Source organism: Muntiacus reevesi, chromosome 5 (genome assembly GCF_963930625.1).
Source record: "Muntiacus reevesi chromosome 5, mMunRee1.1, whole genome shotgun sequence".
NCBI lineage: Eukaryota > Metazoa > Chordata > Mammalia > Artiodactyla > Cervidae > Muntiacus > Muntiacus reevesi.
The window spans coordinates 24,847,252-24,919,340 of NC_089253.1; the positions used below are offsets into that span (position 1 = coordinate 24,847,252).

The 72,089-nt window shown below is 40.4% G+C and overlaps 1 protein-coding gene across 1 annotated transcript; it reads right to left on the reverse strand.

The window, feature by feature from the left end:
- Positions 1–839: 839 nt before the first annotated feature.
- ZDHHC13 (zinc finger DHHC-type palmitoyltransferase 13) lies at positions 840–53,548 on the reverse strand. The gene is made up of 17 exons (XM_065937250.1): positions 53,441–53,548; positions 37,088–37,233; positions 34,042–34,164; positions 31,394–31,471; positions 30,065–30,209; positions 28,604–28,668; positions 27,047–27,209; positions 26,517–26,642; positions 23,465–23,598; positions 20,317–20,419; positions 15,220–15,342; positions 14,085–14,147; positions 13,288–13,381; positions 11,463–11,546; positions 7,002–7,159; positions 3,753–3,850; positions 840–1,454 (listed from the first exon to the last, which is right to left on the reverse strand). Exons 1-17 carry the CDS (start codon positions 53,465–53,467, stop codon positions 1,316–1,318), a joined length of 1,869 nt encoding a protein of 622 aa, XP_065793322.1. The 5' UTR covers positions 53,468–53,548; the 3' UTR covers positions 840–1,315.
- Positions 53,549–72,089: the final 18,541 nt, after the last annotated feature.

The window sequence follows — 72,089 nt, forward strand, 5'->3', positions numbered from 1 at the left end:
TTAATTTAAATATTTACTGAACACATACGTGTCAGGCAGTATTCTAGGAGGCCGGTACTCTAGAGTGGGGAGCCCGGTCAGTATCCATGTGACCTTGGAGAACATGCAAACTTCTTTAGGCTTTACTTTCCTTATCTCAAAGGCTCTGTAGAAAAAAATGAAAAAAGATCGTTGAGGAACTGAAAGATCTATGTGGTTAGAGGACAAAGTGCGGTCCAAAGTAAGATGGTAAACAAAATAAGGCTCTATCATGCAAGGCTATCTTGAGAAGGAAATGGCAGCCCACTCCAGTATTCTTGCCTGGGAAATCCCACAGATGGAGGAGACTGGTGGGCTACAGTCCATGGGGTTGCAAAGCTGTTGGACATGACTTAGCGACTAAACAACAACAACAGTACAGGGTCAGCAGGACATGATGGGAATTTTAGCTTTTACCCCCAGAGCAACGGGAAGCTAAGGAAGGGTTTTCAGCAGGTAGGTGTCATGTCCAGGGGTGTATATATATGTGTGTGTGTGTGTGTGTGTGTGTGTGTGTATACATATATGTATATAAATAATACCAAGAGTTAAAGTTGAACTAGCATTTCCTCCAGAAGGGGGAAATTAGCATTTATAATCACATCCATCTAATATTTTGAAGGTACTAAGTAAAAATTCTAATTAGTCTTTAATACTTCCAAAGTTCAATTTTCTAAGTATAACAGAAAACAAAATAAAAAATTGCTTATTTGTATTAACAATGATCTTACCTCATTCCTGGAACTGGGAATGTTTCTTCAGTCCTAAATACACCTTTTCTTAATTTAAGATTCAAGAAGCGTCAAGTTTAAGAAACTAAGTCTCAGCTACAAAAAAAACTGTTTTATTACATGTGAAAGCAAAACAGGTACATCTATTTAAATATTTTTTTACATATTTATAGATAAAACAAAGACAAATAATTTATCAAAAATTACAAGTTTAAAGAATAGTACTACTTTGAAACAGCCAATAAAGTATCTGAAAATACCACACTTTCTCCATAAATGGTGAATATTATCGCCAAAAAAAAAAGAAGGAACTTGCATTTTCTCGTGAAAAATATAAAAGTTCTTTTTAGACGTTGGCTAAGATTGTTCAGGAGCAGTCCGTCTTACTAAACCTGAAAAAGTGTAAATGCTTTCTTGAGAACTTCTGTTTTTACCAAATGGCTTTAAAAGCCACCTGTGCTTTCCTTTGGGCTTAGGTGAACTCTAAATCTTCATTTCACTTGCAGACCACAGAGCATCGACATAAGTACAAACAAATCAAAGTGAGAGTTACGGGCTGCTCTTCTTCATACTGAGCGAAGAACTTTCTCTTTAGCCGGGTGAAAGACCATGGTGTACTGTGAAGTCCAGTCTACTGCACAGGGCTTGACCAAGCCAAAGCAGCTGCACTGGAAGAAATCTGCGAGGTTCTGTGTGAACCCAAGGCTGCCAAGAAAGCAACAGAACATGTCTTACTACATTTCCTGTTAGCACGCGATAAACATTCATTCAAACCTTAAATGTGCACTAAGAATTTACAATACACATCCTTCTAAGATCCCAAAGAAATCCAGAGGTGAATCAGACAGTTCCTTGAATCTGTGGCCCTTAAAACTGAAGCCTGGCTCCATTTCTGAACGTGAATCCCTATTTTGAGATTCCTGGCAACTTAAGTTCATTTTGGATCCTCACTCACTGGAAGGGTCACCACCACTATTAAGTTTTTGTTTTTTCATTCCCACTGCTCTAATTCAGACCTGGAATATCTCAAAGGCCAGATAGGCCAGAAAACACCACACACACACACACACACACACGCACACACACACAATCAATAAGATGGGATTCTTCTAAGGAACTCTCTAAATGTTTCTGTCTCAACTCCCCTTCTAATTCATCTTACATACTGGAGAGTGGGCCTCCAAAAATATGATACATAATAGCTCCTCACCTCCCAATCAAAACCCTTTAAAGACATTCCTCTGCTCAGAGGCTCAAATCCAAATTCCTCATCTTTGTACTCACAGCCCTACACAATAAAGCCCCAAGACTGCTTGGGTTTCGATGCTTCCAAACATACATTTTGTGATAGCTACCCTGGCTTTACTTTCCCCATGATCACAACTGCATGGGCCATTCTACTACCCTGGAACCCACATTTCCCTAATCTTATATCAGGTAACACCCTCATCGTCTTAAGTACTACCAGTTCTCAAGGCTCAGGGCAAGGCCCAGGTCGCCTTTGGAGCTGTCCTGACTGCATATATCTTCAGCATCTTTATTTTCCTCCATTAAATTCCTGAATGCTACTATCTGTTCCAGTTAGCATGAATATTCACTTTTATGCATGTGCCCCATCTTACATGAGAACACACCTGTGAGTGAGGATAAGTGTGAGTGAGGATGGCTGCTGGTGAGTGAGAGCCATCAGTTAGAGTTCCAAGGCTGCTGAGCAGGCAGCTTCCCAGGCAGAGAGCTGTCCACGTGGAACTGATGGGGTAAAAGTGGGAAGGCATGCTGGAGATCGACAGGGCCCAGCTCAAGAGCTGGCTATGAGTAAAAGTAACTTAGGGACGACAAATAAGACAAATCTTTGGGTTGAGCAGCATTTGGAAGCCAGATTCAAAGTGGCTCCACGGCTTTACCATTAGTTCCTCCAGGGATGCTGCCATTACTTGTCATGCTCCAGCTCGTTCACCCCTGGCCCTTTATTCAGACTCTTCTCCAGGGCTTAGAATGCCCTTCCCTCCTTGTCTCCAACCCCATGTCTTTCAAGGCTCAGCTTAAAATTCCACCTCTATCACAAAGAGGTCCATACTTCGGTGGACTAAATATTTATTCCTCTGGTTACATCCCTGAGAAAGGGACTTATTACCACTGCCAGTCTCAAGCAATCAACACAAGCTTAACACCACTCTCTACTCTCCATCACTTTGGTCCCCTCTTCCCAATTAAGTCAATTTCTCTCCTCTAAACACACATCACAGGCATATTACAGGCTCTGATTTCCCTGTCTAACAGCCTAACAGTTTCATCTTGTACCATGAGTGTGCTTTAAAATAGACTGCTCATGAGATATGCAGTAAGCGTTCAAATCCCTGGAGGGCCCTGGGTCACCTCTGCAGTGCTCCCAGCCTCCAGATCCCGATATATGTGACAAGGAGATAAGCTTCAAAGCCTGATCTTTCACATCATAAGAGGATGGCCTTCCTACAGACACCCTCATTTTTGACGGAGGACGAGTTCCATACAGCTGGTCCTCTGGGGAGAACATATCCCAAACCTGAAAAAGTAGCTTTTCTTTGACACGGGTGGGCTCATTAAACCATAGGGCTAAAAGAATTACTGGTGATAAAAAGTCAGGTTGAAAACCCTGGCAAAGCTTGCAATCTAACGCTTTCGGCAGAGAGCCTTGTGGCTGGCTTTCTCAGCCACGTGCTCACTTATCTCACACTGACTTCATGCCAGCAATATGCAACCTTGTGACCATGTGGCTTGACTGAAAAGATCCCCCGGCTTGGCAAAACTTCAAAGTCACTTACTGTTTGTGCTCGGTCCAGGAGACTAAATCCCAAATTCTTACCACCTTGGGGCTCATGACCTTACCACTCATCTGCTGTCACTGAGGCTTCCAAGAAAGAAGCGGTTCGACTCCATCAGAAAGCCATGGCAGCAGGGCCACGGGTGGTGATGGCGAGGCCAGCACCTTCCACAGGCCCGGCAGGAGGAACAGGTTTCACTTACTTGTACGGGGTCCTCCTGAGGGACAAAGTCTGTTTCATGTGCTTGCTCTGCTTCAGCAGGCTGGTTCTCTCATAGGAGGTCAGGCCCAGAAAAGCAATCTGAAAAAGAATATTGGAAGGTATGCCAAAAAAAAAAAAAACCACGCCACCACACTGAGGCTCATCACTCTTGGCAGAGCATCAACAGCACACTGATAAACAATCAGCTCTTCGCCAAAGACAACATCACCAAGCCTTCTAACCAAGGATCGTGATAAGGGCAAGGACTTGACAGCTCGACACCAGACTCACCTATGTACATCTAGTAGCTGGGCTTTTTTTTTTTTTTTTTGATTGTCTGCTTTTTATTAACCTTCAAGAAAGCAGAGGGCATTGACTGATAGTCGTGAAATGATTGCTTTAGCAATTCAGGCCGTGGCTTATGGCCGTGTTTATAGATTCTCAGCACATTCAGCATTCAAATTTCAGATGAATCAAACAACATAATATCAGTATTAATGCAATTATCTCAACCTCTATATGCTTCTTAGTATCTCTTTGAAAAGGGTCAAATAAAGTTAATCTGAAATGAAGGACATTTTAAAATCGTCCTTTATAAGGACAGCCATAAATTTGGGGAAGGGTAAGAATTAAAGAAACTTTAAAAATTCTCGAAGCATTAAAACCAATATTATTCACTAAGATATCTCATCCAATCCTCAAAACAGCTCAAACATCAAGTTCCTTATCTGTAAAACACAGATTATCACAGCACCCACTTCAGCTTGTCTAAGGACTTGCGATAATATGTTTAAAATGATCTAGTGCAGAGGTTGATAGAGGTGAAGCAACTGGTCCAAGGCCACACAGCTTAGAAAATGACAGAACTGGGATGGACACCTCAGTCAGCCTGAGAATAAAGTCCATGGTCCCTGTCAGCAGTCTACACTCTTCAGTTTGACTTGCTACAGTCAAAACCATGACTCACCAGAGCACTTAGGAAATGAAAGACTTCAAATAATTAGACTATTTTCTTTATTAAGAAAATGACTTTACTCTGAATTCTCATATTTGAAAACTATCCAAAACTTTGAGCCCACTTTCCTGCCTTTGAGAGTATAAACAAACTTTCTCTTAAAAAGCAAAGATATTATATCCTCAAATACTTGTACTTCTTTTAAGAGTCCAGAAAGAAGGAAAGAAAATTAGAACTGATGTCTCAAATCTTAGGTTTTGCCTCCAACTGAGCCCTATGGCCATAAGCAAGGTACTCAACATCTCTTAGGCTTATCTTTCTCATCCGTAAAATGGGACACACGACTTTGGCACAGACTCCATCTCAAATGTTTGTGAGGCCACTGACAGGAAAGTGCTTTGGAATACTTAAAACATATATAAATAATCATTTGCATTAATAATACCTAATATTTATATATGCTCCTAATATTTATATATGCTTTACATATTCCAAAGCACCTTCCCATCAATGGGCTCACAAACATTTGAGATGGAGACTGTGCCGAAGTTGTGTGTCCATTTTATGGATGAGAAAGCTGAGCCTAAAAGATGTTGAGTGCCTTGCTTATGGCTGGGCTTCCCTGGTGACTCAGATGTTAAACAATCTGCCTGTAATGCAGGAGACCCAGGTTCAATCTCTGGGTTGGGAAGAGTCCCTGGAGGAAGGCATGGCAACCCACTTCAGTATTCTTGCCTGGAAAATCCCATGGACAGAGGAGCCTGGTGGGCTGAAGTCCATGGGGTCACAAAGAATGAGACAAGACTAAGTGACCAACACATTTACTTAATCAGAGGTGGAGTTAGAGGCAGAACCTAGGATTTGAGACATCAGTTCTAATTTTCTTTCTCCTTTCCTGGACTCTTAGAACAAACTTATAAATGATTATGGCTTCCCAGGTGGTGTGAGTGGTAAAGAATACACCTGCCAATGCAGGAGACACAAGAGACAAGGGTTTGATCCCTTTCAGGAAGATCCCCTGGAGTACAAAACGACTACCCACTCCAGTATTCTTGCCTGGAAAATTCCATGGACAGAGGAACCTGGTGGGCTACAGCACATGGGGCCACAAAGAGTTGGACATGACTGAGCACACACACATTATAAATGATTATTATAATATCAGTAATCATTGATGCTAATATTCATTCTTTTTTTTAAATTATTTTTTGGCCACACCACATGGCATTCAGGATCTTAGCTCCCATACCAGGGATCGAACCCACACCCCGTGTAGTGGAAGCAAGGAGTCTTAACCACTGGACCAACAGGGAAGTCCTGCTAACATCCATTCCTACTGTCCGAGTCTACAGATGGCGGATAGGAGACTAGGACAAAGATTCAGAAACCTCAATTCAGTCAGTATGATAAGCTTAACTCCTTTCTTCAGCATTTCCCCCCTTTTTCGTCTTACTTATTATTATTATTGCAGAATTGGTTATTTCCTCATAAAAATGGAATACATTTTGCTTTTGTTGAGTAATGCTCCAATTATCTGACATCTGGCAGTAATTGGCTCAGACTGATCATGGCTGTCCATTCCATGAGGAAGGCCATAGCAACAATGAGAATTAGGTTTACGCTCTTAAAGGCAGGCACGCAGCAGGGAAGGAACAGAAGCTTCACAGAAAGCTGAAGGTGGTAGCTACTGCCCTGGAGCGTGACCTTTCTAATGGTCATGACCTTCTCTGCAAGTGTAATTACCATGTCCATCGGTTAGCGATGCATCTTTCATTTCTTCCCCACTTCCATGCCCTTAAGTACCACATAACAAAAAGGATAACAAACAGGGCTAGGAAAAGGGAGGGTACATAATCATCTCACGTCTGCCCAATGCTTTACAGTTTATAACATGCTTTTACACACCATATAGTTTAATTATAGGATGGAAAAAGCCCTTGAATGGAATTGTCAGAAGAGCTAAGTTACCAGTTCTGATTTTTGCCATTCAGTGGGTGACCTTGATCAGTTCAGTTCACCTCCCTGACCTCTATCTATTAAAGAGGTCAGCTTAGATAATTCTTATGACTATACTAACACCTTATTACTCTAACCTTTAAACCATTCTGTTAGAGTTGACAGCAATTACTATCCCCCCCATTTTACAGGAAACTGCAATTCAGGGGTCAAATGACATGCCCAGACCCACAGCATAAATGACAGAGGTAGAACTCATATCTAAGTCTTCTGATTTGAAATTTAAGTCCTTCTACCTCACTATGTGTTACTGGATATGCATTATAAGAAAATAAATACCTGAAAAAGTTGATTTATTAATAAAAACATTGACCATGAGAAATGAAAACTTGCTAACATGAAGATATACATGACCCAAGGGGAACAGGTCACAGTCTGATTGAGGTAGGTCCACAGTCCATCTTCTTTGAAAGTTGTGGTACAATGATTTGACCAATCTGTGAATTCACAAAAGAGGGGTCCATTATTTACAAAGGTAACAAGCTAGTAGTCATTCTTCAAGAAGAAAAAAATCGCTGCAGTTCTATTTAGGGAGAAGAGAAAGTAACACATAATGGCACAGATCAGAACTCAAAGATTTTATCTTCCAAATAAATGTCATCTTAACAAAGATTTTTTTTTTTAAATGGTATTGTTAAGGCTATGACAATATTGCATTGGTCGTTGGCAGTGAAGGAATAAAAGCCAAAACCTTTATAAAACCATCACTAAAATCAGCATATTCAGCATAAAATAGACTGGCCAGAAGTTATTCAAGGACTTGATAACTGAGAATGATTATATATTCAATAAATACTTGTCTGAGAAAATTCTCTATCTTATCTGTGCAAGACAAGGGTCTGTTACAGAATTGAACATAAATTCTTATTAAGGGCTCAGCTCAACAGGCCACTGTTGAGGACACAAATATCCTATAAGCACCTGGGTATCACTGTAACACAACCTAGAGCATGTAGTTACTGACTGTACTTGTGCTTTGGGACCATAATTAATCCCACAGGGGGAGAAAAGCCAGGTGAGAGAACTCACGAGTCAGCAACTCAGTTTCTCCCCAGGAACATCTATTCATATGTCAATCAAAAGTGAGGTCTTCATGATACTGACCCCCTAACCCAGGAAGCCAAGAGTATCAGTAGGGAGAACACAGGCAGGAATAGGCAGAAAAAAAGGAACAGATCTTCCAGGTAGTGAAAGTGAAAGTCACTCAGTCATGTCTGACTCTGCGACCCCATGGACTGTAGCCTGCCAGGCCCCTCTGTCCATGGGATTCTCCAGGCAAGAATACTGGAATGAGTAACTGTTCCCTTTTCCAGGGGATCTTCCCAACCCAGGGATCAAACCCAGGTCTCCCACATTGCAGGCGATTCTTTACTGAGCTACCGGGGAAGCCCAATGTAAAAACCAGTGACTTCAAACAGGCATCACGAGCATTCACAAAGGACAAGGAAATAAGAATTGTGTAGATGTGCACCCTGAGATTTTATAAATGCCTCTGATAATTTGAGAAGTAGTTTCAGACATTTTCCCAAAGCAGCACTTAAGAGCTCCTGGGACAGAAACAAATGAGTCCATGACTTAACTATCAACTGTCTGACCATTTTAGTCCTAAAAAAAAAATTTTCTTTTCTGAGTCTCATTTGATTTCCAACAATCTTTCATGAATATATGCCAGAAGCATTCTAAGGGCAATCATCACAGAGCAACAATCAAGGTAAAAAAAACGTTAAGGCAAATTACACTCTCTTTAAAGCTGCTCATTAGGACAGCAAACAAAGATATATTCCACATACTTACCTGATACAACAACAAAAAATATGTATATAATTTCCAACAGCAGGCTTAGGAAACAGCTGCTGAGTGGGAAAGAGTATCTACTCACTTTCTGCTTATGAATGTCTACTGCTCCCTTCTGGGAATTTTTTGATAACACAGCATGATTTTGAAGAGGAATTTTCACAGGACTGATTTCAGATTTATCGAAGTTATGGCTGCAAACAGCCACCTACATTATGTTATGCAGTACAACACTTTAATGTGTACTAATAATACATTTTTATCAGGTGGCCACTGGCTAATAACAAGGAACTCGTATTGCTCCAGATCAATCATTTTCATCTTTAAATAGCTCTGACAGTTATGGTGTTCTTTCTAACAATGATCTAAAAATCTCTGTCCCTGCAGCTCATAGGATGTGGACACTTTGAGTGACTTACTGTCCACCCTGAAAACAGACCTCACAAAAGGGAAAAGGCATGGAGACTGCTCAAAACCAGAGTAGCTAGAACTGGATCCCACGAGGAGGAGGGTACACAGCAATGTTCTGGCACCACGAGTGTTAATGATAAAGAAGGTGGGATGACAATGAGGCCTTGTTAGAAAAATGGAGTGAAATTTCACTTTTGCTGTCTGTGAAATAATGATAAACGGACACGATGATCTCATCCAGTATAAAGAAATACTGTGACCGTCACAAAATAGCAAAACAATAAATTAAAGTAACAAGACACGTTCTGCTAGTCTACACAGTTGTTAGGGAATGTTAAGGTGGGATTGTTTCTAAGAAACAAAAAATGTAATACAAAAACTGGTTTGGAGCCAGAGAATAAAGACAAAGAGGAGGGAAGAACCAAATGAATGTAATACGGAAGCAACTTGGAAAGAATGAATGTGATGGAAAATTACTTCTGTCCTTATCAATACAGTCTTATGCTGGACACAGCCACTGCACAAAGGGGACTATTTTTAGTAACAAGAGAGAGTGCAGAGAGACAAGAGTGGCGTAAAACCTGGCTCTTCTCCCTGAGGATCAAGTCCAAGGGACAAGCTGGTCCAGGGGCCCAGCTACAAAAGGTTTTCCAGGAATATGCTTTATTTTCAGGCCTTTAAAAGGGCAGCTCTTTCAACAGAAAAAGGCAATTAAAAAAAAAAAATCTTTAATTTCTTATACCACAGAACATAATAATCTATGCAGTTTTATACTTTCAGTGCTCAGGATTACTGATGGTCTTTGACAAGAACTGAGATCAGGGATCAAAACCTTCTGACTCAGCTCCATTTGAGATGGTGGCGGTCACGCTAAGCTCCAAAAGCATCCCCTAGTGATCAGAGACACCAAAGGTGTCTGGTAGAAACAGGGCTGTCAAGGCAACTGAGATCTTCTCCATGCCTATGGCAGGGCTAAAAACAGACCATTTCATGAATATCAATTAACAATCTCTAAACAAAACAAAAGGGACTCTCGAGAGTCCTTTGGACTGCATGGAGATCAAACCAGTCCATCCTAAAGGAAATCAACCCTTAATATTCGTTAGAAGGACTGAAGCTGAAGAGGAAGCTCCAATACTTTGGCCACATGATATGTGAAGAACTGACTCATTGGAAAAGACCCTGATGCTGGGAAAGACTGAAGGCAAAAGGATAAAGGGGTTGCAGTGGATCAGATCGTTAGGTAACATCACTGACTCAGTAGACATGAGTTTGAGCAAACTCCAGGAGATAGAGAAGGACGGGGAAGCCAGGTGTGCTGCAGTTCATGGGGTTGCAAACGACTGACACGGCTGAGTGACTAAACAACAACAGAACACAACTTGTAATACTGGATGTTTCTGGAAGGAGATCTGAGAGACTGCGGACAGCATGCTGAAAAATGACCTTCCAAAAACTAAACAAAATTTAACCTAGAGAAAGCCAGCTGGTGAGTGGGGTGGGGAGAGTAAGGAGTGGAGAACGTGGGATTCTAAAGAGGAAAAGAAAAAATGTAGGAATAAATTTTCCATGTCTGCTAGAATCATTCCACATTTTAGCTCAAGCAACAAACTTGTATCCTACTGGCAAAATCTAAGACTTGAGCATGAATATAATGGGAGTGTGGATGGAAAGAGATCAGCAGTAAAGTCTCTGCCTCTAGAACCAAATGCTCCTAAAACCTTCAGAATAAATAAACAGTTAAACCAATAAAATCAAAATAAACTATAAGCTCTGTAAGTTTTTCCAGTTAGGTAGCCTATTCTTAGGTCTGAAAAGCATAGTCATGCAATTCTCAAGAGCTAATCAAAACCCTTCTTGCTTCAATTTAAACCCTGTTCTTATTCGATCACCTTGGAACAACTGGACGTCACTCCCTACATGAGCCCCCCCATTCCCACCAGCCACCGATGACCCCCTACATGGCTACTGAAAAGTTGTTTTCCTTTCTCAGGGAAGCAGAATAAGTGATCTGTTGTTTTCTTCCAAGTTATTATTTCCAACCTTTCAATCACTGTCACTGTTTTCCCATCAGTTCTAAGTCCTGACTTGATATGCATATCAAATGGCACGAGCTTTCAGAGTCCTGTGGCTTAAGAACTATGACCACCTCCAACCCACTCCCTCAGCCTCTCTACCATCAACTTTCCCCCCTTTTTTATTTACTATCACTTCCCCTTGCTTTGTATTTGAGCGACTGATTTTTACTCATCTCACTGAGGGATAAATCTTCACTTACATGAGTCTATTTTTGACCACTTCTTAAACTTATCAAGGTCGCTTCAGAGTTCAATCTCTTCCAAACTACTGACAACTAACCTCTCCTAGCATTTCTTACAGCCTCCAGCTGCGGAGAGAGTCTTAAGGGCATTCGTTTCACTTTTACTAGGGTATGGTTTATAGTCATCCAGCCACAATGTGATATAAAAGAGTTTACAAGAAACAGTGTATTGAGTGTGGGTGTGTAAGTTTGCTATAAGAAAAATGTATACTTACAGATGAAAGATTCATATATAATCCAGTCACACACGATGGAAAGGAAAAATAAGAAGAATATGTAATAGTGATGGTTGCCAAAACCTACATCAAAAAAGAAAAACAACATATTTAACACTTTCTTACAATGATTTTCCAGAACAAGGTCTTATTAAACACTTTCCTGTCAAAAGCTTTCACTAAAGTAAAAAAGAACTAAGCTGTTGTTTTGCTTTTAAATGCCATTAAACCCAAACCAAACAGCTTTGATATGTCCTGTTCAAATGTCCACATCAACTGAACTAATATTTATTCATTACTTACTAAAAGAAGACACTTTTTTTGGACAGAACAAAGCTTACTAAGTAAATCCTATACAGCCCCAGGATGGCTTCTACAGTGCTGGAGGCAGGTGAGTGGGCAGGACTTGGGGCAAATCATACCCTGTCTCTTCCTTCCTTCCATGTAATGAGTTTATACAAGTACAACTTCTGGACATCAAGGACTGACTCAATCAGGGGAACCCAGAAAACAAACAGGGGCAACAGATATCTTGCAGGGAACTGGATATAGCAGAAGAGGGGCAACCTGTGATACCTGAGAAAGGTCTACAGAGGCAAGGAAAAGGGGAGGGTGCCAGGTATCCCAGCTCCACTGTGGCATGTGCGGCCCCCTCCCATGCTGGAAAAGGCAGCATTTTGACAGCTAATGACAACAAAGCTCCTTAGCCACCATCATGTTCCCAGCTTCTCAAAGTCCAGCAGAAGGAACAACACGCACTGGAATCAGGAGACCTGATTTACAAATGACAAGTTGTGTGACTACAGGTAGGTCATTTAACTTCTGATTGTGTTCTCATAACATGAGGAAAATATCTCTTCTGTCTACTTCATAAGCCTGTGGTAACCAAAGAGGATGATATAAATGAAAATACTACGCAAACTCGGTGTGATAAAAATGTAGGCTTATACTATTGTTTTCCCACTGCCATTCAAAGCTGCCTGTCATTAATGCCATTCATCTCATCTCTATGGTGGGATGGGGTCCACAAAGCCTGGGATCACAGGAATGACCTCTTCACCTGTTCTGTAGACACAAAAGCTCACAGAAGTGTTAAGTCACTCAGTCATATCCGACTCTTTGTGACCCCATGGACTGTACCCCACCAGGCTCTGTCCATGGGATTCTCCAGGTAAGAATATTAGAGTAGGCTGCCATTTCCTTCTCCAGGGCATCTCCCCGATAGTAGAGAACATCAAAATGCACCACAGAAAGGTGTCTTTTGTTCATCAAGATTCTACAAGCACAGCTTCCCCTTGAAGACTCATGAGACTGAAGTTCCTCTAATAAAGCCCTGCCTTTTACTGTGATGGCTCAGAGGAAACCCAGGGCTGCAGATCAGGACAATGAATACTCCCAGGGAAGGCAGACCCCAGAACTCTGCCATCTCTGGCTTTGGTGCCTACCTGAGCCTGGGAGGCAAGGAGAAAAGGTGAATCAAAGGGATAAGATACAAATTATGGAAAGAACATGCTATCTGGAGTGGAAAACTGATACTACTAAAGTGAACTCAAGCAAATAATTTGACCTTTAGTATTTTTTCCAACTCTAAAATGAAGATAGTAATACCAACTTCTCATGATCAAATATGATACTATCAATAAAGGTGCTTTATAAATTATTATCAACCTCAACAATCAGTGTTCCAAAAGTATTAGACCACAGAGCTGATCCTCTGACAAGCAAGAGCTACAGATGCTTAGATCCTCTAATGCTTCCTGCTTTTTCTGAGTCACAAGCATTAATGAAAAGTGAGCTGACCTTCAGATGGAGACCTGACACTCACCTACGCACCGTCCGGTCCACAGGCAGTGTTGGTCATAGCGAGCCACACAGGAGTTGCACACGTGGCAATGCAGTGACCTTAAGGGCTTCCTCATCTAAGGCGACAATTACGAGAGTGAAAAGCAGGTATCAGAATCCCAAAGCGGTAACAAACCAAAAGCAAAATCTTCTTTCTAAATTATAAAGACACACTGGCACAAATAATCCTATATTGATCATCAGTTCACTTAGGCTCTGGAAGGCCTTGTTTCACTTACTTCCAGGTGTCTACTTTAATTAGGCCATCACTAAGGGGGATTCGAAGTCCAGAGCCTTCTGACACTGACAAAGGGGAAATGAGGCAGCACCACACAGGGTGAGTATCGGACTAAGAAAAAGCGAACACGAGTTACATTTCTGGCTCTGTCAGTAATTTTGGGAAAGTTACTTCCTCCTTTAGGCCATGAATCCTCAGTTGCTAAATCTAAGGTTTCACTAGGTGGTTTCTAGGGTCACCATGATCCTGAGACTCCAAGTTAGTTCTAACATATGCTTCATGGCAGGAAAAAGCAAACCAAACACATAAAGAGATTTAACCATAGGCAACTTCAAGAGATTATGAACATCATTCTCTTATATGTTCAAGGCAGAAAATTGTTCTGACAGCAATTTGAAATTTATAAAAACCAATTTTATACCCGGTAAAAAGAAAGGTGTATAAATATACCAGGAAGATGTGAAAAATGCTTACATGGGCATTGTAACAAAGAATTTGCTTTTACTATGGGAAAAGAATTATAGATGAAAAGACTCACTCACAAGACAGGATGTACAAAATGTTCTGAAGTCCAGGCAGCCGGTCTCTGCAAGGGTGATAATACTCTGAAAGACATTAAGTTTGACCTTACGTTTGCTTTTTACTGGGGGAATGGATGATGCATGGTTATATCCCATTCTCACAGTTCTCTCTCCAAACTGCAATAGCTAGAAAAGCAATTTAGAAGACCTGCCACCATATCATTCTGTGCCTGAAATATGTGACTTTTCAAGGCTGCATTTTCAACCACAGTCAATAAATTAGAATGCATAAAAACCACATCTCCTCCCTGTATTCCATGAATGGCAATGATCTCTCAGTTATAATATGCTAGAGAAAAATACACACACACATTATACACTCATAAAAAAGGAACAAAAACCACCTGTACATCAGAACTGATGGTTATAAGTGTCAAAGGCAGTCTTTCAGGAATACTGGCTTTGGGTAACAGAGAAGACAACAGTCTCCCCAACTTCTAACACTCACGAGCAATGGGAGACATACCATGACTCCTGACAATTTCAGTCTGAGGACAAGAAAGGGCATCTCCTCAGCCAGTAAGAAGAAGGACTCCCCTTGGCTCCACCCTAGATACTCTCCATATATTTAATAGGGGAATTTAAGTTGTATGATCATTACCTAAGTATTATTATAAAGAAGTAGGAGCTCATATCTACTGACAGAAATTATATCTGAAAAGTCTTGGTGGTATATTACTGTAATGGAAAATAAAAACATTTTTTAAACTTTCATATAAATAAATGACAGTGAAGAAATCTGTTTGCTGATTTAATTATTCCACATTTACGCTGCATCTTTTATGTGCCAGGCTTCCCTGGTGACTCAGATGGTAAACAATTCAGCTGTAATGAGGAGACTCAGGTTCGATCCCTGGGTTGGGAAGATCCCTTGGGGAAGGGAATGGTAATTCACTTCAGTAATCTTGCCTGGAGAATCCCATGGGCAGAGAAGCCTGGTGGCGACAGTCCATAGGGTCACAAAGAGTTTGTCACGACTGAAGCGACTAACACAGTGATTAGCTGCGAGGCACTAGAGATGCAATCACAGTAAAAACCAACATAGTTTACATGCCGTTCTGTAAAACAAATCAGTAACATTACAGAGAAGACTCACCATTTTCTTTTCTTCTTCTGAAGCCTTAGTGAACCCTGGGTCAGTTGCCCAAGTCTTGTAGAAAAAATAGAGGAAGGCTACTATGCTGATAATGAAAAGGAAATATAAAGGGGTTCCTGCGACATGTGAAAGCTGAGTTAAGGAACATATCAGACTTCCAGGAAGAAGAGCCTAACTGTGATGTAGGCACATTTCATCACTGGTGCTCAAAAGTCTCTTTACTCTGCACTCTACCCTTACCTTTCCTACACACACATACCACTACGTAGACTAACCCAAAAACCTGGTCCCATCCTATGTTCTACTCCTATACGAATTTGCTCATAGTTGGTTAATAATTATCTCTTCTCATTAGTTGAAATTCAAGAGAGGAATAGTTGCGGTATATGAAGAACCTCCTAAATACTGAAAAACCTTCCAGATCCAAACAAATTAGTATCTAATGGTGTAATTGTGGCTCTCTTGTGTGCATCTAAAATGGTATTTTCTGATCATCTAATAAATTTTAACAAAACTATTCAAAGAAACAAATCACTGAATTCAGAGCTTCTAATTAAAAATATTCCCCTATATATTAGATTAATGCTAGCAAACATTTCTTACACCGAAGTTTAATAATGTAATTCTTCTTTTAGTAGTATTAGGCTGAGTTAATTCAGAAACAAACAAATTGTTCTCCTTGCAAAGTGGTTACAAATTAGATACTATTTGGAAAGGCAGATACTATGGCTAAGTTAAGATAAAGTGTTTCAAAGATAGACATTACCCACTTTCAAGTGCTTTTAAAGTGGTTCAAATCCTTTGTATCAAAAAGGAAAATTTTGCTCCAGGGAAGGACAAATGAATGTGCAATAATGAACCAATAAACCAGCAGTAAACCAGTTCTCCTTGTCCAATTAAAATCATTATATTAACACAGTAACTGTATCTGCCTTCCAAGGTATTGCCAAGCTGCCTGGTGCTAAACTCCAGAGTGGAAAAAAGTAGCCATAGAACAAACTCTAAACTCTTGCTTCTCAAAGTGTGGTCTGTGGACCCATAGCAATGGCTTTACCTGGGAGCTTATTAGAACGCTTGAGCTCCAGACCTCACCCCAGACCTGCAGAAGCAGACTCTGGAGTTTACCAAGATCCCTAGGGGATGCACTCGCACACTATAGTTTGAGAAGTACTGCTCTTACCCACAAAAAACAAGCACTACCACATCTGGTTCTGGTAGGCAGGAATGGATCTTATTGGTTTAGTTTATTAGTTTATCTGCAGACGGGTCTGGCTTAATGAAAAAGACAGGATCCAAAAAATTTTTTTAAAAAAAGCTGTGTGAAATTGAAATTGAATTCCCCTAAAATCCTGATCAACATACATGACAGTCTCAAAAACCTCCAACTGAATCACAGAATAATCTCACATATTGAGTGGAACAAATTTGGGGCTCCTGTTCTGAATAATCTTTAAAACAAATCCTGCAGAAATCGATGGATCCTCTCCTTCCAAATAAAAGGATCCCTTCACTATTCCCTCACATGAAAGCCAAGCATTCCTTGTTCCCATGCCCTTGCTTTGTATGGCTCACTGTTCTCAAGTGCTCCCCACTTCCCCCATCTACTTCTAAAATCATACTTTCAGGATGTCCTAGTCCTAACTGCCTTCAAGACCTGACTTATAGCCTTCCTTTCACTTGAGGTCTTTCCCTGTGGAAAAGGATTCTCTCCCTTCCCTGAACTGAAGAATGCTAATTCTATGGCACTCAACCCTGGATTATAGTTATCTATAGACAATTTAGCCTCCTCAGTTAGCTTGTGACCCTTTTGCAGCTAAAATACTTCTCAACATCAATCTGAGATCTGCCATTTTATAACTTGGATTAACTGGTTTTCATTCTTTAGCTCCTTTATATCTACACTGTAGATCCACACTATAGTTGCCCTATAGGCAGATGCTACAGGAGCTGCTTCCAACATTTTTATTGAGTGCTCATTCTCTACAATGCACTGGCTTCCAAACGGCAGACTTTCAGGCACTTGAAATTGGAAGGCAGAGCTTACACCTCCAGGATAAGCAGCAATATCACTGCTCGTACAACATGCTTTCCTGCATATGTTCCTCTGTTTGCCACCGTCTCTTTTCAAAAGAACAGAATTTGAAACAGAGCAAACACATCTCAGGTGTGTTCTGACCAGTGCAATAGACAGTGAGATGCTGATGTCTATTGCTTGGACACTCACGTCCTCCTAATACTACTAGACAATACGCTGGTTTCCTCGAAAGCCGCATCACTGCACATACCAGGCTTCTAGTCAAAGCTCCTGGTTCTTCTTCACCTGCTCTGAGGCTGTGTCATTCTCACCACGATGTGTACTTGTATCACGCTGATTCTCTGAAACTCAGTATCAGGACTTCACATATTGATCCCTCTTAAACTTAACTCAGCTATAGCTGGAATCCCAAATGTCATGTTCAGAGGTTCACCATCTCTTTGCTAAATCTTAATCTTACTTCCAAACTTATCAGTAAGGCCTTCTCTCCTTCTCTCAAACCTGCCTCATAAAAGCCACAAGTACACACAAAAGGCACTAAAAGAAAGTGTTCCTCTCAAGAGCTAACCTAGAACTGCTCTTAAAATTCCAACGTAAAACCTTCCACACAGATTTTGTTCATAAGAGTAATTGATAATAATAATAGGTATTATTTACAGAATGGGGACTAGGGGCAGCATTTTACAGACATCCTAACATAGCAATATTTGCAGCCACCTGATGAACTTGGTACTGTTATCCCTAATTTACAGGAAAACTGATATTCAGTGAAATTATTTGCCCACTGGTACCATGGCTCAGCAGGTAAAGAATCCGCCTGCAATGTGGGAGGCCTGGGTTCGATCCCTGGGTTGGGAAGATCCCCTGGAGAAGGGAATGGCAACACAACTCCAGTATTCTGGCCTGGACAATTCCATGGACAGAGGAGCCTGGTGGGCTACAGTCTATGGGGTCCCAAACAGTTGGACACAACTGAACAACTTTCACTTCACTTCACATAATAACTAGTAAGAAAAAAAAAAAAAAGCCAGAATTCCAATTCACTGTCTGATTCCAAAGACCACACTCCTTCCACAATGTTCACAGGTTCTCTTCCCGTGATGGGCAAAGCGGCTGTGGGAGTGGAGGCCCCGTGCAATGCAGACACGGCAACATGACTAGACTACACCCTCAGGATGGGGTCTTTCCAGGGAAGCACCTCGGTGCACACTCAAGGCAGTTCAGATAGCATTTAGCATTCAGCTTGGAAAACACTGATCTGATGGCGCCACCTACTGACTGATCTGGCCCCACCAGCAGCAGCCTGAGCGCTCATTAGAACTGGCTTCATGCTGGACATGTCAGTAACCACCTTCCTGTCAACTCCAACATCCTTTAAGACTCTGTCCCAGCTATGGAAATTGAATCAGTCCTTCTCATGTTATGACATCTTCAGAAATACTAAACAGCAGTAAACTCAGCTGAATACTAACTAACTACCTCTGTAATTGAGGTTTTCAAACTATGGTGGAGTAACATTTTTTGTTAATACTTACACGGCAAATTTGAAATAACTCAATGTAAAAACTACCACATTTCTTTGGTGCAAAATCTGAAAGAGCATGAGTTACCCACATTTTAAAAAGGCATCAAGAAACACAATTTTTAAACTATGTTTACTCCACTGCATATGAATTGGTAAATAAAAATATCAGCCAGCCCTTTTAGTACTACGTCAATTACCAAAGCATTTACAAGCCTTGGGACTTCTATAAGTGATGAAGTATTTTTGTATCACATAATGACATCACCCAAGCCTTTATTAAGCGGCGGTCATAAGGCCAGTGCTTAAAAAGCTGCCCTCAAATCAATAATTGAGATGAAAGTTAATGCAATAAAATCTTTTGAAAAGTCAAAATGACCCCCATGGTATACTGTGTCATTTATTTAAAGGAATCTGAAAAGTACTAGAGATGACGCTCAGAAATAAAGAGCATCATTAAAGTAAAAACATGCTATAATGAAGGGTGACAAATGTACTCAGAACTCATATGCCTCTCTCACTTTATATTTATTCCAATGAAAAAAAATGAGTGAACGCATCTCTCTTATAAGCAGTATTCTTTCAAGTGTACCACTCCCAGAAAGAGGAATAACAGAGAGTTAAAGGAATATGCTTAAAGGTACACGTCTATCCACCACATCCCTTCTTCTTCTGGCCTGTAAGGAAAGCAAGGCTTTGAATGGCTTCCTAGGGCCCTTTGAGGGAGAGAAAGGAGCCCGGAAAGAGGTGGGAACTCTGGAAACTGGAGAAAATGCATCCTTCTTGATGGGAGCTATAAATAGCTATAAACTAGAAGTAACCCCTATTCTCACTTTCAGATGACTGGATTTGGCCTGGGCCCTGCTCCTCAAGTGATAAACCAATCTCTTAGATGAGCTGCTGTTTTTTTAAACTACAAGTTGCCATCCACTAGTAGGTCATGAAAGATTTAAGTGGCCTATGACTCACATTTTCAAAAAAGGAAATAGAATAAAATACAAAAATGTCAGAGTAAAGCACATATTAGGATGTGCTTTTGTCTCACATATATTTTGGGTGGCAATGCAAATTTTACTGTGCACTGAAAATCACTGCCTTGGACAATAACACTGCACTGACCACTGCTGAGGAGGACACATTTCCTTCAGTATTCCACCTATACAGGTAATCTTGGTACTCAGATTTATTAATCGACTATAACTGCTGACCAAGTTAAAAGAACCATCTGACCTTAAAGAGAACCTCAAGGCAATACAGTAATTTTTATGGATCTAAATAATTCATAATTCATTCACTGTTTTAATATATTGTTAAACTGTTTCCTTCCTATGTGTAATTAATACTAAACACCTTCTGTTTCCATAGTGTATCCTGAGATCATGTCCAGAATTCAGCAGATTTCCAACATTAAACACCTTCAATCAAGACCATTAAATTAATATAAATTTGATTTACATTCCCTGGATCTCATCTAGTATCTAAATTTTAGTCATTTTTAAAAGCTAAATGAGATATGCGTTTAAATGTAAACTTGAAGGATATCAGGAAAGAATAAGATGAACCAAGTCATAAACATCCAAAAAATGGAACTCAGCAGAAAGACTGTTGGTAAGTATATAAGGCTCTTGTACCCGAGCAAGAACCTAAAAGAAAAAAAGCATAAACATAAGGTATTAGTGAAAGTATGAATCACATTCATTTCAGTTCTAAATTCCCTTAAATAATAATAATAGTGAGAATAAAGAAGACCTCAGATAACAACAGCTTTCACTAAGTGCTATGTGCCACTTTCCATGTGATAAGAGCTACACACCATCATCGCTTCATTTTACATGTGAGAAGACTGAAACACTGGGACTCTCAAAAAGTGAATGTTCTAGTTCCTGTAACTAACTTACACATTATTCCACCCCCAATAACACTATATTTTCAATTAATATTTTTTATTTCTATTGAAACACATATTTGTATTTTTGGCATGTTGTATTTTCAAATACACGTTATATTTTCAAAATGCAAAAATTTAAATCCCTAGAGAGTCATCTTCACATTTAACAAGCTAAATGCGAAGCTAGCAGTGTATTTTTGAAACACACAGAGGCACACAACCTTGAGCATTTCTATCCTATAATCAGCTTGTGAAGCAGACAGGTAACATAAAAAGATACATACAGGTTAACGGTGGCACTAGTCATCAAGCCCCAACCATCTTGCTTGGATCACAAACAAAATGGAAATCCACATAAAACTTACCCAAATGTTTACTATTACAGTTTCAAAAGAAGAAAAAATCTTTTACATTAAATATTCAATACAGTAAATCTAGACATGAATATAGTTTAGCTAGATCTATTTTAAAATTTATATCATAAAACAACAATGATTGAACACACATATTAAAGGGTTTTTAAAAAGCTATCAAGATCCTAAGCACAACTATGATAAAATAACACTTGGCAACAAGTAAAGATCCCACACCTCAGGCCCCCAATACGCTGCCAGAATAGGCCAACTGGAGCCCACATAACCTTCATGGCATGGCTTGTCTGCAGCAAAATTTGTTTGACCTAATTAAGTGGTGCAGCGAACTATCTTATTTGTAACAGCCTGCTACTACAACCTGTCTACTCTGACAGGTATCATATAGCAGCCTGGATCAACAGCCAACCTCCTGTGGAGCCTAGTAATAGTGGAAGTTTATAGCCTCTTACTCCGTGAAATTGGGACTCTAAAGAGTGGAAGAAATAAAAGTAGAATGGACAAAGCTGCCATATGCATTTGCCTCCCATTTGAACAGTGTCCATATGCTAACTAAGCATAGCATATGAAGCCCTCGACTCACAGTTTCTATATAAATATTTTATAACATGAGTTTCTATTAACACAAAATCTCAAATGCCCCTATCCTAGGTGAGTAGATATTGCCAGCCTTTGCTTTCTCTCTGGAAAAAAGAAAAAAAGTGATTGCAATTTGGCTTAAAATTTATTTGAAAACCAAGTCAATCCAATTAGTGGGAAATGAATGAATATCTCTAACTTACAAATTTTCTGCATAGCAAGCAATTTCAGGCATTTTACTATTTTTCAGAAACTTGAGCTTTTAAGTTCATTTCCAGCCTACTGTCCTGCTCTTGAATGACTAAGTGGTAAAATGCTGCTAATGCTTTTTTTTTTAAATAACAAAAGCAACTCATGCTTATTCCACAAAATGCTGGTAAGCAGACAAAGGACATAGGAACACTCATAATCACACCCTGAAGACAGCAACATGCACTTTCTTTTAGATCCTCTCTTATAGATCATCATCGTTACGTTTTCCTTTCCTTCAGTGACTGAAAATGTTCGAAGGAGAGACAAGTGTCCTGCTTGTACGGGCCTTACATTCCAGGAAACAGTAATTAAGCGCCATGAAGAAAATACAAGGGGAGGATACAGCAGAGCCAGTCAGACACGGCTTGGCTAAGGAGGGGATGCTGGAAGCTGAGGTCCATGAGACGTCTCCCGCTACGTAACAACACGGTACAAAACAGAGCCCTCCAGAAAGACACACGAGCAAGAGCCAAGGCCCCAGGTGGGTACGAACTCGTTGTGTTCTAGAAACAGAAAGAAGGCTGGAGGGCAGTGGAAGTAAGAGAGAATGCAGAGGGGAAGGGGTGATGACATAGCACCTCACCTGGACATCATTCTCAAAGGAATGATATGCTTTATGCAGGGAGGGCTTTATGCAGGGAGAGAAGACAGAAACTGGTGTTTTTTTTAAAGCCCACCCTTGATTGCTGAGTGAGGAGGAACTACAGTGGGGTAGGAGCTGGAGCCAGGAGGTCAGTGAGGAGGCCCGGCCTAAGGAGCCAGCTGAGGAGAGGGCGAGCGCAGGCCAGCTGGGGCAGGGCAGGGAGGACCTGGGAGGGCACTGGGTGTGGGGGGTGAGGAGCAGCGAAGAGCAGCGGGGGGCAGTAATCCCAGGATGGGGCCCACTCTACTGGGAAAGGGAGACGAAAAGAAGTGCTGGCTACCGAGTACTGAGTACTGCGCATCAGTCATGGTTTTAACCATTATATTTGTATTAACCACAAGGCAGGCATTGTCATAAACATCACCCTCATCTTAGAGGTGAAGAAATCGAGGCACAGAGAGGTAAACCAACTTGCTCAAGGTCAGACTGTCATGTGGTAAAGCGTGACTTGAACCCAGGCAATCTGACTCAACTAGTGACTACATATATACATATTTATAATGCATGAATATTTTATTAAAAATAGAACTATAGCACAGTTACTATTTTATAACTTCCTATGATTAACTTAGGTTGCTTCTTACCTAAACAACATTAAGAACTAAAAACAACTAGCTTAAAATGAATTTAGATTTAGAATAGAAAAAAACATGCAAAATAGTTACAAAAATCTTTCCATTATTCATTAACAATTCAAAAAGTGACCTAGGCAAAAAAGTGAGCTAAGATATTTATTTTCTGCCAATTGTCAATGCAATTAAATTAGTGGATTGACCGATTTGCTATCAGTCAAATCATATACCACCAAAGCCTTGCCCTCCCACCTTGAGGATCATTCTATGTGATAAGTAACATTGATAGTTCAATAAAAATCTGTGGCTCCAGCTAGTAACAATAAAAAAAGAGTACTCAAATTGGAAATGCAATAACCAGCTTTGCAAGGACTAATACACACCTTGGAAACAAAGATGTCAGAAAAAACAATATTATTAAAAGAAATCCTTTTAAAAGCCAAGAATCTGAATCGAAGTCCAATATATATCCAACAGCCCACATGGTAATCACAGAAAGCAGCAGCAGCAGGAAGACCTATTAAGAGATTCAGAATTTTAGAACTTAATGGATTTTACCTCCTAAGCACCTAATAATAGTTCAAAAGAAAAACTATTTCCTAAATATATAGTAAGTTAATACAACAGCACAAAAACAGTTTTTCTTCAAAATTGCTGATAGATAAATCTGAACTTTAAGAAATTACAAATCTTGAAAGCAATCTTTTAAAACTTTGCATTAAAAAAATGTTGCTTAAACATGTTTAGTTTTGCTGTCTTACACTCCAAGAAATGTTGATCTTCTAGAAATGTGTTAATGATAGCTGACATTAAAAAAAATAATTTTCAAACAGTATTATATGTCAGAAGGCATAAAGCTGGACAAAAAGACCACACAAAAATCAATATACCCAAGATTCAATGAAGAAAGTACAAAAGTTCCAATCTAGGCATTGCATGGTGCCATGCCCTAATAAAGAAGGTCAGAAGGAACAAGTTTGCAGAAAAGATGACTTTCATTTAGGGCATGTGGAATTGTAGACATCTAGGAGACAGCCAGGAGTCAGTCAGAAAAGCAGATCTACCATACAGGACAAAACTTAGTGTTTAATCAGTACACCGACTGGAAAGACAGGAATGAAAAGCATCCTGAGGACTGTGTGCAGGTGAATAGGGCAGAAGCTTGGCCAACAGAAACATTCAAGGGGAAAAAAGCTAAGTCCCAAAAGGTAAGTAGGAAAGTATGACCAGTATGACCAGAAAGGCAGGACGAGGACCGGAAGAAATGTTCCAGTCAAGCCAGAGAAGGGAGTTTCAAGAAGAGAGTAGTTCTCAGTGTCATATGTCACATGGAGGTCAAAGTCTGAAACACATCATCAGGATGCTATATAATATGCGTTTATTCCACAAAGTTAAAAGAAGGAAGCAACACTGTGGCTGTCTGTATTAAAGCCGGACACCACATCTGTGCAGTGCAGTCCCTTAACTGCAGTATGCATGACCTTTATATTCTGCTCTGTCTTCTTCAATCTTTACTCCTTTAAACCATGTTCTGAGGATGGATAATTTCAAATGATAGGAAGCCTTTAATATGCTTCCAATTCTAATTTGCATGATAACACATAATGAGCAAGTCTAGGGTGGTTTTTTTTTTAAGGTAAACTTAGAATCTACATGCAATATAATCTCAGAACAGAAATAACAATTAAATGTGAATCTCACAATTTTAATCGCAGATATAACACTCACGGATGAACCACACTATTTCCTTGTTCAACAAATATTCCAGTGTACATCATATGCTAGGCACTGTTCTAGGTACTTGGGAACACATCAATGAATTTAAAGTCCTTCTCTCATGAAGCCTAAATTCTAGTAGGGGAAGACAGACAAACGTACTAAGTGAATTTTTTAGTATATCGAAAGCTGGATGGAAGCTTTTTAAGGTTTTTGGCTTTTATTCTGGGAGAAAGGGGGAGACATCACAGTACTCTGAGCAGATGAATGATAGGATTTCACTTACATTGTAAAATTCATCTGACTGCTCTATGGAGAAGAGACCAGAGGTGAGTGGAGGCAGAAAAATGTCAGAGAGCTGCAGGAATTCACATAAAAAATAATGGTGGCTGGACCAAAATGTCATGGTAAAGTGGTGAGAAGAGTCAGATGCTGGATATACACTGAGGGCTGAACTAGCCAATATGTTTTTCTCATGGTCTGGTAACACAATATGACAAAGAGGCAAAGGTAACTGGAGAGTAAGTTGCCACCTGCTGAGATGGGGAAGCTCTAGACTGAATAGTTGGGGGCAGTGGGGAGGAGAGATCAGGAGCTCGGTTTTGGATGTTATACTGACGATGCCTTTTGGATGGTGAATGGATAAATCAAGTAGGTAACTGGATAGGTCTGAATTAGAGATACATTTGGGAGTTGTCAACATGTAGATGGCATTTAAAACCATGGAAGCACAAGAAACCACCAAGGGAATGACTAGACAGAAAAGAGGTCCAAGGACAAGACCCTGGGATACTCTACTAATGAAGCAGTAGAGGGAGCAGAGGAGATGGCAAAGGAGACTAAGGAGTAACTGTTATTTCTTTTTTCCTCCTTTCCCATACTTAAATGCAAAATTGGTGTAGTATTTGTGGGGATCCTCTGCACAGAAATCTCATGCCTGTTAATCTAGAATCTGAAGGAATTCTATACATTCTGAAGACAACGCTATCATATGTGAAGACGTTAAACAGTAAAATCAATTGAATATCCATTTTAACAATCCTAATTACATTCTCTATTACAACTTAGATTTTGCTGGACATAAGAGCAAGCTGACCATTCTAATTTTTTCTATCATTCCATTCACTTTTTCGTTGTTGTTGTTCACTTTCAACTTTAGAAGACCACCACTCAGAAGAACTGCCAAGTTAAAAAAAGAATAAAGGTTCGGTTTCATCTCTCAAAATTGTGAATGCTTTTGATTTTATGAAGTGACATCAAATGCCTGAAACTTACAACATCGTAATTTTTTAGGTTTAACTCTTCCTGATTCTAAGAAAACATTTTGAATGTTATTATTTCCCCTTTGAAAAAAATTTTAAGAGGAACAAGTTCAGAATAACTCCAATAAAATTCCTTGCAACAATGACTTTTCCTTTTGCTTCTCTAAGAATCTAAACCATTTGTGTTTCAATTCACTCATGAAATAACATGGAAATATGCTATGGTATTCACAAGGTAACATGGAGCTGTAGAGCCATCTAGCTGAGAACCAACAATAAATTGCCAGTAAAAGTGCCAAATTTCCAACTTTGGGTTATGGGATGTATGGCAGATATAACCTGCAGATACAATGCAGCAGTAGGCCAACTCCTTGGTTTTCCCTGATGCCTTCAAACACAAAAACAAATGGACAAAACAGTTCTTTCAGCCCACAGGATAGGCCCTGTATGAAAATACCTCACACTTCTGCAGCCATCTCCAAAGTCTGAAATTTTTGTTGGCTCGAGTTTTGGCCTCCGTTTTTAGCATGTGAATAATGAGCCGATTTTTGCTTTGCAGGGCCATGTCAAGAGGGGTTTCTCCCTATAAAAGAAAGAAAAAGTTCAATTTTATTTTTGATACAGCATAAGTGCTAAACTTTTTTTTTAATATTTATTTATTTGGTTGAGCCACATCTTGGTTGCGGCACATGCGATCTTTAGTTGCACATGCAGCATCTTTTATAGCTGTGGTGTGCGAACTCTTAGTTGGGGTATGTGGGGCCTAGTTCCCTGATCAGGGATTGAACCCAGGTTCCCTGTATTAGGAGCGTGGAATCTTAGCCACTAAGCCACCAGGGAAGTCCCAATGCTAAACAAGTTTTACAAACTCACGAGAATCATAGATTCAATGTATTTATTCCAAGGGTAGCCAGCTAATATTGTTTATATGTATCGTGTGGTAACTGCAGACGTAATAAGCTAAGAGAGATAAACACCTGGCCATACCTTAACATTTCGGACATCCAGGCTAGAACCAGCTTCCAAGAGCTTATCAACAGCATTAACATTTCCTGCTGCAACCGCCCAGTGAAGTGGAGTGTTTTGATGTATTTTATCAACTATGTTGAGAGAAGGATTAAACTTTAAAAGAAATCCAGTTGGTTCTGGCCTGTCTCAAAACAATAAAACACCAAGGATCATTTATTAGAATGATTTGAAGGGTAAATGTAAATAATGAACCTGTTTGATAATGTATCAATGAACCAATCAGTAAGTATTCTGAAAACTGCAGAACTTCTCTGTGCAGAATTCTACTCTAGGTGCTAATACTGGTGAGGCCCAAGTTGCTGCCCCAAGAGAAATCTATTAATTGTCTGCTACATAATGTAATTTTAACAACAATACAATGGAATAGTTGCTTTTGTTTTTCAAATTTTTATTTTCATGCTGCTGTTCTAATGATTAACTTTTTTAATTTTTTTTTTTACTTTGGCCAACATTAAATGCTATGTTATTTATCCAGTTAAAAAATTAAACATACAACATCATATTTGAGGAGACAAACCAAAAGCTAATTTCACATTCTCCCTCCAACCACTTATTACATAAAGTAGTATAAAAATGCCCTAAATCATTTATCATAGAAAGTTAAGGACTTGAAAGCAGAATTGAATTATTTTTTTACTTCATCGTCAATACTTTTACTTCTTTCATGACTACTCAAGAGATTCCTTTAATAAAACAATAATCTATTTTACTCATTCTATTCAGGATTTTAAAACATTATACATGACCTCAGAGTTACTAGCAAAGATGACAAAATGCTTTTTGACAAAATTCTACCCCAAATTCGAGCCCTACCAGTCTATGAACTAAAAGGAAATAGCATCAGGACTAATTCAGTTCCTAGGAGTGACATTCTAAGTAAAAGCAGACTCAGAAACGAAGTACAACACTGGAAACAAAACTGATAAAGGACAAGGTGCAACAAGTATTTGAACAGAAGAATAACAGAAGTTGGACAATATGGTGACCAATAATCACAAGTAGTAATGATAAAACACACAAAAACTTAAATATCTAAGTACCTGATATGAACATATAAACATGCTATTTTCATAATTGCAATTTTCAATTACAATTAATATTTTCAGAGTAGTCAACAATGTCAGAGAACTCTCAAATTTATTGTTTTTTGAAATGCATATTTATCATCTAGATTTCAAATTATGGGAGCATTTAAACCTGTAGCCATTCTTGAGAAACATGAACTAAGAAATGCAAATTCTGTTAATTAAGTATACGCCCTGGAATCTCCAGGTGATCTGTAAGGAAACTTTTTTCTTATTGGTAGCTTTCAAACTTTTCCCCAAAGCTATCAGAAAAGAGAAAATTTATTTCAAAGCTGCTTTTCTAACTACAACTACATTAAAAGTGCATGTCACAGACACAAGATGGAAAATCTTACTTTCTTCAGAAAGTTGTGTCACCTCACATAGAATAAGATACTTAAATTGCTAGAATCAAGAGTCAGAATAAGGCAATTCAATTAAACTTACTTACCCAAGTACTTTGTTAGCTGATAACATGAGAGGTGTCTGTCCGTTTACATCTATCGTATTCACACTCTGTTAAAAAAAGAAGAGTTGATCAGCCTAACTGTAAACACAGTCAAGCTTCTGCTTCCTCTCTTAGTAGAAGTACCTCTAATACATTCAACACCACCAGTGTGTCTACAAGGGTTCAGATATCATTTGAATAAAATAATGTTCTGTTTCATGTCCATAGGGTAAAAATCCACTGATTCCTACAAAATATTTTTAAAGGGAAAAATCTGAATATATGATTTTAAATGTTGTATGTTGTGAGTGGAAGAAGACAAAGGGACAGAAAAATGTTGATAATCACCATCAAATATGAGACAGTAGAGACCTTAGAAGTTATCTAGTTTAGACTTTAACTGACACATTAATTCAAACTATCACCTCTTGGACAAAGTCATCCAGTCTCTACTTAAACACTTTCAGTAAGAGTAAACTCTACCTTCTGAGGCAAGAATACAAAATAAATTGTATTTTTGAATTTACTATGTTTCAAAGAGTAAAACATGAAAAATTCTTTTCTATTTTTGAGAATACAGAAAATAAAAGGGAAATCATAGCTCCAAGAAGATATGGTCCACTTAAAAAAATGGGGTCCAATACCTCAACCAAGGGCCCCCAACCCCCCAAAAAAGCCAGTGACTGAATATTCTTACAGGCCTTGGAGGAAGAAGCCCAAAGTGAAGTAAAAGAGATGACTCTTCATACAGCTTTCCAAAGTGAGAACCAAGAGGTTATAATTATTCTACTTGAATTGCTAAGTCTAACAGAAAGTGCTTATTTAAAGAGAATACAGTCATTCCAACAGCATTCGTGCAAACATGTTTCCATGCCTGCTACAAATGAAACTACTGATATATAAACTAGTTGTTACCAGAAAGCATATCCCAGGAAAGCAGAACTGACAGTGAAACTCCCACTGCCAACAACCCATAATTTAACCAGTGCCATAAATGAATGTCTCTTAAGGCAAGTCATTTTTCATGGGATTACTTCAGGGAACAAAAAGAAACATACATTCAAACTGGTCTCCATTTGGACTCAAATAATGAAAGCAAATGATGGGTTAATTTAGTGATTTGACTACCATTTCCACATTCAACCAAAAGAAAAATACAGGCTTTGAAGTCATGTTTTTGAAAAACTCTGCAAATTACTGGGATCACAAGAAAAACTATTATAAGCTTACCAGTTTCAGAAACAACTATTATATGTTACTGAGCTAAATGACCTATCCTTTTTGCTCCAGTGAAGCTGGAAAAGCAGTATTCAATAGCTAGACTTACTGAGGCTAGTATTTGAACATTCAGGTATCTGTAAAAATGATTTTTATACCTTAAAAATGAGGACTATTACTAAAGATCCTCTCTGAGTCCTTTCAGATTTACAACAGCTAAAATACAAAATATGTCTCAAAACATACCTGTCCTTTAGAGATGAGATATGCTATAATGGGCATGTGCTGAAATAACACGGCCAGGTGGATGCCGCAGAATCCCTCTCCATCAATGAGAGCGGGGTCTGCACCATACTGCAGTAATAATATGACCATGGGTAAATGCCCTTGTCTGGAAAAAAAGAGAACAAAAATTATACTGTACTCTATAGTGCAAAAGAGAAAATTTCAGGGAGAAACTAATATTCCTAAGACATGAGGGACTGTGGTTATATATAGAGTATTTCTTAACAGTGTACAGATATTTAAAACACTGGAGCTTCTCTAAATATCTTTTACGTAGACATTCCAAACTTAGAACTATTTGGACAGTCCTTGAATGCAGGTAATAAGTTTATTAATAATAACCTCCCAATCTACCTTAAATCTTATGTGTAAGACTACTACAATGTATAAATAATTTTACATAACTAACAATAAAAATGGAAATTAAAAATCACTTGGACTTTGCCATTGCTATTTTAAAAACAAAAAGTAATCATGAAACAGGTATGTTGAATGTAGGGTAACAACTCCCAGACCACAGGTGGTAATACTGTTCTTAGGAACTACATATTTCTCTTTGAATACAGCTCATTTCTATGTAAAGTACTGTAGCTTCCGGGGATGAGATAACCCCAGATTCTTCAAAATTCTTGACTCCAGAGAAAAGACTGAACTCCTTGCCTTAAATGAACAATTATCCACTTCACTTTCAGGTTCGTTTCAGTTCCACCCATCAGAGAGAATGGAGTTAAATTGAAAGATGAAGAAGTTGCTACATATCCAAATAGACACTTACTAACTCCAACTTCAGATGCCAACCCATACCAGGGAAAAGAACTGATGGAGTTTACACTCACTAAATTACCACATTTGTCCGTGATCAAATATTAAAAATATTTACTTTAATTATAAAATATAATACATACAATTTAGTTTGGGCCCTCAATTAAACACAAAGACATCATCTACAGAAACTCTTTAAAATGGTATTTTTTTTTTTAATGAAGCAGTAAAAACAAAAGAGTCTTTTAAGTAGTCTGTAACAGCAATTCCTGTATGAACTACTAGTCATATATAGTTATTTAAATGCAAATTAGCTAAAATTAACTAAAATTAAAAACTCAATTCCTTAGTGGCATTAGCCACACTTTACATTTCACATGTGGCTAGTGGCGCTACCTTATGGGACAGCACAAACATTTCCATCTTCACAGAAAATTCTATGGCAAAGTGCTGGTCTGTAACATTCAGAACATACGTGAATCAGTTTTGATTCTAAATAGCAATTTCAGTATTTAAAGAAACCTTTACCTGATGGCCCAGTGAAGAGGAGTTGAATTTAAGTCTCCACCCAACTGATCTACCACAGCGCCTTTTGAAATATAAAACCTGTTAAGAGCAGACATAAATGAAAATAAGATTTAAAACTTAAAATTCATACTAAGAAAGAAAACATTCATTTTTCTTAGTAATAAATGTATTTGAAAACAGAAATTATAATAATGCCCCTCTCTAAAACACTCCGATCTGCAGAAGTCTGAAAGACTCACATAATAGCATCAAAGAGATCCCTGGTGAAATATTCTCATCATGTAAGTAATTACTCCTGCTGTCATGAGTATCCCTTTACAACTATACACTAAACACATAATAACTACTCTCTGCTGATTCTAACCACAAAACTCTTGAAATGGTTTATATTTCAGTTCAGTTCATTTCAGTCGCTCACTCGTGTCCAACTCTTTGCACCCCCATGAATCACAGCATGCCAGGCCTCCCTATCCATCACCAACTCCCAGAGTTTACTCAAACTCATGTCCATCGAGTCAGTGATACCATCCAGCCATCTCATCCTCTGTCGTCCCCTTCTCCTCCTGCCCTCAACCCCTCCCAGCATCAGGGTCTTTTCCAATGAGTCAACTCTTCGCATGAGGTGGCCAAAGTAGTGGAGTTTCAGCTTCAGTATCAGTCCTTCCAATGAACACCCAGGACTGATCTCCTTTAGGATGGACTGATTGGAAGGTTTCTATTACAGATGATCTATTTAACTTGCAAGAAGAAAGGTGAAACTATGTCACAACTAACAGCTTAAAGTTGGAATTACTACGTGGAAATAATGATGCTAAAAGCAGATAGCAAAAAAATAATTCAAAATTTTTCCAGAAAATTTCTGGAAAAATTTTTCCAGAAAAGTTAGACATTTTGAGTATTTCACTCTATTTTGGAGGCATAGATGGGATACATTGTATAAAGTGAAACTATAAGGTAAAGAGACTTATTTTCTCCTGTGGCTTACAGGAATTAGTCTCATTATTTCAAAGTTGTGCTTCACATATATTATGTAAAAACACCAGTTTATTCCCACAGAAAAGGAGTACGGCTGTGAGTATATCTCGTTATTCTAACCTTCAGTGTATTTTTACTTTCTTAAACCACAAGGATTTTAAATGTGTATAATACAAAACATATACACATTCATGTACACAAACACATTTTACATGCTAAAGATATAAAACAAAAAAAAAAAAAAACACAGGAGTGCTTTATGTAGGGAAATAATTTTATATAATCCAATACATGCCTAATCTAAAATGTATTCCATATTTAATTTTGCTATTAACTTAAATTATTCCCCTACCCATCCATTCCTCCTGGCATTATTACAATATAACAGTTTCAGTGATTCTTTTAAACTTGGTGAAACTATCTGTCCTATTGTGAAAAACGTGTTGTTATTGTTCAGTCACTCAATCATGTCCTACTCTGTGTGACCCCATGGTCACAGCATGCCAGCATGCCAGGCTTCCTCGTCCTTCATCATCTCCTGGAGCTTGCTCAAACTCATGTTCACTGAATCGGTGATACCATCCAACCATCTCGTCCTCTGTCATCCCCTTCTCCTCCTGCCTTCAATCTTTCCCAGCATCAGGGTCTTTTACACTGAGACAGTTCTTCACATCAGGTGGCCAAAGTATTGGAGTTTCAGCTTCAGCACCAGTCCTTCCAATGAATATTCAGGGTTGATTTCCTTAAGAATTGACTGCTTTGATCTCCTTGCCATCCAAGGGACTCTCAAGAGTCTTCTCCAGCACCACAGTTCAAAAGCATCAGTTCTTCGGTGCTCAGCCTTCTCTATGATCCAACTCTCACATCCATACATGACTACTGCAAAAAACATAGCTTGGACTATACGGACCTTTGTCGGCAAAGTAATGTCTCTACTTTTTAATACACTGTCTAGGTTTGTCATAGCTTTTCTTCCAAGGAGCAAGTGTCTTTTAAAACTTTCAAGGTTGCAGTCACCATCCGCAGTGATTTTGGAGTCCAAGAAAATAAAGTCTGTCACTGTTTCCAATGTTTCCCCATCTACTTGCCATGAAGTGATGGGAACAGATGCTACGCTCTTAATTTTTTGAATGTTGAGTTTTAAGTCAGCTTTTTCACTCTCCTGTTTCACCTTCATCAAGAGACTCTTTAGTTCCTCTTCGCTTTCTGCCGTAAGGGTGGTATCATCTGCATATCTGAGGTTATTGATATTTCTACCAGCAATGTTGACTCCAGCTTGTGCTTCATCCAGCCCAGCATTTTGCATGATGTACTCTGCATATAAGTTAAATAAGCAGAATGACAATATACAGCTTTGATGTACTCCTTTCCCAGTTTTGAATCAGCCCGTTGTTCCATGTCCAAAAATGTTCAAATTCATTGCCTGAACTGTGACTTCATTTTTAATTTTTATTTCTGGGCCAACGAGAGTCCTGGTCCAGATGATCTCTGAGGTCCTTTTCAATACTATGATAACCACTGTGCATGGCACAAAGTTCAAGCATTCATTTATAATAAAGGATTAGAGGTGGCTCAACATACATACTTGCACTTGAAAAGAGAAAAGACAAATGAAGGAAAGGTTTAGAATTATAAAACACACACTTAATTAACACACATATATCCCATCTTACTTTACAAGATCCAGCCTGTTATTAATGGCAGCCCAGTGAAGAAGAGACACATTTTCTTTGTCTGGTTGTCTGACATCATATCCTGCTTCTACCAACTCTTTACATCGCTCAAAAATGCCGTATCTGCAACAAGATGGAAAATAAAAGGCATGACTGATACCATTAACATAATTTCAGCTATCAAAATGTCTTTTTCTTTTACCATGTCTTTATCCAGTGTGTCTTTCAGCCAACACAGAAATATAACAATTAGCAAAGATATTCATAAAGTGGATGGGATGTAAACCCAAACAACAGAAGTAAACCTGGCTACTAGCTGATCAGACAGATGAATCTATTTGGACTTGAACCTGATTTTCTGAAATAAACTTTTAACATTCATAGTTTTCCTCTTTCAATAAGTTTCACTGGATCTTCCACTATGCACCAGGAAAGCATGGTGCTGATTCTGGACAATAATCTTATCCCCAAATCAAAGTCCAAGCGATGATCTCACAATAAGGGAGCGAGACTAAAAGCAAACTAGAATGGGATAAATTCAACAATAAAACATGGACATGGTGTAGGTACAGAAAAGGAAGGAATGATTAGCTCTTCCTGAAGTAGATGGAACATGATGTACAAGCTATGAAGGGAAGACATTTCAGGCAGAGGTAACAGCATGTACAAAAACCAGAGATATGAAACTACACAGATGTTTGGAGAAATAATAAGCAATTTAGCACTGCAGAAGCATAAAGCATAAGAAAGGCAATGGCAAGAGATGAGGCTAGGAGAGGCAGGCAAAGCCTGCATGATCCTTCTCTGCCATGCTGTGAAATTTAGTCTTTATGGCTCAAGGGGAAGCCAGTGCAGGTTTTAAAGAAGAAAGCACTCAGGCTTTGGGCTGTAAGAAAGATCACATTAGTGCAATATGGAAGCTAACTTGAGGTGAAGACTGAGAGACCAGTTTAGAGGCTCTTGTATTAGAGACAGGTGATCAGCAAAGGGAGCCTCAGGGAAAAGAATGGAAAGGAGGGAATGACTGAAGGGATACTTGAGAGAACTATTTATCAGAATGAAAAGTAGGAGAGAAATCTCTCTCTTTAATGCTAAAATAATTTTCAAAATCATTCATTAGCTCTATTTCTTTTCAATAGAAACTATTAAGTCCTACTAGATCATTCAGTTTCTTTGAAACTTACTTTTATTTAGAGGGACCTGAATGTTTTACTGTGCCTTCAAGGGTCAAAATCAAAACAAATGGCAGAATGTCTGTTTCCCACACTATTAAATAACTTCCACCTCATCAAAATGTGTACATGCCTGTCTTTATGGCATTTTTTAAAAGATAGATACCCATCTGACGAGAAGTGAAGATATTAGAGAAAATGAGTTGCTGATAATGATACATATATATATTTACGTTCTCCATCTTTTAAATATCAACTTTAACACTTTATTGGAAAATAAATACTCCCCTGTGATGACCGAGAGGGGTGGGATGGGGAGAGGAAGGAGGTTCAGGACAGAAGGGAGATATATATATATATATAAATAATTATGACTGATTCGTGTTGCTGTATAGCAGAAGCCAACACAAAATTGTAAACCAATTTTCCACCAATTAAAAAAAATTAATAAAAAATAATTGGGAATCAAAAAAAGAGAGATACTCCCTTTACATGAGAATCATAAAGAGTACAAATTATTTACGGACATTATGATTTAGAAAATAAAAAAATACCTATCCTAACTAGCTCTTTTTCACCATTCCCAAATACTACCTAAATATCTTCTCACAACCACTTAAGAAAGTCCAAGACCTGAAGAAAATTTTAGGAAAGATATATGAGTTTTTATTGAGATTCCCTATGATGTAGCCTAATTTTTCACACTTATTGTAACAGAGCTTTACTGAAAGCAGTGAAACATTTAAATGATTCCATTTTAATTAAAGTAAATATCTATTTACCTTAAGAACACTTCATATAAACACTTCATATAAACTTCATATAAACACTTCATATCATCTTCATATAAATATAACAATACAAACATTATCAAACAATATTCAACTAAAGTAGTGGTTCCCAGGGCCTCCAGAATTCATGTAAATTAGTAATTAGAATATTCAAATAATTGTCGATTACTTTTTAACAAACCTAAGCAATATATTAGTCTGTATTAAAGCCAAACAGGTTAACCAATCACCAAACATCTTCACTTTTGACAGAAACTATATCAAGTTTGTGCAGTAACATTGGTTTCTTTCATGCAGATTAGAAGCTCTGACAGGCAGGCCTATATTTGATTACTGATAACGTGGCCTACTAATTAACATAATCTGACAGGCAAAATATTTCAAAACATATTCAATGGCAAGAGATGTGGTAGATGTTAACAATCAGTGAGATCCATGAGGGTGAAAATGTTGGAAATAATTTAAGGCAAATACTCACAGGTGGCAATCTTAAGGAGAAACTTGAAACATTATTTCATTTTCAGTGAAAGCAAAACAACCAACTATGTTTCAAGTGGTCGGAAACTATAGTTTCAAGTGGTCAGAAAACCTGTTTCTATTTTACTGACTTTCTTCTAGGGCACCCAACAAAATAGCTACATAGAAAGTAATCAATAAATGTTTAAAATACCCCTACATGTGTGAGTTGTATTCATCTCATCTTCATATTTAGGTTGTAGTATAGTTTAAAAGCCTAAGATGTGTATTTCAAACTCAGAGTCTAGCATGAGTGTCATTTAAAACTATCTGCTCACTCAATGAACACTTATTGAGAACCTAATACAAGACAGAAACTGTGCAAAAGCGCTGGGGTTACAAAGATGGAAAAGACATGCTTTTGCTCAGAAGTTCACAATCTAATGGAAGAGACCATTAATAAAAAACTAAGGTGCACTGTATCAAACGCTCTGATGCTGGTATGACAAACACACTATCACTGGAGTATGAAGGGAGGAAGGTGTACACGGGAGTGCCATGAACTGCACATAGGTTATTGTAACTCAACAGAAACTAAGGATAAAGCAAAGCATTAGGCAGACTTACTGAGTAGCTTTTACAATGTCACAGTTACTAGAATCCTCTATAAGAGGAAGAGCTTCTCTCGCCTTGGCAAGTTCTTTGTTTTCATGCGCACACACTCCATGTCGACCAAATCCTGGAGGGTAGGGGCCATGGCTGTGATTCCTGCACTGAAGAGTAAGAGTAATTTGACAAGGCACAGCAAGAGAATCAACGTCACATTCAACTACATCATAAAGCATTTGGTACTATTGACAATATCTATCAGTTAAATGATTTGTTTTTCATTCTTAGAGGTATAGCCTACAGAAGATTTTCCTTTTAATTCTATTCACTAGGATTAGATGCTTAATATTAGAAAATTCCAAATTAGGTATTAGGTTGGTGCAAAAGTAATTGTGGTTTTGCACTGTTGAACTCTGCCTTTCAACACTGGAATACATTCTCAAATAAATGTAGTTATGTTATACGTCACTTTAACGCATACTTCTCACTTGGTTTTGTTCCTAATGACTTATTACCTGATGTTTATATTTATCTTAGACTATGAAATGATGTTAGACAAAAAGTAAATTCCAGTTATTTTTTAATTCAAGTTCAAAATGGATCGATCATAAAGCAGCAGAGACAACTCGCAACATCAACAGCGCACTTGGCTCAGAAACTGCTAACAAACAGTACGTGCGGTGGTGCTTCAGGAAGTTTTGCAAAGGAGACGAGAGCCTTGACGATGAAGAGTGCAGTGGACAGCTGTTGAAAGTTGACAACAGCCAATGGAAAGCCATCATCAAGCTACTCCTCTTACAACTACAGAAGGTGCTGAAGAACTCAACACCGACCAGTCTATGGTCATTCAGCATTTGAAGCAAACTGGAAAGCTGAAAAAGCTCAATAAGTGGGTGTTTCATGAGTTGACTGCAAATCAAAAAAATTGTTTCAAAGTGTCATCTTCTGTTATTCTACACAACAACAAACCATTTTTTGATTGTGATTGTGATATGCGACAAAAAGCAGATTCCATACAACCCCGGGTGACAATCAGCTCAGTGGTTGGACTGAGAAAAAGCTCCAAAGCACTTCCCAAAGTCAAACTTGCATCAAAATAAAAGGTCATGGTCAGTCTGGTGGTCTGCTGCCAGTCTGATCCACTACAGCATTCTGAACCCCTGGGAACCCATTGCATCAGAGAAGTATGCTCAGCAAATTGATGAGATGAACAGGAAACTGCAACCCCTGCAGCTGGCATTGGTCAACACGAAGGACCCAATTCTTCTCCATGACAATGCCCGACCACATGTCGCACAACCAACACTTTAAAAGTTCAACAAAGTGGGCCACAAAGTTTTGCCTCATCCACCATATTCACCTGAAGTGAAAGTGTCAGTTGCTCAGTTGTGTCTGACTCTTTGCAACTCCATGGACTCTAGTCCACCAGGCTCCTCTGTCCATGGAATTCTCCAGGCAAGAATACTGGAGTGGGTAGCTATTCTCTTCTCCAGGGGATCTTCCCAACCCAGGGATTGAACCTCGGTCTCCTGCATTGCAGGTGGATGCTTTACCATCTGAGCCACCAGGGAAGCCCTCATAGTCACCTGACCTTTCACCAAATGACTATCACTTCTTCAAGCATCTCGACAACTTTTTGCAGGGAAAACCCTTCCAAAACCAGCAGGAGACAGAAAATGTTTTTAAAGAGCTTGTTGAATTGCAAAGCACAGATTTTTACACTACAGGAATAAACAAACTTATTCTTGTTGGCAAAAACATGCTAACTATAATGGTTCATATTTTGATTAATAAAGATGTGCTTGAACCTAGTTATGATGATATAACATTCATGGTCTGAAACTGCAATAACATTTGCACCAACCAAATATTTCTGTCATAAAACAAAGGCCATCTGTAAAAGACACCAAAGTATTCTGTTACTTGTAATAGGTGGAGGGTCATGGTTCTTGACAGCAGGAAGGTCACCAAGCGTCTGCTTCAGGAAGTCATGGCGAATACACCCTAAGGCTACATCCCAATGTATAAATGAAATTCCAGAAGAGGAAGAGGAAATACTTTTAAATATTTGACTAAACAACAGCCAAAAACCTTCCAAATTTGGTGAAAATTATAAACCCATGGCTCCTACGAGCTCAACAAACCAAAGTAGCACCCAGCTCATAATATTACACCAAGGCATATAATAATCAAACCACTTGAAACCAATGATAAAGGATAGCAATCCATGGAAAAAGACACATCATGTTCAAAAAAGCAAAGAATGAACTCAGACTTCTTATCAGTAAGTACTAGCCAGAAGACAAAAGCAAGACAGTTTTAAAAATCTAAAGGAAAAAACAACCTGCAAACACTAACAAAAATATTCTTGAAAAATAGGAATGAAAGAAACACTTTTTTCAAACAAATCAAAGCTAAGAAAACTGCCAACAGACACTATCTTACAGGAAATAAAAAAGGATGTTCTTCAGGCTAAAGGAAAATAATACCAGACAGAAATCTGAGTCGATACAAAGAAATAAAGAATGACAGAACTACATGGGTAAATATGTATAATTACATGGGTCAACATAACAGACTTTTCACATTTTTTAATTTCTTGATGACAATAAACAGAAGTCTACTGTTACAGGAGATTCTTAAAATAGTATTTGCAGATAAAGTGGTAAGTAAACCCAAGAGCAACTTCTAAATAAATAAAGTCATGCAATAAGTCAATAGCAGAAATAAAATAAAATACTTAAAACATACTCAGTATCTTCCAAACTGCAGGAAAAGTAGAGGGAAAATGAACAAAGAACAGAGAAGGAATAAAACATATAAGGTAATACATTTATACTAAACTATGTTTATAATCACATTAAATACTCATGGTCTAAAGAAAACCAAATGAAAGGCAGTTTGTTAGACTGGATTTTTAAAAAAGCAAACACCAAGAAAACTACATGTCCTCTACATGAAACTCACATTAAATACAAAAACATACATAGGTTAAAAATAAAGGATAGAAAGAGATATGCCATGCAAAAACAAAATAAGCATAAGGAATTCAATGGTTCTATTAATATAAGACAAAGTAAACATCAACACAAGAAATATTACCAGAGATAAGGAGGGACGTTTCAAAATATTAAAGAAGGCAATTTATCAAGAAGATATAACAATGTTAAAAACACATGTGCACCCAAAAGGAACTTCAAAATTCATGAGGCAAAAAGAAAAACAGGAAAATTCATTATTAGAGTTGAGTATTTTAGTACTTCTTTCAGCTACTAGAAAAATAGAGAAATCAGAAACAGATGCATGTGTGCGTGCTCAGTCACTCAGTCGTGTCCGACTCTTTGGGACCCCCTGGACTGTAGCCCACTAGGCTCCTCTGTCCATGGGATTCTCCAGGTAAGAATACTGGAGTGGGTTGCCATTTCCTTCTCCAGGGGATCTTCCCGACCAAGGGATCAAACTCGCGTCTACCCTGTCTCCTGCACTGGCAGGCAATTCTTTACCGCTGCACCACCAAGAAGACATAACACTACCCACCAATTGGATCCAACTGACGTTTTCATAAAATCCCACCCAACAACAGAATAGATATGTGTTCCAAGTACACATGGACTATTCACCAAGACAGATAATATACTGGGCCATAAAATAAGTCTCAATAAACTTATATGGGTTGAATTCATACAGAGTATGTTCTCTGGCCACAGCTGGAATTAAATTAAAAATCAATAATGAAAGGATATGTAAGAATATTTGGAAACTAAACAACACAGTTGTAAATACAGTGAATTTTTAGCTTTAAATCCTTATAATGGGAAAAAGACTCTTGAGAGTTCTTGGACTGCAAGGAGATCCAACCAGTCCATCCTAAAGGAAATCAGTCCTGAATATTCATTGGAAAGACTGATGCTGAAGCTGAAACTCCAATAATTTGGCCACCTGATGCGAGGAACCAACTCATTGGAAAAGACCCTGATGCCGGGAAAGATTAAAGGCGGGAGGAGAAGGGGACAATAGAGGATGAGATGGTTGGATGGCATCATGGACTCAATGAACATGAGTTTGAGTAAGCTCCAGGAGTTGGTGATGGACAGGGAGGCTGGTGTGCTGCAGTCCATGGGGTCACAAAGAGTCAGACACGACTGAGCGACTAAACTAAACTGAATGGGAAAAAAAAGAAGAAACTAAAATAAATGACCTAAGCTTTTGCCTTAAGAATCTAGAGAAGGAAAGTAAACCCAAAGTAGAATGAATGAAACAATAAAGATAGGGAAATCCATGGAATATAAAAAAGAAGAAAAATGCAGAATCACTGAAACCAAAAGCTGTTCTTGGGACTTCCTTGGTAGTGCAGTAGATGGGAATTTGCCCATGGTTCCATCCCTGGTTGAGAAATTACATGGGCCATAGCGCAGCTGGGCCTGTGTGACACAACTACTGAGCCCACGCTCTAGAGCCCACGAGCCACAGCTACTGAAGCCCATATGCCTCGAGCCTGTGTTCCGCAGAAAGAGAAGCCACTGTAATGAGAAGCCCACAAATCTCAATGAAGAGTAGCCCCTGATTGCTGAAACTCAGAAGCCTGCCAAAGCAATGAAGACCTAGGGCAATCAAAATAAATAAATAAAAATTACCAAAAAGGAAAGAAAAACATAGTGTAAAGTTTTTCTTTAAAAAGCTGGTTCTTTGGAAATAATAAATCAATAAAATTGATAAACCTCCAGGCTGATCAAAAATAAAGATGTCAATGACATATAGCAGGTTTAAAAAAGAGGACACTTACAAGATTCTGCAAACACTAAAAGGGTAATAAGGGACTTCTGTGATCATGTTTATGCCATTAAATTCAATGACCTACATGAAATGCAAAAAATTTTCTCAGAACACACAAGTTATCAAAATGGAATTAAAAAGAAACGAGTAGCACTCTGTCTATTAAAGAAATTGAGTTCATAATTTTAAAACTTCCCAGTAGGGACTTCCTCGTAGTCCAGTGGCTAAGACTCTGTGCTCCCAATGCAGGGGGCCCAGGTTTGATCCCTAGTCAGGGAGCTAGACCCCACACGCCACACCAAAGGGTTCACATCCCACAGTGAAGACCTGGCGTGGTCAAGTAAATAAATAAAAGTATTAAACAAACAAAAACTTCCCATCAAATAAAAACAAAACAACTCCAGGCCCAAGTAACTTTTAACCAGCAAACATTAGGAAAACATTCAGGGAAGAAATTATACCAACTCCTTTAGAATACAGACGGATTGCTTACTAGCTCATTTTAGGAGACAGCATGATCCCAAAAATAAGACCAACAATGGAAAGAAGACAATCTCTTTAACAAGTAGTGCTAGGAAAACTGGTCAACCACTTGTAAAAGAATGAAACTAGAACACTTTCTAACACCATACACAAAAATAAACTCAAAATGGATTAAATATCTAAATGTAAGACCAGAAACTATAAAACTCCTAGAGGAGAACATAGGCAAAACACTCTCTGACATAAATCACAGCAAGATCTTCTATGACCCACCTCCCAGAATATTGGAAATAAAAGCAAAAATAAACAAATGGGACCTAATGAAAATTAAAAGCTTTTGCACAACAAAGGAAACTATAAGTAAGGTGAAAAGACAGCCCTCAGACTGGGAGAAAATAATAGCAAATGAGGAAACAGACAAAGGATTAATCTCAAAAATATACAAGCAACTCCTGAAGCTCAATTCCAGAAAAATAAATGACCCAATCAAAAAATGGGCCAAAGAACTAAACAGACATTTCTCCAAAGAAGACATACAGATGGCTAACAAACACATGAAAAGATGCTCAACATCACTCATCATCAGAGAAATGCAAATCAAAACCACAATGAGGTACCATTACATGCCAGTCAGGATGGCTGCTATCCAAAAGTCTACAAGCAATAAATGCTGGAGAGGGTGTGGAGAAAAGGGAACCCTCTTACACTGTTGGTGGGAATGCAAACTAGTACAGCCACTATGGAGAACAGTGTGGAGATTTCTTAAAAAACTGGAAATAGAACTGCCATATGACCCAGCAATACCACTTCTAGGCATACACACCGAGGAAACCAGATCTGAAAGAGACACGTGCACCCCAGTGTTCATCACAGCACTGTTTATAATAGCCAGGACATGGAAGCAACGTAGATGCCCATCAGCAGATGAATGGATAAGGAAGCTGTGGTACATATACACCATGGAATATTACTCAGCCATTAAAAAGAATTCATTTGAATCAGTTCTAATGAGATGGATGAAACTGGAGCCCATTATACAGAGTGAAGTAAGCCAGAAAGATAAAGAACATTACAGTATACTAACACATATATATGGAATTTAGAAAGATAGTAACGATAACCCTATATGCAAAACAGAAAAAGAGACACAGAAGTACAGAACAGACTTTTGAACTCTGTGGGAGAAGGTGAGGGTGGGATGTTTTGAAAGAACAGCATGTATATTATCTATGGTGAAACAGATCACCAGCCCAGGTGAGATGCATGAGTCAAGTGCTCGGGCCTGGTGGGCTGGGAAGACCCAGAGGAATCGGGTGGAGAGGGAGGTGGGAGGGGGGATCGGGATGGGGAATACGTGTAACTCTATGGCTGATTCATATCAATGTATGACAAAACCCACTGAAAAATAAAAAAAAATTTAAAAATAAAATGAAAAAAAAAAAAAAAAAAAAAACCCAAGACATTCACAGTAACAAAAACTAGACTTAATACCCTTCATGAATACACATGTAAAGATCCTAATGAAATGTCAGCAAAATTGTATTCAGTGATTCAAATATAAAAAGCATAATATACATTACAACCAAGCTTAAACATTTCAAAAGGTATCAGTATAATCCATCATCTTCACAAAATAAAGATACCCAATTCAGCAGAACAAAAGCCTTTGACAGAATGCAACACCCATGCATAACAAACACTCTTGCCACAGTAGGGAAAGAAGGGGATTTTCTCAACCTGATAAAGAGCATTTACAAGAAATCTACAGGGCTTCCCTGTTAGCTCAATGGTAAAGAACGCACATGTCAATGCAGGAGATACGGATACGACCCCTGATCTGGGAAGATCCCACATGCTGCCAGCAGCTGAGCTCATGCACCACAGCTACTGCGCCTGTGCTCTCGAGTCCAAGAACCACAGCTACTGCACCCATGTAGCCCGACTACTGAAGCCTAAACACAACAAGAAGTCACCGTACGAGAAGCCCAAGCGCTGCAATAGAGAGCCGTTCCCTGCCCTCCTCAACTAGAGAAAGGCCCACATGTGGCAACAAAGACCCACAACAGCCAAAAATAAATGAATCATTTTTTAAAAATCTACAGCTACCACACACTTAACAGTAAAAGACTGAATGTTTTAAGTGTAAAGACTGAGATGAAACAAGAATGCCCACTATCACCACTTGTCATCAACAGTGTAATGAAGTCCTGGACAGAGCAAGAGCAAAGGAAAGGAAAAGTGTGTACAGGTTAGAAAAGAAGCAAATCCACCTTTACCTGCAGACAACATGATCATACACACAGAAAACCCGAAGGGATCTTTTTTAAAATTTACAATAGCATATACAATATAAAATACCTAAAAAGATTTTCTACTGTACCCAGCATGTTTAGTTGCATTTAAGGGAGAGGTTCACACCAAATATCTAGCAAATCATTCCTGGAGATCCAAACTGGTTTTTTATTTTATAACCCCATCTATGGTAAAGATACCATAAAGTTTTTACCAGACTTTTATCCACCTTATTCACCAGACCTGTCTCTGAACAACTTCTCATTGTTTAAAGTGAAGCTGCTCAGCCGTGTCTGACTCTTTGCGACCCCATGGACTGTAGCCCACCAGGCTCCTCCGTCCATGGGATTTTCCAGGCAAGAATACTGGAGTGGGCTGCCATTTCCTTCTCTTTGCAATCCCATGGACTATAGCCTACCACGCTCCTCTGTCCATGGGATTTTCCAGGCGAGAGTACTGGAGTGGGCTGCCATTTCCTTCTCCAGAGGATCTTCCCGACCCAGGGATCGAACCTGGGTCTCCCGCATTGTAGGCAGACGCCTTACCATCTGAGTCACCAGGAAAGTCCCCTTGAGCCCCTTTTTTGGGGGGGTGGGGGGGTGGGGGTGGGCAAGAATACCGGAGTGGGTTGCCATTCCCTTCACCAGGAGATCTTCCTAAGCCAGGGATCGAACCCAGGTCTCCCGCACTGTAGGTAGAACGCTTTACCGCCTGAGCTACCAGGGAAGTCTCATTGTTTAAAAACAACTCTGAAAGGATGAATACACATCAGAAATAGAAAACCGAAGATATGTGAAATGTGCTTACATCAATTCTCCAGGAGTTCCAAAAAAGATTAAAGAAATGACAGATTTACTGAAAGAAGTTCATAATCCTTCAACAGGTTACTCATAAGCGATCAGTACTTTTGTTCTAAGTTATTTTACAGTTAAAGTGACCTCTTGGTGTATAGTTCTGTGGATTTTAACACATGTGGAGTCTTGCAATCACTACCAAAATCAGGATCCAGAACAGGTCCAACACCTCAAGAGACACCCTTGGGATATTCCTTTTAAGCCACATCTCTAGCTCAACTACCTCAGCTCCTGGCAACCATGGATATGTTCTTCATTACTTATTTTTTTCTTTCCCAGACTGTCAAACAATGGAAAAATGCAGAATATAATCTTCTACGACTGGCTTCTTGCACTCAGCATAATGCTGAGACTCATCCAAGTTACTCTAAGTTATTAATAGTTCCTTTCCTGCTATATAGTATTCCATTACATGAATGTATCACAGTTTATCCATTTAAACAACCCACCTGGGTTGTTTCCAGCTTCTGGCAATTATAAATGGAGCTGCTATAAACATACATTTTGTGTGAACATATGTTTTGCTTCTCTAACAGTGAAATTTACTTGACCATCTGGTAAGGAGACGTTAAATTTATAAGGAATTGCCAAATCGTTTTCCGGAGTGGCTGGACCATTTTGCATTGCCATTAGCAATTACGAGAGTTCCACTTGCCCTGCAACCTCTGGCACTGATACTCTCTCGTCAGTATAATAGATGTGTAGTAGTGTTTCATCAGGCCTCAGACTGAATATCCCTAATGGCTAACGGGGGCTGAGTGTCATCTCATGTGCTATTTGCTATCTGTATATCTTCTTTGGTGAACTGTCTTTCTACTCATTTTTTCAATTGGGCTATTTTCTCACTGCTAAGTTTTGAGAGTTCCTTACATTACACACGCTAGACGTAAGTAAGTCCTTTGTCAGATATGTGATTTGTAAATATATTCTACCCATCTGTAGCTTATCTTCCCATTTCTTAAGTCTCTTTCATACAGCAAATATTTTTAATTCAATGAAGTATAATATAGCGATTGTTTTTTTCTTTCATGGATCACGCTTCTGCTGTCACTTCTAACAACCACTGCCTTGGGACCACACCTCCTCTGCTCAGAGAGGAAGTTCTCCTCCCTCGGAGTTTCAGGTGCTTGTGCTGCCAGGAGACCACTTTCCTGCTTCTTGAACCTGAACTAGAGGACTTCTCCACGAGCACTCCTGTCTGCAGGGATGCTCACTGCCAGGGTTCAAGTCCCAGGGTGGGGGGTGGAGGAGAGGAGGGGACTCAGATGGGAAAAAGGCAAACTAGCTCCTGGTTCAGTGGTTTTTCAAATTCTGGTCTTTCCCCCTGCTCTGCCTGCTACAATTTTCTTCTGCAAATCCTTAAAGAGCATTCTATTCTATCCAGTCCATTCGAGGGGACAGACATGTTGGAGGGTTCTTTGCTCCTTAGCCAGAGCTAGAATCACAAATGTTTTTTGAATACACAAGTTCTGACTTCTCTGGAAAATTCAACCTCATTGCATGACACTCTTATTTACATGCACACACTCACACAGATAAATATAAACATATACGTAATGAGATTAAAACATCAAAAGGACATCGGGATTCTCTTCACCACATCACAGTAATTATAACTACCTCCAACTGAAAGAAGACAGGGATCAAGGAAAGAGTTAAACTCTACTCAGAATTTCTTCAGTCTCAATAAACAGCAGATGTAGATAACAGAGAAACCAGTTTGCTTTTTATATAAAACTTAAAATTTTTTAAATCATAAAGTAATTCACACTCATTTTAAAGCTCCAGCAATTACAGACCTGAGCACTTTAGCTGATATTCTGTACTCTTTCCCTCCCAATCTTGTACCAGTAGAGATACTATTATTAACAGTTTGGTATATATCCTTCCTCACTATCTGTATATACTTTGATATATATATAACATCATAGAGTTTACACAGGTTTTTATGATTTTCTTCTTATATTTAACAAAACATCTTCAAACATGGGATTTGATTATATAATTATTCATCAACTTGCCTGTCTCACCTAACAATATATCATGTACAGCCCTGGGGTCAGTAAACAATAGTTGTTTCTTTGTCTACAATAAATAAACAACTGTTTACAGTTGTTGTTTACAATGGAATATTATTCCATTGTAAAGATCTAGCATAATTAGACGTTAGACATGCAAGCTGATTTCAGCATTCACTCTCTAAACAACCCTATAATTAACATCGTATACATTCTCTAACATTGATTCACCAACGCAGAACTGCTGGGTCAGAAAAATATATATATATTTTAAACATAAACAGATACTGACCAATTATCTTCCCTAATTCACATTCCCAGCAGCAAGTATAAGTGTTCTTTTTCCCAAAACCTCCCCATAACTGAATATTACCATTCTTTTTACAATCTTTCCAATCTGATGGCTAAAAAACATGGCATCCTGCTTTGCATTTCACGGGTCCCTAGTTGTTTATTGTTTATTGTCTCATATTTTCTCTTTGTGGATTGCCTTTTCATAGTCTGTTTTTCTAGTGGATTATGTATCTTTTTTCCATTTATACATTAAGATTAAGCCTTTCTTTATATACAGATTTTTCATCACAAATAAATGTTGTATATTATATAGATAAAAATGTATTACTTCTCATTATGTCTCAGGGTTTTAAGGACATCAGTTTCATTTTTCATGCAGAAAGTTGAAGAGGATTATACATTTCAATATAAAGAGCATTTATTTATTATGAACAGTTTATTCAGCAGTTAATTGCTGTGTTTTTATGACATGCAAAGCATTATGCTAGAACACAAGACATCAGTGCATATCCTCTAGGAGCTTAAGTCTAACGGGGCAGCTAAGTCAGAGACAAAGAGATACTTCAAGTGATAACTGAAGCAGTATGTGATGGAACGGCAAAAATTGGTGACCAAGGGTAGACAACAGGAGGTACCTTGTGTTCGTGTCGTTTTTGCCTAAATCCAAATCAGAGTAAAAGCTAAAGGTGATTACATAAACTCAAAGCCTGGTGTCAAAGCCAACAGTCTCCAAAGCGAGGCAAGTGCACTCCAGGCCAAGCACTCAGTAACCCATTCGGGAACAGAAGAAAATGTTAAAGCTGCTGTTATAATGACTTCTATATGTTTTACAAAGGGGAGAGGGAAATCCACAAAAGTTTATAAATTTGTCTTCTTTAATCTTTATGAGTTTTTAGTCCTGGAGGACTCATGCGATCTGTATATCAAGCAGGTCAACCCTCATGGTCTGTTTACAAGGTAACTTGGGGGCAGCGTAAAGGAACACACCCAGAGGGGTTACAATGGGACCTTCACCATATTGCGGCATTCATCAGGCTAAGTAATTCTCAAGGTATATTACCTAATTTTAACTACTAACTAATTTTAAAACTATCCTTCCCAAAATAAGCAAGTGGCTTACACTGATTACTTCAAAGAAACGATGAACTGAAATAATAACAGTAGTATTGATACAAGGTCAAGCAAACAAGAAGACGGCAGAGTTGACACTTGTCGTAAAGGGTGCTCTTCACTGGCCACAAGTGCAACAGAGACGGTCTAATCTGATCTAACAGAAGGCCAGCCTCCCTCCAAACAAATGTTCAAATTATCAAAAAGGCTGATCTGAAGCAGACTTATATTTAGTATTTTTAACTCAAAACCTTACCATGAGTATATACTGAGCTATTCACTTACGAGTACAATTGAGAAACACACTGTCAAATCCAGTAATAACATGATAATATGGATTTGGAGACTGGCTCCTTCTCCCAGGCCCCAGGTACATCAGAAGGAGCTGAACTTTTTACGTCCCAGCTCACCACATGCCCCAGGATCATCCCTGTTAACATGTAAGTTAACTGGTCAGGGGCCAACAAGGGACAGCAAACTGCGGTCAGTATTATCTGGATGATCTTGACTGTGCAGCTGGAGGCCTCAGCTTCCAGCCAGCATGCAGTGCACGTGCCTCTCATCATTCCCTTAATCTCACAATACAGGTCATCTTACAACAATGAAAACTTTTTTTTTCCTGCTTTTCATATTGCAGGTGGTTTACACTAGGGGTGCAAGCCCAAAACTGCTTTACTGATAGGACTGCATGATCAAAAAGCTTAGAGGACACAGCTGTAAGCTATGTTCTTTGCTCTAGATATCACTCACTCTCAAAATTCTGCCGTAAGAGCTACAGGTGAGAAAGGAAATGACCTGCTTTGGGGGGAGGTTAACTTCAGGACAGTCACATAAAATGTTTACAGAAAACAACCATGTAGTCCCAACACAAAAGTTAAAGCAAAGTTTGTCGCGATCCTACATCCTTCTTAGAAATTACTTGCTGTTTTTTTTTAAGTTCTCTCTAGTTGTTTCCTTTTTACCATGTTGAAAGGTAATCTCCGTGAGAACAAGGTCCAAGTCTCAGAATTCAGGTTGGCTGTATGATGGTAGCTAATCATCTACCTGAGCTTCAGTTTCTACATTTGTAAAATGATATGACATCAATGTAGCTATAAAGTTATTTCCAAATCCATGTTTACGGTTCTAAGAAGAGCTGTTATAGTAGTTATTATTGACATGTATACTGGTAAAAGCATCACCACATAAGCAAACACTCTTCGTGGTAGTGGAAGCCTAACTGATATATGGCTGCCTACAATATTAGGGTAATAGAATAGATCGAGCAACAGACACCAGCAAACTCATAAGAGTTTTCATTAATCATTCACTCAGGGAAATGTAAAGAACACCTACTATATACCAGTCAGGGTACTAGGTACTTAGGGATAAAGGATGAATAAGACAAAATTCTTGCTATAATCCATTCATTCATTCATTCACCAGGTATTTCTTGAATGCCTACTGTGTTTCAGTCACTGTTCAAGAAACACCTTGATATGGCCCTGAACACAATAGACACAATTCAAAATAAGAAAAAGAAAAGGAGGGGCAGGGATACAAAAAAAAAGACTTGTAGCTAGCTGAATACTCTCCTCCACAAGGAGCAGAAAAAGCAGAACAAGACATTATAAAATTCTATAAGACAGCTATGAATACATCTGTGGCGACTGTTTTAACAAAGTCCCCAAGTTCTTTGATACTTCTCCATCAAGAAGAAAGAATCTACGTCCTTCCCTCTCAAATCTGAGCTCTCTGACTACTTCGATAATAAAATACCACAGAAGTGACACTCGGCCAGTGATGCTCGGCAGGCTCAGGCCTCAGAAACCAGCAGCTTCCTCTTTCTGTCTCTCGAAATATTCACTCTTGGAACCCAGCTGCCATGCTCTCCAGAGGCCCAGGCCACGTGCAGGTGTCCCTGCTCAAAATCATCATGACGTGTGACTGAGGGTACCACCAAATGATACCAGCCTGAGTCATCCCAGGGGACAAGTCTTTCCAGCAGAGGCTCCAGACATGGTGGAACAGAAACAAACCATCCCTGCTTTACCCTGGCCAAAATCCTGACTGCTATGATTTGGGATGATTTGTTTCACAGTAGTAGATGACTGGAACACAGTTAAGATATAAGAGGTATTTTTCATGTGGAGATACCTTGAATCCAATTACTTTTTCTATATAGTATATAAGTACCATTAAAGTTAATTAACTAAATAGAAAACCAAGATCTAGAAAACCATATTTAAACTCTCATGAGGCTCAAAATCCTGACGATTATCAAATAAAACAAAGAAAGATCAGACAGATAGCCATTAATATTTCTCATGGCATTAAATACTCTGTATTAACAGAGTTAAGTATCCAAGTTTATTCACTGGGCAATTATTTACAGAGTATGTTAATGACATTAAATGCTGAGAAGAAACATAAAGGAAGGAAGGAGGTTAGGGAATGTTGCCAATAGTGGTTATGATGGGGAGGGCCTGCCAACATTGCCGTGACATTTGTGTCAAGACCTTACAAAAGTGGAGGGAGTAAGCCATGTGAACATATGAGGAAAGAGTTTTCTAGATAGAGCGAATAGTAAGTACAAAGGCCTTGGGGCCAGTGTGGCTTTGGTTGATTGAGCAAGAAAGCAGTATTAATAAAAAATGAGGTCAGAGAGGAAACTGGGGGCCAGAGAGTAAAGGCAAATTCTGGTTTAAAAAAAAAAAAAAAAAAAAACAAACCTTTCAGCTGGAATCAGAGGAACCAAATTCAATCAGAGCAGGAATGTTCTTGTCTGTTTCGTTCACCAATTACTCTCCAGCACCTGTAACAATGCTTAACCCCTGGTAGAAGGAATGAGGTCTTGGCTCTGTCACTTAGCAGCTATTCGACTTTTAACAAATGACGACTCTCTTTTTTTTTTTTTTTGCCTCACCACAAAGCCTGCAGGATCCTCAGTTCCCCAACCAGGGAATAAACCTGTGCCACGGTAGTGAAAGCACTAAGTCCTAACCACTGGACCACCAGGGAAATTCTATGACTCCCAACTTTTTGAGCCTCAATTCTAATCTTTAAAACTGTAGTAACAATCCCTCCCAACCTCAGAGTCACAATGAGGATTAAGAATACAGAAGTATTTTGCAAACTGTAGAGCATCGTATACAGGTAAGATCTTTACATTATTATTGAAAAAGTTAAGAGCAATTATTATTAACAACAACAATGATCTCTACCCTGTCCCATTTAATCTCAACCTCTGAATCATGCTCTCCCTCCGTGTGGCAGGGAATTCAAGCAGGGCAATCTTTCCTGAAGCACCAGGTAATGAAGTTTAAGCACTTAAAGGCTTCTGTAAATGAGTGGTAGTTATTAAGATATGATAATTACTCCTACTAACTTTTCCTTGAAACTCTAAGGGGGAAGAAAACAAACAAGACAGTTTCCATGTGAAGGTTCTACACTCTTTTGTAATATCTGGTCTGCTTGCAAACCTTTTTTACTCTATCAAAATGCAAGAACATTTGACAATTTCCCTCCTGTTTTGTTCCTCACTTAATCTTACATCAGCTTGGTGAAAGAATGGAGAGAAAGGGGGAGCATGAGGAACATTCTCAAGATGGCAAAGACGTTTTTTAGAGAGGCCAACTAAGCCAATCATTTCAAACTGCTTGAATCCCACTTAGGGACAGAAAAATCTACTACTCAATTCACTCCAGCTGGAGACAGCTTCAGTTTTCTCATCTGTAAATGGGAATTCTATCACCTTAAGGATGCTTCAATTCTGTAACTAAATAATGAACACAAAAGCATTTGGTGTATATATATGCTAAGAACTCACTAGACCCTGGCTGAACCTGAGTATTTTTCATATTCAACAAATATTAAGTAAATATCTATAATATGCTCAGGATCACAAACAAAAAGGACAAAAATCTAGTTCTCCTGGAGCTAACATGTACCTCCTGTCACTCCCCATTAGCAACCCCTGTTTTCTGAAAATACATTTGGCTTCCAGCACGACCTCCGCCACACACAGAGTCCTTTGGGATTTTGCAGATAGCTATCACGCACCTCCCTCTCCACCCCGCTTTCTCCGACCTAAACAAACAGCTTCAGATACTCCAAGGAGTAAGCAAGGATATGGAAACAGGGAGCTAGAACAAGGCTGGGTGGGGCGAAGGCAGGTTCCCAGGCGCCTCGGCCGAAAGAGAAATGAATCAAACCTCCCAGACTTCAGGCCAAGGTCACGAAGGGCTGGTCCAACTCAGGTGTGTCACCTGACACCTCTCCCAGGAACGGCTTCCCTCCCCTCCCAGGCCCACAGCGGTCCCGGCCCTGAGGTGGATGAGGGAGAGCCGGTATGGCACTCAGCCCTATGTCTTCGCCTTTTCTTCCCGGTCGCCTCGGAGAGAATTCCCTGCATCATTCTCGGCGTTTCTAGGCTTCCCCGTCCCTGGACCCTGCCCCTCCGCTCCTTGAGGCCCCTCTGAGAGCTACCTCACACCCAAGCTCTCCGTCTCTTCATCGCCTCAGCTACCCGCCGGGCCCCGGAGACGCTTGCGCCCAACCGCACTCACCTGCGAGCCCAGTCCCGGCCCCTCCATCTCCCCAGTGGCGGCGGCGACTCGACAAAGTGGCGGCGGCGGCCCGCTGGCCAGCCCGCCTCGAGCCTTCTCTACTCCCACTTCCTCCTGTGACTCCGCCTCCACCGCGTCCTTGGCTCGAGCGCTGGGCCGTCAATCGGCCTCGAAAAAGCCAATCCCTGTCCTCCTCTCGGCTGGGGGCGGGACTCTCACGCTGCCAGGGAGGCTAGTGGAGAACTGCGAGTCGGAGGCCACGCCCACGCCCCGCCCACGCCGGGTGCTAAGAGCCGCTGGCCAAGGCTGTGCACTGCTTGCCCAGGTCGGTGTCCACCTGTCCGCACGCCTCATCCTGCCGCTAGTACAGGTCCAGGATCTGGCTGTTATTCCAACGTCAACCACCATCTGCCGAGTGCAAATCGGGACTTGACTGTTTAATAGTTAAATGGCCTTGTGAAATCGTCTCTTAACTTCACCTCAATTTCCACATCTGTGAAATGGAGACGACGAGGGTGCCTATTTCACAGAATTGTCATAAGGATTAAACGAAATAAAGCATGTAAAGCCCCTTAGCCAATATTTGACATAAGAAGGAACCAATAAATGTTAACTATTAAAACATTTGCCACTCTCTGTTCCTGTGATCTTGGGCAAGTCTCTTTCACCTCTGGGGCTGTTTCCTCAGCAAAAGAAAAAAATATATGAGTTCCATTGCTCAGGTGGATTGAGAAGAGCCCATCCGCGCTCCCCATGCCCTTTTGTGAACTGCATTGAAGTAGCTGACACCTAACCTCTATTCAGCCTGAAGGACAGATATGAAGCTAGGTGAAGACTTAGCTTCTGCCCTTGGGAGTCCACTGGGGCAATGGGGCTCTCCTACCTCAGCCTCCAGAAAACACTAGGGCTCCTTCTAGCCCAGCACTTAATATAGTCTTTGCAATTATTCCTTAATGTATCTATTGCCAAACCAAACCTTTGGAAGTTAAATGGGAAAAGGATTGAAAGAATTATCTCTCCTCTATTCTACCAAAATGGTTCTAAACCATAAAATAAACATCTAGAAAGTAAACAAAGTGCTGGTTTTTCCTGTGACAAATATTGTAATACAGTATAATTGTAAAGCTTTACTGTTATTATTATTATTATTATTATAGTGCCACTATCTATTGGGAACATCCAGTCCTGAGAAGGCAATGGCATCCCACTCCAGTACTCTTGTCTGGAAAATCCCATGGATGGAGGAATTTGGTAGGCTGCAGTCCATGGGGTCGCTACCAGTGGTACACGACTGAGCGACTTCACTTTCACTTTTCACTTTCATTCATTGGAGGAGGAAATGGCAACCCACTCCAGTGTTCTTGCCTGGAGAATCCCAGGGACAGGGGAGCCTGGTGGGCTGCTGTCTATGGGGTCACACAGAGTAGGACATGACTGAAGTGATTTAGCAGCAGCAGCAGTTCTGAGTTGCCCCAAAAGCCCAAGGTCTTCGAGGCTGGGGCCTTATCGTATCTACCTGTGAACTCCTGGTGCCTGGCACAGCATTGGGACATGGAAAGCTTGGTACAGTTTTACTGAGTGGATGTGTGGATGGATAGGTGTGTCATCAACTTCTATGATACAAGGAAGGATAAATTAAGTGGCAAATAGAAGTGCAAGCAACTTTCCTTGAGACAAGTCAGTGGAGCAAGCAATCAATCTGAACACCCTAGGATGAGACATTGGGCAAGGTTTCACAGAGGAGAGAGCCTTTGGTCATGGTCATTTCGCTTAACAAGAGCTCTGTTCATTGATCACTTGCTATGTTTCCAGAAGGAGAAACTGTGGTTCAGACTGATTCCATAAACCCCAAATCACTCAGCTGGTAAGTGGTGGAGAAAGGATTTTAACCCATGTCTCTTACCGCAAAGTGATTTGGGAGAAGTGATTTGGTTGTTTCACTTTCAAGTCTGCTCTTTTTTTTTTTTAATGCCTCTACTGAGCTACTTCAGATTGGGATGGGTATAGCTGCAGCTAACGGCTGAAGGAAAGCAAACCCAGTGAGGCCTTGAAATGCCATCCTTACTGGTCATCTTTGAAAATGCCTCTGGCTTACCATGTTGACATAGCACTGGAGAATACCCTAAAGGTAGGGGGCATGTTCCTGGAGCAGACTGCCTGGGCCTAAATCCCCACTGAGTTGTCATATGATCTTGGGCAAGTTGCTCAATCTCTTTGTGTTTGTTTCCTAATCTGTAAAATATAAAAATGGTAAAATGATAGGACTTATTCACAGGGCTGTTGGGAGAATTAAATGAGCCATTGTACATAAAGTACGTAGAGGAGTGCATGGAACCTGATAGACCCTGCATGTGGGTTAGCTGTTGTTGTCATTGTTATTGTCCTCCTCAGCAGTGGGTGGTGGAGAGAGTACCAAATCGACCAGCTGGAGGTGTCCAAATAAAGGGCTGAGGACACACTCAGCAGACCTGGCTTCTAGTCCAAACTTTGCCATTATTTACTGTCTATATTAGTTGGCTTAGAGCTGCCATAACAAAGTACCACAGGGTGACTGGTTTAAGCAGCAGAAATTTATTTTTCTCACAATTCTAGAGGCAAGAATCCAAGATTACAGTGTCAGTGGGGTTGTTTCTTGTAAGGCCGCTCTCCTTGAATTCAGATGGCTATTTTCTTCCCGTGTCTTCACATTCCCTCTGTGCATGTTATCTGCATTCTATCTCCTCTTTTTATAAGGACACTAGTCATAATGGATTAGGGCCCTAAAATGACCTCATTTGAACTTCTCTCTTTAAAGACTCTACTTCCAAATTCAGTCACATTATATGGTACTAGGAGTTAAGACTCCAACATATGAATTGGGGGGAGGAGCAAAATGCTGCCCATAACACTGTGTTCGATTCAGTTCTTTTCAGTTCAGTTGCTCAATCATGTCCAATTCTTTGTGACCCCATGGACTACAGCACGCCAGGCCTCCCTGTCCATTACCACTCCAAGAGCTTGCTCAAACTCATGTTCATTGAGTCAGTGATGCCATACAATCATCTCATCCTCTGCCGTCCCCTTCTCCTTCTGCCTTCAGTTTTTCCCAGCATCAGGGTCTTTTCCAATGAGTCAGTTCTTCACATCAGATGGCCAAAGTATTGGAGTTTCAGCTTCAGCATCAGTCCTTCCAATGAATACTCAGGACTGATCTCCTTTATGATGAACTGGTTGGATCTCCTTGCAGTCCAAGGAACTCTCAAGAGTCTTCTTCAACACCACAGTTCAAAAGCATCAATTCTTCAGTGCTCAGCTTTCTTTATAGTCCGAATTTCACATCCATACATGACTACTGGAAAAACCATAGATTTGACTAGAGGGACATTTATTAGCAAAGTAATGTCTCTGCTTTTTTACTATTCTGTCTATGTTGGTCACAGCTTTTCTTCCAAGGAGCAGGCGTCTTTTAATTTCATGGCTACAGTCACCATCTGCAATGATTTTGGAGCCCCCCAAAATAAAGTCTGTCACTGATTCCATCGTTTCCCCATCTATTTGCCATGATTGATGGGACCAGATGATGCTGAGTTTTACAAATTTGCTGGCAAATTGAGTGCAATACTTTCACAGCATCATCTTTTAGGATTTGAAATAGCTCAGCTGGAATTCCATCACCTCCACTAGCTTTGTTCATAGTGATGCTTCCTAAGGCCCACTTGATTTCGCATTCCAAGAATGCTCTAGGTGAGTGATCACACCATCCTGGTTATCTGTGTCATGAAGATCTTTTTTGTATAGTTCTTCTGTGTATTCTTGCCACCTCTTCTTAATATCTTCTGCTTCTGTTAGGTCCACACCATTTCTGTCCTTTATTGTGCCCATCCTTGCATGAAATGTTCCCTTGGTATCACTAATTTTCTTTAAGAGATCTCTAGTCTTTCCCATTCTATTATTTTCCTCTATTTCTTTGCATTGATCCCTGAGGAAGGCTTTCTTATCTCTCCTTGCTATTCTTTGGAACTCTGCATTCAAATGGGTATATGTTTCCTTTTCTCCTTTGCCTTTAGCTTCTCTTCTTTTCTCAGCTATTTGTAAGGCCTCCTCAGACAACCATTTTGCCTTTTGGTATTTCTTCTTCTTGAGGATGGTCTTGGTCACTGCCTCCTATACAATGTCAGAACCTCTGTCCATAGTTCTTCAGGCACTCTGTCTATCAGATCTAATCCCTTGAATCTATTTGTCACTTCCACTGTATAATTGTAAGGGATTTTATTTAGGTCATACCTGAATGGTCTAGTGGCTATCCCTACTTTCCTCAATTTAAGTCTGAATTTGGCAATAAGAAGTTCATGATCTGAGCCACAGTCAGCTCCTGGTCTTGTTTTTGCTGACGTATAGAGCTTCTCCATCTTTGGCTGCAAACAATATGCTGTGAAAGTAGCTCAGTTGTGTCCAACTCTTTGCGACCACATGGACTCTACAGTCCATGGAATTCTCCAGGCCAGAATAATGGAGTGAGTAATCCTTTCCCATCTCCAGAGGGTCTAATCAAAGAATATAATCAATCTGATTTCAGTATTGACCATCTGGTGATGTCCATGTGTAGAGTCATCTCTTGTGTTGTTGGAAGAGGGTGTTTGCTATGACCAGTGCATTCTCTTGGCAAAACTCTTTTAGCCTTTACCCTGCTTCATTTTGTACTCCAAGGCCAAATTTGCCTGTTACTCCAGGCATCTCTTGACTTCCTACTTTTGCATTCCAGTCTCCTATGATGAAAAGGACATCTTTTTTGGGTGTTAGTTTTAGAAGGTCTTGTAGGTCTTCATAGAACCATTCAACTTTAGTTTCTTCAGCATTACTGGTTGGGACATAGACTTGGATTACTGTGATACTGAATGGTTTGCCTTGGAAACGAACAGAGATCATTCTGTCGTTTTTGAGATTGCACCCAAGTACTGCATTTTGGACTCTTTTGTTGACTATAATGGTTACTCCATTTCTTCTAAGGGATTCTTGCCCTCAGTAGTAGATATAATGGTCATCTGAGTTAAATTCGCCCATTCCAGTCCATTTTAGTTCGGTGATTCCTAAAATGTCGATGTTCACTGTTGCCATCTCCTGTATGACCACTTCCAATTTACCTTGATTCATGGACCTAACATTCCAGGTTCTTATGCAATATTGTTCTTTACAGCATCAGACTTTACTTCCATCACCAGTCACCTCCACAGCTGGGCATTGTTTTCGCTTTGGCTCCATCTCTTCATTCTTTCTGGTGTTATTTCTCTGCTCTTCTCTGGTAGCATACTGGGCACCCACCGATCTGGGGAATTCAACTTTCAATGTCATACCTTTTTGCCTTTTCATACTGTTCACGGGGTTCTTAAGGCAAGAATACTGAAGTGGTTTTCCAGTGCCTTCTCCAGTGGACCACATTTTGTCAGAACTCTCCACCATGACCTGTCTGTCTTGGGTGACCCTACATATAGCATGGCTCATAGTTTCATTGAATTAGACAAGGCACGTTCTCCTGCAAGAACTCCAAAATTACAACTCACTGTTGAACAACCATCGACAGGAGAATGTTGGATCCCAGCAAAAAAAAGATACCCCATGTCCAAGGGCAAAGGAGAAGCCCCAGCAACATGGTAGGAGGGGCAAAAATCACGTTTAGAATCAAACACCATACCCGCCAGAGATGCTCAGAGGACTCAAACAAAACCTTGTGTGTACCAGGAGACTCCACAGAGATAGAACCAGACCTGCCTTTGAGGGTTTGAGTGTCTCCTGCGGAGGTAAGGGTCAGCAGTGGCCTGCCACAGGGGCAGGGAGTCTGGGTGCAACAGACCTGGGTGTGGCATAAACCCTCTTGGAGGAGGTCGCCATTAACCCCACCATAGAGCCACCAAGCAGATGATGCACAAACTGCAGAACAATTATATCAAACAAATTCTCGCATTGTTAAGAAAGTTCTAGGACCCACAACAGATTTCCCAACCTGGGGACCTGGCAAAGGGATGGAGAACCCTCAGGGAATTTGACTTTGGAGGCCAGTGGGATTTGATTACAGAACTTGCACAGGACTGGGGAAACAGACTCTTGGAGGGCACAAACAAAACGTTGTATGCCCCAGGACCCAAGAGAAAGGTGCAGTGACCCCACAAGAGACTGACACAGACTTGCCTGTGAGTGTCCAGGAGTCTCCGGCAGAGGCATGGGTCAGTGGTGGCCTGCCTCAGGGTCGGAAGAACTGAGTGCGGCAGAGCGTGCACAGGACTCTTTGAAGGAGGTCGCCATTACCTTCATTACCTCCACTATAGTTTGGTCTCCAGTCAAACAACAGGAAAGGAACACAGCCCTGCCCATCAACAGAAAATTGGATTAAAGATTAACTGAGCATGGCCCTACCCATCAGAACAAGACCCAGTTTCCCCCACAGTCAGTCTCTCCCATCAGGAAGCTTCCATAAGCCTCTTATCCTTATCTGTCAGAGGGCAGACAGAATAACACTGTGTGACCCTGGGCAAATCCCTCTCCCTGTGACAGTTTCCTCATCTATAAAATGGGTCTGAGAGCAACAGTGGGAACATTAACCCTAATTTTGACATTCCCCCCCACCCCCCGCAAGGTTTTGATCAGGTGAATGTCTCCAGCTGAGAGTAAGCTCTACCTCTCCAATCCCCATAACATGTTTTTTAAACCTCTTTCATTTTAAAAATATACTCCTTTAAGTATATGGTAGAATTTCCTTATGGGACCTTCTGGGCTAGATACTTTCTCTGTTTTTTTGGCTGTGTTGGTTTTTTGTTGCAGCATACCAGATCTTCATTGCAGAAGGCAACGACTTCTCTCTAGTTGCAGCCTGTGGGCTTTGTTGCCCCAGGGCATGTGGAATTTTAGTTCCCCAACCAGGGATCAAATCAGTGTCCCCTGCATTGGAAGGTGGATTCTTAACCACTGGACCACCAGGGAGGTCCTTTTAATCTCTTTTAGATGACACTCCTTCTCTCATTCTGCAAATATATATTGGGTGCCTACTACAGACCAGCAAATTTGGAAAACTCAGCAGTGGCCACAGGACTGGAACAGATCAGTTTTCATTCCAATCCCAAAGAAGGGCAAGGCTAAAGAATGTTCAAACTACTGTACAATTGCACCTATTTCACATACTAGCAAAGTAATGCTCAAAATCCTTCAAGCTAGGCTTTAATAGTACACGAACTGAGAACTTCCAGATGTGTAAGCTAGATTTAGAAAAGGCAGAGGAACCAGAGATCAAATTGCCACCATTAGTTGGATCATAGAAAAAGCAAGGGAATTCCAGAAAAACATCTGCTTTATTGACTACACTATAGCCTTTGACCCTGTGGATGACAACAAACTTCAGAAAATTCGTAAAGAAATAGGAATACCAGACAACTTTACTTACCTCCTGAGAAACCTGTATGCAGGTCAAGGAGCAACAGTTAGAACCAGACATGCAACAACAAACTGGTTCAAAAGGGGAAAGAAGTGCGTCAAGGCTGTATATTGTCACCCTTCTTATTTAACTTATATGCAGAGTATGTCATGGGAAATGCTGAGCTGGATGAAGCAGAAGCAGGAATCAAGATTGACAGGAGAATTATCAACAACCTCAGATATGCAGATGACACCACTCTCAAGGCAGAAAGTGAAGGGGAACTAAAGAGCCTCATGATGAAAGTGAAAGAGGAAAGTGTAAATGCTGACTTAAAATTCAACATTCAAAAAACTCATGGCATCCGGTCCCATCACTTCATGGCAAACAGATAGGGAAACAATGGAAACAGTGACAGACTTTATTTTCTTGGGCTCCAAAATCACTGCAGACAGTAATTACAGTTATTAAATTAAAAGACATTTGCTCCTTGGAAGAAAAGCTATAACAAACCTAGACAGTATATTAAAAGCAGAGACATCACTTTGCTGACAAAGGTCCATCTAGTCAAAACTATGATCTTTCCAGTAGTGTTGTATGGATGTGAGAGTTGGACTATAAAGAAAGCTGAGCGCTGAAGAATTGATGCTTTTGAACTGTGGTGTTGGAGAAGACTCTTAAGAGTCCCTCAGACTGCAAGGCGATCCAACCAGTCCATCCTAAAGGAGATCAGTCCTGAATACTCATTGGAAGGACTGATTCTGAAGCAGAAACTCCAATACTTTGGCCATCTGATGCAAAGAACTGACTCAGTGGAAAAGACCCTGATGCTGGGAAAGATTGAAGGAAGGAGGAGAAGGGGTGACAGAGGATGAGATGGTTGAATGGCATCACCAACTCAGTGGATGTGAGTTTGAGCAAATTCAGGGAGATGGTGAAGGATAGGGAAGCCTGGTGTGCAGCAGTCCATGGGACTGCAGAGTCAAACACGACTAAGCGACTGAACAACTACAGACTAGGCACCATTTAGCACTGGGGATTCAGTATGGAGCAAGACCAAAATGTATCCCCTGGCTTCCTGGGGCTTTACTGTCTAGCAGCAAGAGACAGACTTTAACCAAATGGATTCACAAACACTGCCCTCTTAGAGTCAGCCTTGCAGTCTTGGGTAGACTCTCTACTTGGCCATGGGCTTCTGGCACACATCGTCTGGCACACCCAGCACATGCCAGATCTGGCACATGCTAAAGCCTAAAAAAGGAGTGCTGTCCAAACAAATGAACTGACGAATGACTACCACTCAAGAGATGGTTTTCAAAAGGAAATCAAAAGTTGTTCAACTTCATAAATCACTCTAAGAAGTGCTGACTGCACAATACTTAACAATTCTTAGCTTTGAAAAAAATTTCCACATTATGGTTTGCTAATCCTCACTGTCACACTACAGGCAGCAACTGACTTCATTCTGACTCAGCTTTTGTACCTGGCCTCCTCGTTTCTTCCATAGCCCTGTGAAGGACAGGGGCAATTTTTTTGAAACAGGGGCTCATTGTAGTAGTTTCAATGTTGGCACCAAAGTGACCCTTTGCAATGTCAATAACAACAGGGGAAGAAAAAAAAAAAAACCAGAAAAACCCACACGCTTGTTAGCACCCAGAGACACCAGTTAGGAATCCCCAGTGCTCTCTGGTACCGAGGCCAGCAGGGCTGGGGTGAGGAGGAGTATTTGCTAGGAACACTTCAGGCAACAAATGTTTATTGAGTTCCTAATATGCGCCAGAGACAGGCTAAAATACATGAGTATAGTGGTGAATAGTACAATCGCTGCTCCTCTGGAGTTCAAGTATTTTGGAGAGGTCAAGTACTGATAGAGACAACTAAATCAATTTTTTAAAAAAAAGAAGAAGAAGTAAAATGATAAGTGCTAACAAGGAAAAGTACCAAGAATATAACCTGGGGACCTGCTTTAGCCTGGGCGGGGGTGGGGAGTGGGGATAGTGTAGGGTAGAGGGTAGTTTTCATAATTCATAAACTAGCTCAAAGGACTTTTCTAACTTCCTCTGTTTATAAATGGGGAGACTTGGGCTTGGGAGGGAAGTGACTTATGCAAGATCACCCTGCAAGCTACTGATGGAGATAGGATTAAGGCAACTCTTCTGACCCATCATGGCTATCTCACCAGCCATCGGCAGTTTCAGCTTTCTAAATACCTCCAATCTCACAGATTTTCAGGACTGGGGGTTGAGGGACAGGACTGGGATTGCTTAGAAGTCTTGCTCAATTACGTGTCTTCTATCTGTGAAAAAGCTTCACAGTTAAAAACTGAAAGTGATTCTTTCACTTCCTTTTATTTCCACTTATCAAGATGTGGTGATGAGGTACTCTAAAAACCTCAGCTAATATGATCCAGGTTAGGAGGACATGGTACACATCTTATATTTTACTTGCCAGATTAACCACATTCATATGGGTGTGGTGGGGGGGAGGAGGGGTAGAGAGAGGAAGAGAAAGAAGGTGAAGCAGGAAGTATATTTTGCAGGTTGCTGTTTTGAGTCTTAGTCACCTGATTGCCGTCCCACATTTAAATACCTGCTCCTAAGGAAAATGTTCTGGTTGTATCCAAATCATGACAGCAACACTCAGGATTATGTAATACATCTACCTTGACTCTAGTGTAGCAAGAACCTCTTCTCTACCTTCTATATCCATCCATCAGAGCTCTGTATTTGTTGGTTTATATATCCATCTCCCCTAGTCTCTGTGCTCCTAGAATACACTTAAACATCACTTCCTGAGGAAAGCCAGTTGACCCCAGGGGCATCAGTCTAGAGCTTTATGGAAGAGACCTTTCCACTCTCATCTGCAAAATGGGACTGGTAATAAAACCTATGCCACAGAGTGGTTGTAGGGATTAAATTAACAAATGTATGGAATGTGCATATAATAAGTGCTGTATAAATGTTGGATGTTACTAGGTACAGGAAACTGAGAAAGCCTGAGATCGTAGGGAAAACTCAGGAACTTAGGGAAAACCTAAACAATGATCATGACCCAACTCTGGAATATTCCTGACTTTACAGCAAATACGATCAAATCCCCCAGCCAGTATTTACTCCTTGTTTCAAAAAGGACATGGGTTGTGATATTTGATAGAATTTCACTTCCCTGTTCTGCACACTAAACTATTTATGTTAGAGAGAAAAGCTACATTTCCCTCAGCTGTGCCTTCCCTAGAGGACAAGACACTAGTTAAATCTGCTGTTAGCTGCTGCCTGTCGGCTCTGATTATAATGACAGAGTGGTGTCCATGGTAACTGGCTAAGCTGGCTTGCTCCGGTGCAAGCTGTTCAAGAATACAGAAGAAGGGACCATAAGAGGCTGCATTGGTTGTCATCTCAGTTTCTAAGTGAAAAAATTCCACACTGCTTTGATTGGATGGTAAATCCAGACAAAATCTGGATTTCCTAAGCAGGAGGGACTGAGTTCATTCCCAAGGCCACTGAGTTTCTGATGAATCTGACCAGGAGAGATAGTTGACTAGGGCAGCAGTGGGTGAGATGGTAGAAGAGACAGAACACCAAATAAAATGAGAGACGGAAACCCTGCCGCTCCCTGGAATCTTCTGTGGCTCCCTACTGCCTGCCGCAAAGTCTTGTGGGACTAGAGTTAAGCACTGAGACACTCTCAAAAACTAAAGTAACCATGGTCACTATTTTCTGTCTCATGTTTGTGCCTCTGGACATTGGTCCTCTTCTCTCTGTACAGCAGGGCCCTCTGCTTTCTCGTGGTTCCTGCTTCCCCACTACTTCCGCTTGCATGTGATATTGACTCCAGCCCTGACTCTCTAAGAGCTTACAGTCCCAGCACCCACTACCTGCTTATCATCGTCTCTGTGTCTCTTCCGTCAGAATTTTGAAAAACAGAATCGATTTGGTTGTTCTTGTTCAAGGGCTTAGATGGCTCTGGGTTGCTTATCTACTCTGACCAGTTGGTGATGATGGAGTAGCTTGTTTTTGCCATGATCAAGAAGGGATTTAGCAAGGACTGTATGTGGGGACAACTCACAGAGGAGGGGACATACACCACCTGAAATTCCATGAATTAGAGATGCCTTTGTCCTTAGAAGTAAACAGATTCAGCAGGATGCATTGGTTTCCTAGGGCTGCCATAACAAAACACCAGCCTGGGTGACTTTAATTCTAGTTGTTGTTCAGTTGCTCAGTCGTGTCTGACTCTTTGCGACGCCAGGGACTACAGCACACCAGGCTTCCCTGCCCTTCACCATCTCCCCGAGTTTGCTCAGATTCATGTCCATTGAGTCGGTGATGCCATCCAACCATCTCATCCTCTGTCTGATTTAATTCTAGAGGCAAGTCTTAAATCAGAACTGGTCCTAATTTAGGACTTTGAGGAAGTCCTAAATCAAGGTGTACGCAGGGCCATGCTCTCCCTAAGCATTCTAGGAGGATTCTTTCCTGCCTCCTCCTAGCTTCTGGTGGTTGCTGGCCATTCTTATTCCTTGGTTTGTGAGCACATAAATCTCTGCCTCTCCATGGCATTCTCTCCCTGTGTCTCTCTGTGTGTCCAAACGTCCCTCCTCTTATAAAGACACTGAATTAGGTTTTACCCTGATTCTATGAGCTCATCTTAACTTGATTGTATCTACAAAGACCCCATTTCCAAATAAAGGTACATTCACAGGTGCCAGGAGTTCAGACTTCAACATACCTTACAGGGGGACACATTCAACCCACAGCAGAGGGAAAATAAAGAGAATTCATCTAATCCCCGTGCCTCTGTCTGAGAAAACAGCAGTTTGGGTTTGGGAACATGAGCTGGAGGAAATGCTGAGATTGGGGGCACTTCTTGGAGGGAGAGGCCAGGGAGGTGGGATGATAAGGGACTTTGGACAAGCTGGAGGCAGTGAAGGGAACTGGGTTCCTGGGTGGTGGGGAAACAAATGCATCAGGAAATGGGAGAAGATAAGATTTACTTGTTTTAAAAAGTCCAGAACCGAGGGTCACAGAAATCTAGAGGCAACTCCCCATAACACCTGGGACAACATCTCTTAAAACAGGCACTCAGGGGATGTCAGGGAGGGGGGGGGGGGGATGGGAGGAGCAAGATGGCATGTGCCGCAAAGTCTCCCAGCACACCGCCTCCCACCCCTGGCTGGGGGGACTGTCCTTGCCCGCACCCCACAGCTTTACAGCTCGGCGCTTCCCTTACCGTATTGTAACGGCCCGTGCCTCCAGTCTGCGACTCTCTGAGCGAAGGGGCCGTGTCCTTTCTGCTCACTGCTGCAACCCCGGAGCCAGCACAGAACATACAACACGCAGGCGCGCAGTTCCCCTTGATGATTCCACGCAGGAGCCCCAGCCTAAGGCCTGGGCCGACAAGGCTAAGGAGGAACCCAGGAGAAGAGGCGATACATCGGAGGTTAACCCGGGGCATCCCGGTTCCTAATTTCAGCTAATCACATGACTCGTGTCCACAATGCACAGGTGCCCTGCCTCCCTCAGGACGGGATTAGGAGCGCAGCATCCCTCCCGGGTCGCCTTTGCTGTGGAGAGCAGTGGGGTAGCCCGTGGCATGGGCCCCGACAGCTATCTCAGGCCGTGGAGGCCGCACAGAACCCAAGCAGGAACTGCCCGCAGGACTGGGATACCCCCAGCGTGTGGCTCACTCAGAAAGGAGAATCCAGACCTGTGACTGAACCCAGGGCACCAGAGGCCAGGCCTCCAGCTGTGATCAGCCCCACAGAGGGTTTGAGGCAAGAGCCCCATCGCTCCCTGTTTCAGCTTCCTCCTCCACCAGCGCTGACGCGGCAACCTTGAAGGGGACATGTGGGACAGTGTGAGGAGCTGGATGAAGAGGCAAGAGGTACAGCTCACTTGCCAATTACTAGCTGAATTGCCTCTGACGAGACATGGAAGCTCAGTAGGTTTTAGTCTGCCTGAGCGTGCTAAGTCACTTGAGTCATGTCTGACTCTGTGCGACCCCATGGACTGTAACCCGTTGGGCTCCTCTGTCCATGGGGATTCTCCAGGCAAGAACACTGGAGTGGGTTGCCATGCCCTCCTCCAGAGGATCTTCCCGACCCAGGGATCGAACCCGCGTCTCTCACGTCTCCTTCATTGGCAGGCGGGCTCTTTACCATAAGCACCGCCTGTGCTGGCAGGCAGGGATGTCACCAGCTATACTCCACGGGGCTTCTCAGAGCCATACTGAGAAAGGAATCTTTTTTTTTTAAGAACTTTGCAGCTACTAAAATAAATTACCCAGTCTCAAAAACAGGAAACCCACCTGTTTTGTTTATGGGATTAAATACCACACTTGCTTAGGATAGAGTTTGGTGGTGCTGGATAGTAATGAAAGTGTGTGATGTGATACATTAGCTCACGTGGGACTCCTCCAGGCTTTCTGTAAATAAAGACAACAGTGATTTGAGGTTACTCTAGGTCAGAGAAGATTTGGCTTAACGAAAGGGCTGCTGAAATCCTGCTCAGTCCAGTCTGTTCTGGTCCCAAGGCAACCTGAACCTGGTTTCCCTGGGGTAACTCAGGTAGGGCCTAAGAAACCAGAACACACTCTAAACACAGCTTGTTTCTCACCCAGCCAAGGGTAAAGCAGCCCGCTTCCTAATTCCGCTTAATAAATACCAGTTATAGATTAACTTGACTCAGCACGTGCCTAAGGGAGGCAGAAGATGAGGCCCATGCTGGGCTCTGACAAGGCAGAGGTGTGTGTCCTGGGAAGCAGCGTGGTCACTAAGAAAGAGCAGAGGACAAGGACTAAGGATTTTACTGCACAAGAACTCAGCGCCTCAGGCTCCTCTGAAAGGGGATGGAGGTGGGATGGGATTAAATATCGTCAGCCCAGCGAAGCACCCAGACCCATCCAGGATGTCCAGCCTGGGGGAAATCTTCACTGAGGCTCTTTTGACAGTGATTTTCCTGATAGCTCCATGTCTTCTACATCTTCCTGTAGCAGGTGTTTTCTCCTGAGTGTGACATGAGTAGAATATTAAAAAAAAAAGTGGCACAGTGACTCACAATTTATTATTTGCACTGCAATTATCTATGACAGTCACCTTCTGAAATCTCAGATATTAACATCCCAAACCTCTTCCAAGTCACATTTCATAACCTCCCCAACATACATCCATTCATGAATAGGATTTCATTATTAAGAATTTCATTTCTCATAATGGATGTTTTTTTCTAATTTAGGCTCCATGGGCTATGTGCTGAGATGACATGATTTATTGCCTCCAGTTTGCTGACCTTCGATATTCAGCCTGCCTGTGTGCTAATTTCATGGCAGGCTGAATTTTTGCTTCTTTACCAGACTCTTTCTGAAGGAGGAAAATCCCTAACACCTTCAAAACAATAAAAAAAAAACACCCTTAAAATACAGAGGCAAACCTTTTTCTTAGAAAGAAAGGCTCACACTTGTTCACAAAGCTATTATCGCAACCATGGGCTATTGAAGATAAACTGCAGAAAATGTCGGACAAATAATTGTTCCAGTAGAAAATGGAGCAGACTGATTAACTTTTAATTAGTATCCATGTAGAGTAAATATCCTTATACAGTAAACATCTAAGCATGACCCTTATAGACATTAGATTCTGCTTTAAACATATCTACTCATAGTGGAGGTCTCTTCTATTGATAATGAGATTTATATGGAAATATATATTATTTGCTGCACAATACATGTGCACTTTATTTTCCAGAACTCAGAAAAATTGCAAAGAGAGGGAAAATTATACTGCTTTGAGTGTACAAAGTTCATAGCAGCATTATTTAACAAAAGGCAAACTATGGAGGAAACTAAGTGCTCATGAGTGGACTAGTAGATAAAGAAAATGTAGGGTACACACACACACACACAATGGAATATTACTCAGCTGTAAAAAAAAAGAATGAAATTTTACCATTTGCAACATCATAGATAGACCCTGGAGGGTATTATGCTTAGTGAAATAAGTCAAGGACAAATATGGTATGATATCACTTACGTGTGGAATCTAAAAACTAAAACTAGTGAATATAACAAAAAGAAACAGACTCATAGATAGAAAACAAACCACTGGTTGCCAGCAGGGAGAGAGTAGGGGAGGAGCAGAAGGGTAGGGAATTAAGAGGTACAAACTCCTATGTACCAAATGAGTAAGTTGCAGGGGTATATTACACATCACAGGGAATATAGCCAATGTTTTATTATGATTATAAACAGAGTATAACCTTTAAAAATGGTGACTCACTGGTGCATACCTGAAACATATAGTATTGCATATCAACTATACCCCAATAAAAATATATAACTGAGCATGTCCATTTTCTGTGGCTGTTGTAACAATATGCCACAAAACTGGTGGCTTTGAAAAACAGAAATATATTCTCTCACGGTTCTGGAGGCCAGAAATCTTAAGTCAGCACCACTGTGCCAAAATCAAGGTGTTGGCAGGGCTGCACAACCTCTAAAGGCCCTAAGGAAGAATCCATTCCTTATCACTTCCAACTTCTCTTCAGCATTCCCTGGCTTGTGGAAACATCTAAAACTCTCTTTGCCTTATCTTCGCCTTCTCCTCTGTGAAATCTCTCTCTGGCCCATTCTTATGAATATACACATGATTGCATTTAGGGGCCACTTGGATAATCCAGAATGCTCTCCCTACCTCAAGATCCTTAATCACATTCACAAAGGACCCCCAACACACACTTTAAGGTAACATAGATTTCAAGGATTAGGACATGTATATCTTTTGGAAGACCATTTTTAGTCTACCACACTGAGCATTTACTCTGTACCATTTCCTACCTACATGTATGTATATACCTGTACCTCCTCCCACAAGCCCTCTATGAGGAACATGTAGTGGGAAAAACCCCCAATTAGGAATTAGGAAATCTAAGACCTTTAGGTCATACCTGAATGGTCTAGTGGTTTTCCCTACTTTCTTCAATTTAAGTCTGAATTTGGCAGTAAGGAGTTCATGATCTGAGCCACAGTCAGCTCTAGGTCTTATTTTTGCTGACTGTAGAGAGCTTCTGCATCTTTGGCTGCAAAGAATATAATCAATCTGATTTCAGTGTTGACCATTTGGTGATGTCCATGTGTAGAGTCTTCTCTTGTGTTGTTGGAAGAGGGTGTTTGCTATGACCAGTGCGTTCTCTTGGCAAAACTCTGTTAGCCTTTGCCTTGCTTCATTTTGTACTCCAAGGCCAAATTTGTCTGTTACTGCAGGTGTTTCTTGACTTCCTACTTTTGCATTCCAGTCCCCTATAATGAAAAGGACATCCATCTTGGGTGTTAGTTCTAAAAGGTCTTGTAGGTCTTCACAGAACCATTCAACTTCAGCTTCTTCAGCATTACTGGTTGGGGCATAGACTTGGATTACCGTGATACTGAATGGTTTGCCTTGGAAACAGAGATCATTCTGTTGTTTTTGAGATTGCATCCAAGTACTGCATTTCAGACTCTTTTGTTGACCATGATGGCCACTTCATTTCTTCTAAGGGATGCCCACAGTAGTAGATATAAAGGTCATCTGAGTTAAATTCACCCATTCCGGTTCATTTTAGTTCGCTGATTCCTAGAATGTTGACCTTTACTCTTGCCATCTCCTGTTTGACCACTTCCAATTTGCCTTGATTCATGGACCTAACATTCCAGGTCCCTATGCAATATTGCTCTTTACAGCATCGGACTTTGCTTCTATCATCAGTCACATTCACAACTAGGTATTGTTTTTGCTTTGGCTCCATCCCTTCCTTCTTTCTGGAGTTATTTCTCCACTGATCTCCAGTAGCATATTGGGCACCTACTGACCTGGGGAATTCCTCTTTCAGTATCCTATCATTTTGCCTTTTCATACTGTTCAAATCCCTTATGATTATACAGTGGAAGTGAGAAATAGATTTAAGGGACTATATCTGATAGAGTGCCTGATGAACTATGGATGGAGGTTCATGACATTGTACAGGAGACAGGGATTAAGACCATCCCCATGGAAAAGAAATGCAAAAAAGTAAAATAACTGTCTGATAAGGCCTTACAAATAGCTGTGAAAAGAAGAGAAGCTAAAAGCAAAGGAGAGAAGGAAAGACATTCACATTTGAATGCAGAGTTCCAAAGAATAGTCAGGAGAGATAAGAAAGCCTTCCTCAGCGATCAATGCAAAGAAATAGAGGAAAACAACAGAATGGGAAAGACTAGAGATCTCTTCAAGAAAATTAGAGATACCAAGGGAACATTTCATGCAAAGATGGGTTCAATAAAGGACAGAAATGGTATGGATCTAACAGAAGCAGAAGACATTAAGAAGAGGTGGTAAGAATACACAGACGAACTGTAAAAAAAAGATCTTCACGACCCAGATAATCATGATGGTGTGATCACTCACCTAGAGCCAGACATCCTGGAATGTGAAGTCAAGTGGGCCTTAGAAAGCATCACTACAAACAAAGCTAGTGGAGGTGATGGAATTCCAGTTGAGCTATTTCAAATCCTGAAAGATGATGCTGTGAAAGTGCTGCACTCTATATGCCAGCAAATTTGGAAAACTCAGCAGTGGCCACAGGACTGGAAAAGATCAGTTTTCATTCCAATCCCAAAGAAAGGCAATCCCAAAGAATGCTCAAACTACTACACAATTGCACTCATCTCACACACTAGTAAAGTAATGCTCAAAATTCTCCAAGCCAGGCTTCAGCAATACGTGAACCATGAACTTACAGATGTTCAAGCTGGGTTTAGAAAAGGCAGAGGAACCAGAGATCAAATTGCCAATATCCGCTGGATCATCAAAAAAGCAAGAGAGTTCCAAAAACGCATACATTTCTGCTTTATTGACTATGCCAAAGCCTTTGACTGTGTGGATCACAACAAACCATGGAAAATTCTTCAAGAGATGAGAATACCAGACCACCTGACCTGCCTCTTGAGAAACCTATATGCAGGTCAGGAAGCAACAGTTAGAACTGGACATAGAACAACAGACTGCTTCCAAATAGGAAAAGGAGTACGTCAAGGCTGTATATTGTCACCCTGCTTATTTAACTTATATGCAGAGTACACTATGAGAAATGCTGGGCTGGAAGAAGCACAAGTTGGAATCAAGATTGCCAGGAGAAATATCAGTAGCCTCAGATAGGCAGATGACACCACCCTTAGGGCAGAAAGTGAAGAGGAACTAAAGAGGCTCTTGATGAAAGTGAAAGAGGAGAGTGAACAAGTTGGCTTAAAGTTCAACATTCAGAA

Bases quoted from the DNA above. Each gene is read 5' to 3' on its own strand.
- ZDHHC13 (XM_065937250.1), bottom strand. From the start codon at position 53,467: ATGGAGGGGCCGGGACTGGGCTCGCAG. The intron at 27,210-28,603 runs GTAAGTAAGTTT...GTTTTGAGACAG, and splicing joins TCAGCTAACAAAGTACTTGG to GCCAGAACCAACTGGATTTC. The intron at 3,851-7,001 runs GTATTTATTTTC...ATTCTTTTTCAG, and splicing joins TAATAAATCAACTTTTTCAG to ATTGCTTTTCTGGGCCTGAC.